We start from the raw sequence: 58,099 nt of genomic DNA, 5'->3' as shown, positions 1-58,099 counted from the left end.
TCCTTGCATCTTGTTGACATGATATCAACTTGAAGTTTACTAACCTGCCTCAGGCCGTCATTGAACGACCTTGTCCGCGTACACTGGAACACTTATCCACAATATACACTGATCCACAATGCACTTTGAAGAAACTTTCATATCTTGTTTCACAGATGATGACAATAAAGATAAAGTGATAATACATTTTTGCTATTAATATTTATGTGGAGTTGTCCAGTTTTTTTTGGTTGCTTTGATTTTGCAAGGAGAAAGGATAACGAAAAGATAATATGCTTGGTGTGATTTTTAAATTAAAATGTTTTAGTTACTATTTATAATTGCTTAAATATTTTAACATTTCTTTGATTTGCTTGAAAGAAGATGGCATGCAGCGACCCATAGTTCCCCTATTCACAGTTCAGAACTGGCATAGTTTAAAAAAACTTTCGCGTGTGTGTTTGTGTGTGTGTGCGTGGGGGGGGGGGGAGGTAGGATGCCTCACATTTACCAAGAAGTTATAAAGAGTCTCATTATAACTTCTTGCATTTACCAACATCAAGTGGTGAGAGTATTAGCGAGGCAGAAAGTGTTTCAGACAGCACATCTGATTAATTATCTATTGTTTATTATACATTTTTTATTCTCATATTTATATATTTTGTATAAAACAACTCTTGCATTGCTTTCTATACAAGGTCTTTATCACATACATTATCATATATGAAGTACTTTTTAGGTGATTTATTTTCATTGTCATACAGATTATTGGCCATTACTGTTATTATGTGTACTATATTTTTATTTAGTTTTTACTTTTACCTTATCATTATTTTGGTACAATTTATACCTTGTTTATTGTATGGTTAATGGAAACATTCCAAATAGGTGTTTAGAGTGCTTTAACACATGATTTTTTTGTGTTACTGTAACAGCCTTTTGCTTTTAGCATTTTTTACTATTCTATAGGGCTTTGTACAAAATGTGTATTGGTTAACAATATAATTATTTAGACCAACAAATGCTGGTCTGTGAGAAAAGTTATATAAAATTAATAAATACGCTGATACAAGTTTTTCTAGTTACAAGACTTTTATACAGTTAAGTGAAATCAGTGATGGTTTCTGTGAGAAAATATTGTAATACACCACCCCTCCCTCTCTTCTCTAGGATTAAAAAAAACAAACAAACAAACAAAAAAAACAATTACTTTCCCATTTACTTGTGCCACATCGCAATTATTTAACATATAACTCTTTTTTTCACCACAAGACAAGTTTCATTAGAAAAAATTATTTATGCAATATATATGCTGAAATAACTTGCTCTGATTCATATTAGACTGCATACAACAGGTAAATCTACTCATATTACTCATTAAAAATACGATGCCTCAAACGATGCCTCAAACCAAATAATATTTTTTCACACAACAAATATATGCATAAACTTTATAATAGCAAATTATTTTAAAAATTTGACGATGGGCACTTTGCCAATGGTTATCTGCACTCATCCTTGAATTTTTCACATATCGACATTTTCAAGGTGTGACTTTGAACTTCCATGGGTTTGAAGACCTTTGCTAGTCTGAATATCCATGATAATTTTATTTCATTATTAAAATTGATGGTCATTATGCATTATGTAATATCGCAACGAAAATGAAGAAACCTCTATTTTGGACACTGCTTTTATAGTGACCATTAAAGAAAAAGCATGTTACTTACTCTTCTTAAAACTTACAGGAAAGAAACACAGGTCTAAAATGCAGCCTGTGTTGGAAAAGCAATCTAATTGGTTTCTTTTTCTGTTGTACATGTTTGTGAAGTTGTTATCTTTCATATATTGGCATTTTCAATGTGGGACTTGGAACTCCCATGGTCATGAAGCCCAGTGGTAATCAAATTTTCTAAATGACCACGTTATTAATAAAAATAAATGGTGGTAATTATAGTTAATCATTATGTAATATTGCATCAAAATTGACAAAAAGCCAACTTCGTTCACTGTCATCACAAACGTTATGATAAAAAGCAAACTGTGTTACTTATTATTTTTTTTAGCTTAAAAGAATGGTTCTTAGGATTGACATACAGCTCAAATAAGAAAACCAGCTCTATTGGATTATCATTTTTTATTGAATTAACGCAACTTTTTGTGAAATTCTCATTTTTCTCATTCTGGCATTTTCTAAGTATGAACTTGAACTCTCATGGGCCTGCTTTTACTTTCATCGGTATTACCTGTTTTGCATAATTTAAATTTGATGTTGACTTTGCAGTTACGGAGCGTAATATATTATTGCATCAGAATTGACAGCATCCTATTTTGTGCATTATTACTTTGTGCTTTTCTTAAGATGTGACTTATGGGCCTGAAAGACCTTTGAGAGGGTCAGTCTGTAAATTTCCCTTGGGTATCACTAAGCTAAGTTCAGAGTTATAAAGTCATTTGCCTAATTAATAGGTTATTAAATGAGATTACATAAAGCACAGTTGATGATATTTCCCTGTAAACTCCCAAAGATTAAGCCAGTCTGCTAGATTAATAATAAGGAAGCAGTGATAATTATGCAGGTAAATTTTGCAATATCTCTGGGTCCACTCCTGTTATTGACCATGTTACCTGTTGTGCATGATTAAAATTCAGTGTTGACTGACAGTGCTATTATAAGCATTATTTATTATTGCATCAAAATTGACAAAATGACCTATTTTGCATCTTTATTTTCTGTTTTTTGTCTGTACATTTGACAGCTTTGCTGCCTTGTTTTTTTTTTGTCTTTGTGGTCAAGGATAAAAATGTGGACCCTATTCCAATTCAAGACCTGTTAATTGGTAAACATATGAAGTTATTCAGTAAATATGCTGTTGCATTATGCTCTTTTTGGACTGGGCCTAAGCGAAATTGGAATCTGCCTAAATTCGGGACTAGGCCTGCGGCAAACACAAAGTGCAATTTTCTCAACAAGGCATTATTTGCAACACAGAACCATTAAGAAACACAATAACATTTATTTGATGCACAAAATAATCCAATGCACCTATATGTTTCATTCAGTAACAACAATTACACTTTATGAGTCAAATAATAAAAAAATCGGATTTCTCGTTTACATGGAATGAGAATTACTACACTCTAGAATATTACTTAATGTTCAAGGGCAGCTACATTAAATACTAGTACACATTACAATTTTCAATAATTCATTAAAATTAATCCAAATTTTGTAGAGCTGCATGTTGGTCTCAGTTTTTATCAAGTAATTATTATTCATTAACAGTATATTTCTCACAAGACTGCAAAAGAATTTAGTATGCTGAAAATGTACTTCTTCGGACAGCTGATGAAAGGTGTGGATTAGGCTCTGGCTCCTCTGTCATGACCTTGACCTTCACCCACTCATGTGTCCTGCTAGACTGGCGAATAGCATCGATTACTGTCTGGACATATAATGCATCCTCAAAAGTTGCTGCTCTATGAACGGGCTCTTCCAACCACGCATGGCGGTCTGCTGTGCGTGCACACGCATCACGCAATACACCCACCAGCTGAGTAAGCCCTTCCAAAAACGGAGCAGAAATGTCGGTGTTTTTCAACAGCAATCGCAGCATGGGTTCACTTATGATTTCCCGTTTTTCAGGTGTGATGATTTCCCCTCTGTCACTTTTATTATTAAATAACTGCAAAGTGGATCCGTTCACCACCAACCTCCCCTCCGTCCCACACACCAACACCTCGTGGACGAAAGTCCCGGGCAGGTGGGAATTTAAGCTGATACTGACCGAGACGCCATTACTGAGCTCCATCTGAAAGGAGCAGAAATCATCGCTAGTGATCTGCCGTACCCCCTGTATCCCAGCAGTCCTATCAACATAAGTCTTCAGCATTCCATTCACATGTTCTGCCTTCTGATGTGTGAGGTAAGTCACCAAATCAATGAGAGCTCCACCATACGTATTCAACACACCTCCCCCCATGCCTTCTTCACACATCCAATCGTATTTCTCGTTTAATAAACTCCCACACTGCACCCGTGCCTCGATGACAGTCAAAGCCCCAATGGAGCCCTCGTCAATGTACTGCCTGGCTTTCTGAAGAGCAGGGAGAAATCGTAGCCCGTACCCCACTATAGCCATGAGTGAGGGATAGTAACAGGCCGCTGTGACCATCTTGTAGGTTTGTAGCTGACTGAGACCCGCAGGAGGACAGCACAGGACATGTTTACCTGGAGAGATTGAAAGATGCTTCAGAACACATTTATAACAACATCTGGAATAATACTCTACCTGTCTAACATGAGTTCTATATTACTGTATACAGCTGGAAAGAAAGCATTTTTTTCAACCAACAAACTTTTCTGTTAAATTATTATCTATTTCCTGTTCTATATGTCATGAACAGAGCAAATGTTACAATTACTGATAGAAATAACCGAATTCAATAATAGGCTGGCATAATTATGTGCATCCTTGGTAAATATTATACCCCATCTTAAAGGCTGAAAATAAAACTTACAATTCTTTTTTTTTTTTTATTTTTTTAATGAAATTTGGACTATTATTTTCCTTTCTATATTTTAATTAACCTTACCAATTCCTAAAGCCTTTACAGCAATGGGGGACTGGAGATGAGGAGAACAGCTGATAACTACCAGCTCTACATTCTTACACAACAGAGCCTCATCCACCTTGTTAGTACTAAATGGTATATCCAGTACTTTGGCTGCCTCGTCAGCCTCTGTCCTTGTACGCCCCCAGATTGCTTCTACCTGAAATGAGATTTTTCACAAAATGTGTCAGACTACAGTGAACATCTAAAAACACTCACTAATTAAAGCCAATGCTAGAGCCCTTCTAATAACTGCAAGGCACCTGAACAGTGGCCCGCTCTCCAAATATGCTCAATTATTTGTTTTAACATAAATTTTTCTAAAGCCATTATCCACCAAAAACTTGTCTAATAGATAAACATTCTGTGCAGCACCCTGACTAGGTGTCACCACAGGTGAAATAATGGTATAATGAAAATAACGTTTATCTCCCTGTTTGCTCATAGGACTGAAGGAAAGTTAATTATGCAAAATATTGGATGGCATGAGGGGCTAGCTACTGCACTATGCTATAAAAGATATTTCAGCAATGGCAAAAGGGAATATTTCTGATAAAACAGTCAAGTCCTATACTAGGTACAACTTTGGATTGTCATAAGTCTAAAATCAATTCAGATTTAAAACTAAAAGTTTGCATTTTCCTAGTCCCTATAATATTTTAAATAAAAAATGTGAAAATCAACAAGTTTCTTGACGGAGGGTGCCCTTGCTGGAGGAGTTGGTATGGAATCCCCACCCCCACCCCGATATATTTACCTTGAAATCACAAGCCTTCAGTACAGGTACCAAGCACTGTATAGTGGAGCCAGTCCCAAACACTGCTATTCCTGGTAACATGGTTTTGCTGGTACTGGAGTTTGTGGTTCAGACAGTTCTTTTGTTCTGTCCCAGTGATCAGTGCATTCAGACTCTCTCTCAAGTATTACAATGGTGATAGCTAGCCCACCTGCAAAAAGTGGTACTTTTGTGATATACCCCTGTAAAAAAACTGCTTGAAAAGTGAAAGTTACAGGGTGGGGTGGGGGGGGGGGTATACTACAAAAGTATACCCAAAAAGTGGTCATGTTTGTCTGTTATCAACGCGCAGTATAACATACGCACACACTATTGATCAACAGGTAGAATACAGATGATGAACTTATGAGATGATGAAAATAATAGACTAAATAGTATAGAAAATACGTTTTGTTGTAAATGTTATCTTTAAAGTGCAACAACACAAGTCAACTTTGTCAAGTGCCAAATACTCCGTACAAAACCATAAAATCAGTGCAGTCCGATACTGTCTATTAGATTAGATTTGATATCATAGGTACTACTGATGCCCATTTCAATCGTAAAGAAGAAAAGTATCAAGAGGCTACTTTGTTGAACAATTTTGAGAAGAATATTTACCTGTAAGAAAACGGTGAACATCACATCTACATCTCACCTTGACCTTAAGTGTGTTTGACTGGAGCCCACGTATAAGCCATGTCAGGCCACAAATTATCGCTGTATACCATATCGAGCCAGGACCGAGATGTCATGTCAGGCCAGAGAGTTTAACAACCAAATTATGCGGTTATTAGATATTTACCATATAATAACTTATATCAGTATACTTAAAATCAATTAATAACTATATACATGTGAACGTATGATGAATATGATAATAAGTGGTGGTTAAATGTCATTTTAGTGCTCGTGCACCTTTTGGTTAACCGCGTGCATTCTGCATAACTGCAAAATAATGAATTTATCTTCTACTCCAATATTGTGACCCTACAGTTGTAAAACGATTTTCTTTACACATTTTTAACTTATCTTAAAACATGTAATGTTTTTTTCTCCAAGTTTTCCTGAACAAAATTTCTATTTTCCAAGATGCAATCATTTTTAATAATTGTCCTTGCCAAAGAAATTTGGCACTCTGAAAATTTAATACTAATATTTGTTGTTTTATTTGTGATTAATAAAGTTTTATTTTTACTCAGAAATTATTCTATGTAGCATATCGTCATAACCCTATAGAAATAATGAATGGTTGGTCTATAGTTTTTGGCATATGAGCTTAGTTGATCAAATGCAACATTTGTGTTTAAATTCATTGTGTTGTGCATGCGTGAGTAAAACAAATAAGCGGTGTGCATATAAGTATGGCTTTGTTTTGGGAATCTAACGATTTTGAAAAGGAATTATTAAAAGGTCAGGTCTAGTTTAAGGTTGAGCAGGTAAAAAATACAATAAACTGTAAAAAAAATTATGTCTGCACTGAATACACTTCACAATAAGAAATTGAGCACATCTAATAAAACTAATTAGCGTACGGTTTATATTCAATTTTTCTTGATATAATTCAAGTTTACTATCCCATCCCATTGGTTGAAAAAACGTTCCCTTCCCTCAATCTGTGAGAATATAAGCTTCCCGCAGTATTGGACTCGTCCACATTGTTTCCCCCATTTGTAACAAAGCAAGGTTGTTCATATATGTAGTGGAGTGCCATTCCATCACCGAAACCATTTGCACGGAGCGAAAATGCTGGCAACCGGTGTTATTTTTGCTGGATTGATTTTGGCTGTCCATTGCGGCGTCGAATGTAAGTATTCCATCCAGTTACTGGTAATGTGTTGCATTTATCTTGTGTGATTTAACGTTTGTCATGAAGACGATTCGTAAATGTATTTATAACGTAACTTTGTCTTGCCAAAATGTGTACGTTGCCAAAATACATCGAGTAGCATGTACGAGTGTACGTCTCTGACGTGTGTTCTACTAATAACTGCCAAATGGAATGAAACTTTGTTCAAAATTGGTTTTAAAAGGGACACCAAATTAATTATTTGAAGTCCAAAGTACAAATATAAGAGATATGATGGCTCAGTGAAATATTTTGATGGCATTTTTTTTTTCAATGTGGAATCGACTCTTTGTACGACCACGTACTTGGCGACAGTAACATTTAAATCATTCTCATGACACCCCTCGTTTTTCTCTACCCCATAACGGTTATTTTAAGATTCATTCATACTATTCAATTTTTTTTTCATAATATTTTTCTGGACAGACTTAAAATGTGCTGCTTTTCATTCTTGTAAATCACCAGACGTACATGTACCTTTTTGGTAGACGTACGCACCTCTTTCTGACACAAAGGGAGCACATGTAAAACGTTCTTAGCAAAAATTAATTTCTTTTCTGCGATTTCCGCTGTTCTGGAACCGCGACCAAAATTTAAATGTAAGTATTGTGGTGATTTTGGTAACGTCATTTCATTTTCTGAAGATGCCGCTATGGTGATAGCAATTGACTTGTGAAGTGCGTTTGAATTTCAATCAAAAAGAAACAGTATTGTTGCGGTAGAAAGATAAATTGCCATTCAACATACATGCTGAAACCAAAGAGGATTTTTAAGTGATAGTTGTTTATTTTTCATTATGCGCTTGTACTCTTTCACGTTTTAAGGATGGTCAGAATAAAAACTGTATTTCCTTAAGTAGTTCGTCCCTTACCACTAAGTACTAACAGGAAGAACAATCACTTTATCTTAATGTTAATCAATCACGTGGTACCTTTCATCGTGACTTACCAGGTGGAAAACAAGAAAAATTGCTACAGTTTAAGAACCTTCCTTAAATCAATTTAATTTTATGCGCACCACGTGTCCGTAGTACCAGTACAGTGTATATGAGGCAGTAATTTATCTCAAGCATAACTTGAAATCTTTATGATCTCAATAAGTCATTACTAAATAAAAGCCAGAGTGTGCCTTGTTTCATGGCAAACCTGGTATCCACAGGTACATAGGGTGAGATGATGAGCACGTCAAGTGGTTAGTCAGCACAAGGAAATTCGTCCTTGGTCAGAATCAAAAGAAAGTTTTCATTGTTTAGGTTTACGTGTTAACAAGTGTGGTCAGAATCTTTAATGTGTGCTCAATGATAAAATACAACATCAGGTCTGTGTTTAGCCTGTTTGGGCAGCTCAAACTTCCTTTTGTTGGTGGAACACTATGAATGCTAGTCGTTGTGACGAGGCCTTTTCCGAGCATTGGTTTCACACACGAAATGCCAATTATACAGGGGTACTTTCATCATTTATGCCATAGAAAACAATTAATTCACAAGGGATGTGTTGTATACCCCCTGTATGTAAGAAGATTTCAATGACTTGTCCTTGTTTCTATTAAGAATGTTCAACATGTTCAATATGAGATGTATATTATTTTATTATACCTTTCTAAAACCTTGAGAACGACTGACACGAAGATAAATCATAAACCTGTACCACTACACATGAATCAAAACAAGCGTATCTTGTAGACTTGGAAGATGCCAACGATGCCCAACTCTAGGCTAATTTTATGCAAGACGGATCTCACAGAAAACAGTTTTGAAATGAAAATTTAATTTTAAAATCGATTATGTAATTCGACCTATTATTAACGCGACCCAACACTCTGCTTGGTCCCGGTGTAACGTGACAGAGAGTCCCCCATGATAAAGAGTCCTTTTCCCATTCACTTGTACAGATGAGCCCCGCCCTAAATTTTAACCCACTTAGGTCAGGCTAACCCACACAATTATAACTAAATGGAGGGCCTGCATTCTGTTACACCTCAGTTTCGGTCTATCGTGTTCACAGCAATCTGTCTCAGTTTATCCACAACCATACATGATTGCTGACAACGATGGTTGTCTGTTTGAACAATCTTTCACTCGTCTTGACTAATATGTGCGCATCACGGCATTGGTGGGGTTATTGAGACAACAGAAGCACCGTATCTCCATGTCCTATGCAATATCCATACTGTAAAATACATAACGTGTATCAGTTTCATTGGTTTATTGGCTTTTATCTAAAATTATTCCTTCTATTTTATTTATCATTTGCTTAATCATGTATCAGCTATCAACATTTCCCAGAAAAGCGTAATTAATTTGATAATAAAATAATGTTTGAATTGTTCCAGCGTCTGCGTGAAAATGTGCCGTTTATTAGTTTGTTTGTTTTTGAAATAAGAATACCATAAGGAAACTGAATTTCAGTGCAGAACCTGACGGCATATTCGACTGTTTTTACAGTAAGTACACGGTACGCGTGTCCAACGATCCCGGCCTGATGCATCGACACCCTTAACGAAAAGTGTCCAATATCGTTAAAAGTGCCATGTTTTTTTAAATAATCATATCATTGCAGTGGACCCACCATGCGTGGAAGCTGATGGAATATTTGGCGACATCTACGACTGTACCAAGTACGTGGTGTGTGTTGGGGGTAAGGTCAGCCTGGTCCTGCAGTGTCCTCACTACAAGAAATGGGACAGATGGGACGCCCAGTGCGTGGTGCCAGAGAAGGCCGATTGCAGCAGACCATACTATGACAGTAAGCCCTTGACTGCTTTGAATGTTTTTTTTTCACTGTTATTATTTTATATTTTCATTATGGAATGTTTTTTGTACATGAATCAGCTCGAATACGGTAAGCTCCGTGCAATTATTTGAAGTGCAGAAGTGCCGATCAGTGTTTCTGACCTCTTGAACTGGCTGCAGATCTCACAGCGAAATGGGTTCATCACTTAAATTTAAGTACCATGTAGTAGAACTACTACTATCTTCGTCTCTCTCTCTCTCTCTCTCTCTCTCTCTCTCTCTCTCTCTGTGTGTGTGTGTGTGTGAGTGTATTAATAGACATTGCTGATAGCGTCCTTTGTATTTGTTTATTAAGCTGCAATCTTGATTAAAACAGTTTCATACAAATGTCATAAATCCCTGAAATAAAGACATCTCCTTGTGTCTCTTTTTTTTATCCTGAATAATGCTATGAAATTTAAACACCTAGATTGGAAATATCACGATATCTTCCAGCTGCGGCTTACAAGAAGGAGCACGTCTGTTACGACGGCGAGGAGGCCGACCCCGAAAACTGCGCCGGATTCCTGATCTGCCGCTGGAACGTTCTTGCCCGCATGACCTGCCCTGGTAACCTGCTGTGGGACGACTACAAGAAGAGCTGTGAGAGCCCAGATGAGGTCCAATGTGGCGCCAGACCAGTGCTTAGAAATGAAGGTACATGTAGTTATTGCTCCAAAACATCTTGTTCTTCTTCAGGCACTTGCATAATTAAAAAAAAAGGAAATAACCTTGAATGTCGGAACGAATGCATTAAGCATTGGTAAGTATAGGAAAATTACCTCGGGAAAATCCATTTTTGGACAAATTGAAAATTGTAGGCCTTAATGTTTATAAAGACAGGAGCGTAGTCAGGTTAACTTTGGTGCATTTAAAATAAGCCAGGCAAAGAATCAAAAGCATCTGTTAGCCTATAGAATGCCCTGTATTTGACACGAGTTCGGTCATCATATCATTTACATTGTGCGTGCTGATGGAAGGACATTAACGACGTCTAGAACGGGTGTCATTCATACCTTGGGAACACACACCGTGCTCTATTGACCATTAATGTTAGGAAACCATAGAAGTTTTTACTCTCCATCCCTGCGTCCAGACTGGCGAGATTTCAGGTGACTATCGGTCTGGTATTAAGCCACCACTTAGAGTTTTAGCCAGAAATTTTAGACCATGGGAGGCGTTTTTTTTTCTGAAAAAAGTTGACCTTTTTACTATCTTAGTTGACCCAACTTAAAAATGGTATAGAACCTAGAACAAACTCTGAATCAGTGAGAACCTTTTCCCGACAAAACGGCGACTATTTGGAGCCACCAGACCCCCCCTCCCCCCGACTTCGAACCTGCCACTTGCCTTCTGTGCCTCTTTCAAATGGGATAAAACTGCTGGGGCGTTGAAAAGACAAGTATAAATTAAATGACTGTGTTGAAGTCATTCCATGCGCCGGAACAAGTGATCTATATATACTAAATGGCAAATTGCACGAGCGCCGTGACGGTGTTCACCTGAGCGTTTGCCAGGAGAATACAGTAGAACCATTGTTCACAGCGTCACACACTCAAACCAAGAAGTACAGATGCATGTATTTCTTTTTTAAGTGTTCGTATGATATAAAGATCTGGATTTGAACAAAATACGATGCCACCCTCCAAAAATGCTCCTGTTATTACCGGGTAGTACGACATACCAGAAAATTTGCACCAGGGAATTTCAGCTTATCTTATCCAAGAATGAATACATATTTTCAAAAATATCTAGGCCTATATGGTGACAAAAGCTACCTGTTTACTAGCTAAATAACAAACCCTAGTTACTGCAAATTATTAGACCCATACTGAATGGGCAGATACGTGTATTTGTGATGTGCTTCAAGAGAGAGGGTGTGCGGAGCTGGGGGGGGGGGGGGGGGGGTCGGGTATCCTTGTAAATAGCTTTCCGGTGTTATATGCACTTAGGAGGGAGTCCCTTGTGCACTGACGTCATGCTAACCCTGACCTGTATGAATCAAATACAGGGTGGACTCGCTGATACACGGACCCTCGATTTCTTCACAAAGCAGTGCGCGACTCTTGCTAACATCTCATATGAGCATTCATTGCATCAGCTCCCAAAGCCATTATCTCACCATGCCCTGCCCGTGCTAGGCTCGACGAGGTGAGGAAGAGGGGCGATGGGACGGGTTGAACAAAAAATTGCATTGCCAGATAAGCCCTCGTTAAGTATTAATTTTACTCGCTGGTTGCGTATTTGAGATGGAGGACGGGCGGCATGCTAGGACGTCAGATAAGAATAATATGCATTGTTAACGCAAATTGATGTAGGCCGCATGCCTGCAACCCAGCGCCGTAAACCCAACTATTTGTACTATTTTAATTCTTGTCACGTCTTAATTGACTAATATAAATATGTTTTCTTACATGTTCTTACATACTTCTTTGTTTCTGGTATATATATATATATAAATCCCTGAAATAAAGACATCTCCTTGTGTCTCTTTTTTTATCCTGAATAATGCTATATATATATATATATATATATATATATATATATATATATATATATATATATATATATATATATATATATATATATAAAGAACGGTGGCTTGTAGGCCCATGAGGCCGGGTGATGTATTTATATCATAGATCACGTTAATAAATAAATACTTACATGTTTTGCTTAGGGCAATTACCAAAGGAGTTTATATCGAGCAAAGGGTTAACTGTATTTATAAAACTAACTTTTATTTTCCATATTCAGATACTAAACATTGTTTTTTAAAGACATTATCTATGTAATATTAAAGATTGCTTTAAACTTACTATAAAGCCCTCCGTACCAGTATAATACTACAGATCCCTCAGTTGCTGGGGACCTATTCCAATCCATTCATTGCATGTTATCCCAACACGATAGAAGACATAAAAGCTGAACAAGATCACGACTAATTTGAAAAAATTTCTTGCAGTTTGCCCCCATCCATCCGGCGATTACGAGGAGCCTGCAGGCTGCAGCCAGTATCTGACCTGTAAGAATTACCTCGTCTACAGATACCGTCCATGTCCCAAAGGTCTGGTCTACAATGACTACGCCAAGGCTTGCGACTGGCCACGCAACGTCCAGTGTGGCTACCGCCCTCTCTACTCGGACAAGATCGACCACGTCTTCCACTAAGTGTAGATTGTTCAAAGTATTGTCACCCATTGCGGTGGCGAAGATAACACTCAGTGATTGCAGTAGAGAAGACAGGTTGTGAACTCTGCTTCACTGATTGTGTTAGCTGCGCAGACAGTGCATTCAAACCAGTGTGCACACCTTGGTTGATTCCGTACCGTCATTCACCGAACGAGCAAAGTGAACGGAATCACCCGAAGTTTGTCAAGCTGGGTTTAGACTTGATTTTAAAATGGATTTGAATTTAAGAATTTATAGAATGAATAAAAAAGTACGTAGGTATCATTACATTTTATTTATTTATTTATTTATTTATTTATTTATTTATTTATTTAATTTTAAGAAATAATGCCAACATCTTTCTCGCAGCCCAGAGAACGTATCTTGTCAATGCTGATTTTTTTTTCTTCGAATAAAAAAGTAAAAACTTAAAACTTTTTTTAGCTTTCCTGGTTTCACGGTGTTGATTAAAACACGTGGATTATATCCACAACTGGTAAGCTGAAGTCAGAGTCATTTCGATAAATGGGTCATGTTGGATTTATCTTTAATACTATACATTGCCTGCTAATTGTTTTAGATTAACGATATGTCATGTAATCAGCAATGCATTGGATTACGTTAGGCGTCTCCCATCAATGATGAAGGTGAAATGTTCCTGTTTGTGAGCTATAAAATGGAATTAGCACTTAGATCGATATCTAAGGGATCACAAGAAAGTTAAGTAAGCGAGCCCATCACCCCCTTCAAATTTCCTAGAAACGGCAATGATAAATGTAACAGAGCGTGTGGCTGCTTGAAAAATTACATAGATAATTTGCATTTGTTACGCAAGAGGCCCTTTTGAGTGCCAATCTCTGAAATTAAAACTAACAAATGCCGTCAGGAGTTCTTGGAAACAGTTTAAGAATTGTTAGTCACTTATTACTTCTCATGCTACTCAACCAAATGTCTGTTCAAATGGCTCATGTGATTGTAAGGAGATTATACATGTACATTTGGTGTATTTGGTACATTTGGTGCTTTGTCTTCCTTATTCTAAGCAATCCATTCCTCACTACATGTAGACACTTCTTACTATTACAATTGCTTCATTGCCACTTCTACATCATCTTCATATTGCTTTTTATCTGTTTATTTTCTGTCGGAGGTTTTTTTTTTTTACTGATACCGATTTTAACTCTTATATATGAACTCACATTTCAATGATGCCTGTCACATACATCATTAATATTCGACCCGATCAATTCTCAATCACCTTAGACGTCATAAATCTGGGTGTGAAATTACAACAAACACTACAGAACTGTTTTGCGTCTTAAATGTTGCCAAACAAAGGTTAAATTTGGGTTAAATACGCCTTTGAACAAATGTTTGTCAGGCAATCAGATTAGTGTACGAGCGCAGCTAGATTGAATAAATATGGACAATATTAAACTTGGGATGACATGTATTATGGATAGGATAGCGACCATTTAAGCTCTCGGCTTATCTTCAGATACAAGCCGTGTAAAAACGCCCGAGAAGTAAATTCTACTATTTTGCATTTTATTTTCTTAAAAAAAGTTTGAATAAGTCGTCATGAATTTGACCTGACAGCAGCACTGTTACAAGGAGAAATCGTAGGTGTGTAAAACGTTTGTTCTTTTTTTTTTAAAGAATTATTATCTTTAAGGGTTTGAATACCTCATCATGAAGTTGACCTGACTGTTCAAGGAGAAATGGATATCGGACACCAAGTGTAAATTTCTGAAACCCAGTGTAAATGGTTATTTCGTGATTTATGGTCCATTAGGAAAGCATGGGCAATGCAGGACACACACAGGGAGATTACATCAATTCATAGGACAACTACGTGGTCAGCTGGGAGAAGTTTCTCGGGCTGCCAAATAAATCCATGGGACTGCAGTTACTTATGAAATATTGTCAGGAAATCAGCCTTAGTCCCGACTGCGAATTCTAAACCACTGACTGTTGCTGAAAATTATATGAATTGGTCGTCACATCGGTGGAAAATATATGTCCTTGTCTTGTTCCAAGGGATATGGGAATCTAGCTTTTCCTTGAAGGATTTTAAATTTTCAAATCTAAATTGGCTGGCAGTGTCACAAAAGTTGGAAAAGTTTAAATTCATAACAACATTTTATCGTTGGGGTTTAAATCAAAAGAAAGAAAAATGTCAAAAGCCAGTGGCTACACTGCATGCATTTCAAGGAAGTACGTTTGCCAGCTTGATTAATTGGTTTAATTTCTTCGCGAAGTCACGCCTGTGCTCGTAGACGGCAGCGTAAAATAGCCTATCAAGTCCCGATAATTGAACTTCCCAGCAAGTTTATTCTAATTTCAAGGCACATGTATGAGTAACATCTACCTCGTGGATGTGTGTATATAATGACACGAGAAAGGTAGTTCACGGACACACTTCTTTAAGAGGATTTCACTCAACTTCTGCTGGAAGGAATTTCGAAAAGAAATCTGTTGAAAAACTCTTGGGTTACACTGTTTGACGTAACGTGAATATCCAAAGGTAAGCTTATTTATACTGCAGTGGTCTTGAGTGTAGTCAGTACATATTTTATTAAAAGGCGGTCCTCAGTTTCTCTATGTACAATTTTTCACAGTCAGATTTACCTGAATACTAAGATCAGAGAATCTTAACATTCAAATTTAATTAAAAACTGTAATAATAATTTTGAGATGGATATGAGCAAAAATCTTTTTACAATTATAAAGTAAAAAAGAAAGTTAACAAATATTAATACCTTGTGTATTCCATTATTTGGATTTTAAGAAACATTTATTTTATTTTGTAAATTACCTTTATAATAGGTAAACAATTACTTAAAGAATTGCAACCATCTTTCAGGAGTAAAAAATTTTAAGGACTGGACCAGCTCCGATGTCTTAATTTTCTTAAGTGTTTTACCCATTATTAAAGGTGAAAAATAATGAACGTACACGCAAACAAGACATCTATTAACATTTAATCATGAAGCGAAATGAAAGCTTTGATGAAGCACTTGTTAAAAATCTTAAACATCTAGCTATTTAAGTCGAACCACCTTATTAAATTATTTGTTGGACAGCAATCTTCAAAGGGAGTAAAACACACTTACATCATACTTGAATTGCAATAAGTATTCTTAATGCATTTTCTTCGAACTTGTCACGATGTAATACACTGTGATCCATGTAACGTATTTAAACAATGACATTTAAATCTGAATTCGTCTAATTGTTACGTGACCCCATACACGTTGTTCGTTGCGCTCTTCGTGTAAATGTAGAGTTCCTACAAGTTAATACAAGCTGCAGGCTAACCGCACTCATGTTAAATTATTTTAAACATGTGTTGGCTATTGTACAGACACGTTAAATGATTTATTTTCAAATAACTGAAATAGATCTCAAAATGGTAGAGCTTACGCTACTAATGGCTACTGCGCCACATGTGAGGAGACAATAAATCTCAGGGTGCCAAAATACTGAACATGAATCGATGTCGCTTTTCAAGTTCAGTTTTTTCTATTTGTTTAAAATATTATATACCATGAAATGTTTCATTAACAAAGATACTATTTCGTTTGAAAAGGAAGTCTTTTCTTGAACTTGCATTTGGTATTTATATATTAAATCAGCAGGGTATTTTCACAAAGATTTTCACGCGATCTTAGAATGCATTCCCACAGATTTAGATCGATCCATCTGGATCGACCTAACTCCCTGGGGGTTCACGCTAAATTGCTGTCAGCCGAGCGCGCACTATAGTTAGCCCCTTACAGCTTTTAGTAGGCGGGACAGACATTTAAGCCGGCTAAGCTGACAGTAATCTAGTGAGACTCCCCACGGGGATAGATCGATCTAAAATCTGTGAGAATGCAGTCTAAAACACACATCAAATTATGCACTACGCACCCCTCAGCCAAATTCTTCAGCATACAGGGTTACCACTTAATATGGAATATTTTTTATCGTTGTTATTTTTGAGTGCTGATTAAATTTTTTTTTGGCTTGAGTCATTAAAAAAGTATGTCACTGAGTGATAATAACATCCAATCTTCTGTTGTGAGATATTTTGGTCAATAATATTAAATCTGACATAAGATGCCATTCAAAAGAAAGGAACACCCCCAGAAAACCATATCAACAGTTTGATGTCAGTATAAACTTTAAGATAAGATATTAAAGATAATGATAGCCTCCGGACAGTGATATGTTACACAGTCAAAGAACTCACTACAGTAAATCATGAAAAGTCAGTAATTGCGGGTATGACCTCCAGCAGCCGCTTGCAGCGCCCTCATCCTACATGGCATATCCTGTGACACGTTTTTTAGAGTTTGGGTGGGGATATCATTCCACGCAGTGATATTTGCCTGTCGCAGTTCATCACTATTTACCGGCCGAGGACCATAGCTATTAATTCTGTGAGTTACTTCCGCCCACAGATTTTCAATTGGGTTCATATCTGGAGAGTTTGCAGGCCAGGGCAGTTGCTGAACCCATTGGTTTTGAAGAAAAACAGTGATTCTGCGGCCTCGATGTGGGGTTGCTCAGTCGTCATGGTACACAAAGCTGTTCCTGAAGATGAATCTTACCAATCGAAGCATTGTTTGCTGTAGAATGTCTCTGTAGGAATCCTGGATGAGGTTGCCTCCTAGAAAAACCAACTGGTTCTGGGCACCGACATGAAATACTCCCCAAACAGAGACGTTACCATCCCCTGCTTGCACCCTAGGCAGTACACAATCATTGTTTTATGCCCCTCGTACACGTCAGTGGACACGGATTCGACGATCAACCCTAAAAAATCCACATCTGGCCTTATCACTGAAAACAATGTGATTCCAGTGTTTTGGCTGCAAACGCACGTGGTCCTCAGCCCTTTGCAGACGTCGCTGAACATGACCTCCTGTTAACAGTGGTTTCCCTACTGGCCTTCGTGCAAAATAACCGGCTTGCAGAAATCTCCTGTTCACGTGGGACCTTGAAACAGGCGTTTGAATGACATTCTGCCTCTCTTTTCTGAGGACACTGGTTGTCTTTGTACGACCAGCACGGCGTCCACTAAGGAGAAGGCGATCCTGTCTTCTTGGTGCGATACGCGGACACCCTGGTCGAGGTATTGGAGTAGGTGCCCCTGTAGCAGCATTTCTTTGGAGTACTTCACAAACGGTTCCTGATAAATGTTGAATTACCTGGCAATGGCTGTCCGTTTCTGGCCATTTTCTCTGAGAGCAAGAATCCCATAGTAAGCTGCGTTGCTTTGCTGTCGTACCATATCGTCACTAAGGTACCTGTCAAGTTTCAGAGCGATCCCTTTGTTGCTTCTCTAAACACGCTCCAAAGATTGACCTAACCCATGCGTTTTTATACAAGGGCAGAAATTGCCGAAAAGACCACCCCTCACATTTATGACCACAGAATATGCAACTGCATGCATCAATTGTTTCGAGATTTGTGTGGTAATTAGGTAACACATCTGGCTACACATGGAGTGACACCTCAGCTTTGGATTTTAAGTAGTTAGAGAGAAATTAAATATTTTGTAAAAATTTATTCGCCAAAAAATAATATTCCATATTAAGTGGTAACCCTGTAGTTGTTATACGTAAGTTTGGTTGTTAACATTCAGACAATTACCTTCCGTGGACACAGTTTCTTTACTTCATATTACATATGCTCTGCACAATCACACTATCTGCGTTTATTTTCTTTTGCGGGCCATTTAACACCGATGGACTTCACCGCCCTCTAAAACCCCCAAACAAAGTAAACGATCATGTTCAAGGTGCGCTATGATAATTCCATCTTTCAGTCTAATCGACACCTTGTATTTGATCTACGGTCTCAAAATAAATACAGCGTTTCTCCTCAGTTGAATGCGGCTCCTTTGGCCACGATGTGCACTTAGTGAAAGTTGTGACATTATTGTATTTTGATTTCTAGTGTGAGTATTTGGATTCCCTGCGAACAATGAGCAGGCCAAGCGTTTACGCGCAGGTCGTGGAAGTGATCTCGAAGCCCACGTCGGAGAGAAAGGACTTCGAGATCGCACCATTGTTACCGTGGTTCAAGAAAAAATCGGAGCTGTTTAAGGATCTGAAATCAGGTGAGCTTATTTCCTCTTTTTGCACTTTTTCTTTGGGGGGGGGGGTCTGCATGGCTTGAGTATTTGAAATGTTAGTTATGCCAACTTCAAGATTGGTTTTGGAAAAAAATTCTTTAGGACCCAAAAACAAGTTTGTCTACCTTAAAGGTCAGTTTAGCATAGAAAGCTTCTAATGTGCCAATAAATAGAATAGACTGAATTTGCATTTTTAAGAGTCTGTCTGATTTTGAAACCATTTTAATGAATATCAATTAATTTAAAGCAATAGCCTTGTTTATAGACCTTGAGTCCGACACATTTGCCCTTTAAAAGGTCAGGAAAGCCTTGAACTACTTTATAAGTACTTATTTCACTAAAGAAGGCGTACTTTCACACATGATCCTTCAGTTCAAAGGGTGCTAATAAGCACTGATTATACCCATTAATCAAAAATCACATTTACGACCGGACTTTTCTTTACGCTTACCCAAAACTGAACAGTGAAAAATCGCATTTGTTTTCTAATCGTCTCCTTTACCTGCCACGGTTAATAAAGTCATCATTTTCTTCCTCGACAGTAACAAGGGTTAAACGGACATGGTTGCCAATAGTAAACCTTTGCCCTGGCTTGAACTGAGCACAACAAGGGGTGACCCGGCAATATGTCAATAAAGACGGCGGACTCTTAATAACGATGGAAGTTTATTAATTCTGATAAGCGGTGCCAGTATTAATAAAAACGGTACGAGTGCGCCACTAATTGCAAACTCCTTTGGTCATGGTACAAAGGAGCTGAAATACTGAATTTTTTCACGCCATCCGTCTACGCAGATCGACTCAATCCTGCGGGGACTCTCGCTTAGTGCAATCAGCTTAACTGAATGACGTCGACACGCCTCCTCTTATTTCAACGTATAATAACCAGCTTTTCTGTATTATGGCCAGGAGCAGGCATGTTAATCTGTTAAGCTGATGACACTCAGGAAGAATCCCCGTAGATTTGGGTAGTTCTACGTAGACCTATGTGTCTATAGGAACGGGGCCTTACACACAGTTCGTTAAAGGGATAACAACTGTTCATTTTGGCCAAAAAATGAATTTTCCTGGGTAAACAGCAATTTTCCCATACTTACCAATGGTTAATGAATCCATTTCTAAATTCAAAGTTACTCCCTGTTTTTTTTTCTAAAAAGTTCGTTTTTTTTTTTTTTTTTTTTTTTTTTTTTTTTGTAATAATCTCTTATTACTGAGTATAGCCATCTATGGAGGTCACATGGTCCGATGGCAAGCACATACAAGTATTTCAGATTTATTGCTACAATTGCCATTTTTGTGGTAAAAAAGAATATATAATATTTCTCTATGAGTTGTTTACAATGTATTTATTGTAAAATATAGATTTCATACGAAGAGTTCTTATCCCTTTAAGATACTATATAGACTGATGAGTAAGTGTTAAACAAGAAACATCTGCTTTCTTATGTTCCAATATCGAAAAAACCTCTTGACACTTGAAGAAAATTTCATATATTAAGGAATTTTATTCGACTATAAAATGTAATCGACCGCGTACATAAATATATCTATAGTTAAACCATTCAAAGAACCAACTAGAGTTGTACTTAATATTAAAATATTTGACCAGTTGCCCAAACAAACGAGGTCATCGATTTTGATTATTTTCGTGCCATTCATTTGGATCTAAAACCTAAATAGCTTTTTTTTTTTTTTTTTTTTTTTTTTTTTTTTTTTTTTTTTTGGGGGGGGGGGAGACACGCCCTGCATTTTATTTAAACTCCCCAGAATGTGCTGAAAAATTATTGTGTCTTTGCTCTTGTTTTACCTTGCTGGAGGTAATTGCTGATACTGATTTCAGCCCGTGTCGTCTTTTTTACAATGGGTCAAGTCTGAAGGATTACAAGCTTGTTGACATAAGAGGAGGACAGGTGTCCAACTTGCGAATAAGGGGCAGATAAGGGGAAAAAAAGGTCAATCAGCCACTCAATATGTCAACTTTAACACTTAATAACCTTAACCTTTACCGATTATCATTATTACAAAATGAAAAATCACTTTGACAAATCCCTAAGCAGTATTTTTTTCACTGTCAACTTAACCACCTGAGCAAACATATGGCCAAGAATGTTTCAATCAAAGATATTACACGATATAGCGCCCATAATTTCCCCCCGTGACTTTAACCACTAAATATACATATATAGACGGTTAATAAATCGAAAATCCAAACGAAATAATCTGATCCCTAACGTATAGTAGTGCTCCGTAAATATAGTTGACGGAGATCAAACAATGTAACCGACTCCTCATCGCGTGGTACGGTAAGTGGATTATAGGGAAAAGTCAAGACGTTAGGCAAACGATATGTGATTCAATATCACTACGGGTTGTATTTAAGCTTATGGCAATTTGATTTTCATAGTTTTATATTACGATTGAATCTTACTGAACTGGCCTTTATAATTGAGGTTTAAGACCGTTATTAGTATCTTTGTCCGCCAAGAAAAATTACACCTTATTCTCGAGGTCACGGCTTTTCACAAATGATTTAAAACAAATTGGTGGTATATACCGCGAGTCTTGCTTTATATCTATTGGATTCACTGCATGTGATCGGTTGGTAAAAACTAACTTCAGTGTGACAGCGAGTGGTTGTCTAATTTCAACAAACAGACATAATTAATGACCCTCCTATGTTGGTTTCACATTTGCTCAACAAGGTATGATGTTCAACACGTAGACACTCAATAAAATCCGCGATCGCCACCAGTTTCTGCATCGTTTGGCGAAAGACCACGGTGGTGGATGTCTGCACCGCGTGTCGGATAGTACAATAACACATGTTTCTGAAACATGTATTACGTTTGTGGTCCTGTAGCGGACACGTCACTGGTTATTTCTGTTCTGTTTTGAAATTTCCAATTTTTTTCGGCTTTATATTTGGACTTGATGCATTTAGATCTGACTCACTGCCCCGTGGAAAATCATCTGGCAAATGAGGCACAAGGGGGGATGGTGGTGGTGGTGTGTACATGTATGTGTGTGTGGGGGGGGGGGGGAGGGGGGTCAATGACGTGACGTGACGTGGCGACTTGCCGAGAAAAAAAATATTTGTTCCTGTGCCCCCCCCCCAACCCTTCGGCTTGCAGATAAGGCTAACGACTGTAATTATAAGGACGTTTTCAAACTAGATGTAGATGGACCGCTTCATAAACGATCACGCCACTCCTGAAGACCATGACGTCATAGGAGACAAAGTATCTGCTTTCCGTATCTATTGATAAAAACGGGAGCTAATGTTATTTCTGTTTAAGTATTCAATTTTAAGTTTCAAAGAGTTCAACTTTTTAAAAAACTTTTCTTCTCAGATATTCTTCATGACGTCATAAAACACTGCAGCTTTGTGAAAAACCGACAGAACCAACTGATCATACGGCAAGGAGATAAGGGGGAATGGTGAGCATTTTTTATTAACATTATCATATTATCATTATATATCACCCCCCATGCATTTGTCATATTGAAGTAAGAATGTAAAGGGAATACTTAATGACTGCAGGCTAAAGAATAGTTAAATTTAAACTATACTTTGTTTTACGAAACATCTTTTTTTCGTTAAGCTTAATTTTCGTGAAATAGTTATAGGTTGTTTGAGGCTGTATTAGACTCCATAAGAGATACAGAAAGAAAAACGAATAAAAGGTGATTGGGAAGTACAGTGTAAGATTTTTTTTCAAATACGTGGGTCTCTATTGCGCTAAACTTTCATGTTGTACTAATCAATCAATTGCAAGTAAATTTATTTTTCAGTTTCTTTATCCTGCTTAGCGGTAGAGTGTCTATCTATATCTTCTATGCAAAGAACATGGATTCGTCCGAGAACGAGAGCACAGAGCACGAGAGTGACGTCACAGACGATGAATACATCGTACGAGACCGTCGAAAATTAGGAACCTACGTCACAACTCTAAGTTAGTAAAATTGACGTCACTTTCCAAGCAGTAATTTACTTCGTCATTGCCCCTCTTTATTAATCCTTGCGTTATTAACACCTTTTCAATGCATTAATCACAAACAGAAGGAGGTCTTAGTCGAAAACCTTAAAATAATAATCATATGTTAATTGTTCCTCCAATATATCAAACTGTCATATAATAACTATTTCAACATAAATATTTTTTCCAATAGACCCAGGTGCCACGTTCGGCGAGGTAGCTTTGGTCAGTGAGGACTGCGTTCGGACAGCGTCCATCATTTGTGACGATCCCTGTGACATGATTGTCATTGACCGAGACTTGTATACAAGGTCTGTCAAAAGTGTACTAGCCCAGGAGTTCGAGGATAAAGCCAAATTCGTGAGCACTAACCAATTTTTCGGCGGGTGGCCTCCCAAGTATAAAAAGCAGCTGGCCATGGCACTAGAAAAACACACGCTGACTTATGACAGTGTATTAGCGAAACAAGGACAGCCAGTGAATGCCCTTTACTTTATTTTAAGGTATATTTATCTTTTTTAATCATGAGGTTAACTGTTATTTGAGCACGTCTGTGATGAGAGCAATTTTTGTAAAATGGTTCCTCTGGGAATATCCTGCCCCCCCCCCCCTCTGGAAATTAGAAATTTGACAAGCTAAATCATAGTTCTAAACCGTACCAAATGGCACCTTGTGCCCTCTAAAACACCATTTTTTCGGACCCGCAGGGACGAGGGTCGGCTTCGCATCCTAAAAAATCCGCCCCCCTTCATGTTATCCTGGATCCACCCCTGATATACTGTGCGAATGAAAGGATGCTGTTCACGTAATTATTGCTATCCACATTGTATATATTCAAAACTATTAGATGAAAATAAAGGAAAAAATTATGTTGATAACTTCACTTTCTTCGCGATGGTTTGCAGGGGAGAAGTCAAATTAAGCATGGATCCACAGCTTCACTCAAGCATGTTCCCCAGCAGTCCAACCAAAGTACGGGCCGAGAGAAAGAAAGAAGATGCAAACGGCACACAAACAAAGTAAGGGTTTCTGATTTACATTAACATCTAGGCATTTACTGAACTTCTGTGATAGATTTAATATTCAATCCCCTTTGCAGGTGTTTCATGCCACCTGTTAAGAGTGGGATACATGGGTAATATTTTACTCACTTTATCAACTGACCTATTTCTCAAGTCTAATCCTTTTATGGTTAATTTTTTTCTCTGATTATTCATTTGATATGGTTCTTTATGGCATTAAAAGTGGTATATCTTCAAACTTTACAAATAAATTCAAATATGCACATTAAACATCTTTAACAGACTATTAACAAAAGGACAACTCACGTCCGCGCTCGGTTCGGGTGTCACTATCTCGTCTGCTGCGTCGGGCGGCGTCAGTGCAGTATCGTCTGGTGGCTAAAATATTGGGATAAAATGGTTTGAGTATATGATATACTTCCATGAACATTGTAAATAAACAATACCTAATTGAGTTATACTGTGCAGGGTGTAAGGGGATGCGTTTTTGAAAAAAATCAGACTTTGAAAATGGATTGAAAACTACCATTAATCTTTTCTTGGTCTTTAGAGGTGCTCCTATCTCTAGAAAACTGAGCCGCGCTGTGCTGCAGAAAAAGGCCAACCCGCACAAAAAGAAGGTGGAGCCACGGAAGTTGATTGACGTGTGTTGTTTAGGACCCAATGAGTGCATAGGTAGGTGGGGCTAAGGGACCATTCAGAATGAGAAGAGCCGACTGCTAGCTAGGCCACGACCTAAATATGGCGCACTTCCAGATATATTACGATTGATATGCTCGTCGGCTTAATAGATGGTGAACTAGCTTAGAGAAACTGATTATTTGGCAAAAAGATTTATACAATGATTTTTTTGTATTTTCAGGTGATATAGAAGTTCTGTTGGAATATGAAACCTTTCTCCAGACGGCAAAATGCACGCAAAAGACAGAAATTCTGACTCTCGACATGAGACACTGGGATCGACTGTTTGTCAAACGCCAGCCAAAGACCATTGAAAAAATGAGGCAAGGCTTGGAACTGCGTATACAGTGCAGAATTACAGACGTTGTTGAAAAACACATACCGTTCATGAAGCAACTTCTGTCGAAATCGAAACAGTATAATATCATTATTGAGAATACAGAAAATAGCAAAACTTTGTCAAAAATGAACCCCACGAAAAAGGACGATGCTGTAGACATTGTGCCACCATGGGGGCCTCTGATTGATCAGTACGCTCCAGGAACCGTTTTTCACAGAATTCGCGCTAGAGAACATCGGCGGAAGCTACGTCAGCTGAGAGACGAGCACCGAAAGTCGTTAGAACATCCAACCAGTGCAGATGAGCTAATCGACTTCAACGATGATTCTGCAGTCAGACTTCCTAAGCATCTTCAGAGACTGATCTCGAAGAGACACCCACAGCATAATGGCATCTCTAGGACTGAGGAAATTCAAAACGATGTTCATGGTCTCATTGTGACCAGTACGGACGCATCCCATGCTAATTTGGACGATCTCGAAAATAAGATACAAAACTGGTTGGGACCAGGATCGCGGTTGCGAGACAAAAATAGAGTCGCCAGGCTGCGAAGAATAGATTTGGAGGTAAAAAAGCGCATCTATGATTTTGTTGGTTGTACACATCCTGTGTGTTGTTGTTGTTGAAGATGTTGTTGTTGTTGTTGTGTCTGTGTGCGCGCGCACAGAGAGAGAGAGTGTGTGTGCCAGAGAGAGAGAGAGAGAGAGAGAGAGATATCAAACACAGGTAAACCGTAAATCGACAACCTCATACAAACCAGGCATACCCTTCAAAAGATGATTGGCAATCTTATTTTTTCCTTTTGAAAAATTGACACATTCATGTGCAGTTGACGCAGAAAATAGATGACAACAAAGTTAACGTTTTTTTAAATCTGCTTTTCTAGGCCATGGAGCGCAAACCGGTTCCAGGAGTCCGGGTCTTCGTGAAGCCAAGACGAGCCCAGTCGGCCTCTGATCAGTCACGTGACGGTTCTATAGGAACGCCACCAGACGATTACTCTGACTAGTGCGCCATAAAAAGTGTTTCATGGAGAATGTTTAAGACTTTGGTTAACATAGAAAACATGTGTGTTATTAAAAGCATTTGAATTTTCTGAATATAATTTGAAACGTTTTTTAAAAAGACATTCATTTTGCTTTATAGCAACAATTCCATGTTTGAACAACTCACACATTCCTGTGGAATTATTTTGAATATAAGCTACAGCTAGTTTCCATTTCTTTTCTGCAGCTACATTGTAAGAGTACTGTTATACCAAAACACTGTTTTCTGAGATAGGCTGTAAATGTATTTTTTGATGCCAGAATTGTTTTTTAAAATGGCACTAGTTTCTGGTTTCCGACATAGTTTTTCAAAATAATAATAATAATAATAATAATAATAATAATAATAATAATAAAACGAGTTTCTGGGTGTCAGAAGCCAGAATCTGATTTGAAAAACAATACTATTTTGTGGTCGCCAGACTCGATTCTGAAAAACGACGTTAGTTTCTGGATGCTAGAACCGTTTTTGAAAAGACAAAACTGAATATTAGACACCAACTTCAGCCATCTCAATGAGAATGGCAAAATCAGAATCAGATAGCAGTCAAATAAAGTAACAATAATTAAGCCACAGAGTTTTTAATGTCCCGTCCGTGTTCCTAATGAATAAGTAAAATAATTTTACTTGTATCCGTACTTAAAGAGATTGAACATAAAATCATGGGCTTTCGGAGTATTTGACTATTTTCAGGTACCTTTGATAAAGCATATTTGGAACTGAAAAGTATGCATAACTAAGATACTGGAACTTACATTGCACATGTACATAAGCAACTGACCTACGTTGCGGTCTCAACCTCAGGCCTTTCTCTATGTAACGGCCTGGGTGGACTGGACACCTGATTTATCTACAAACGGCTAGCAATAGTCTCCAGCTCCCAGCCCCATATGTGGGAAAGGTTAAACATGAGGCTTCCTTTTTTGTTGAGGGCTGGGTTATCTACCCCCTTCCAAATAGCTTCTCTGGTTGCGTTTGAAGACTGTTTCGAGCCGTATATCAATAAATCAGGTGACCTGTCCATCCAGGACCTTTAAATAGTGAAAGGTCTCAGGTTAAGACCACAACGTCGATCAGTTGCTAATGCAAGTTCCGGTATCAGAATACTTATTATACATATTTTTCATTTTTATTCTACTGGATGACTAAAACATAGATCTCATCTTAAACTGTTCAACAGCGGACATAAGAAATTCTCACGTGGCTTCATATGCTGCTAAAATCAACTACAACTTTCTATACCTAGCACAAAGCATTTTTCATGCAATGTTTCTTTGACCCTTAACAAATATAAATCAAAGTCCATGTTCCATGCGTTTTTGGTGTCCTGGGTTCTTCGCTTTCAAGCTTAACAAGGGTTATCAGGTTTTCCTTGAGTTTTCCGTTTACATTTGTCAGAAAGTCTATATATATATATATATAGAAAGCTTCGTCACGACCGCGCGCGTGCGCAGTACTGAAGACGTGTCACAAGTGTGCGTACGGATACGATAACTTGTTTTTTTATGGTTCTTTTTTGTTTTCTTTTTCTATCATGCTCCGTCTTTTGCTATGTTGAAGTTTATTTCTATATTTAGTTCATACAATGGAAATTTTGTGCCACAGAGAAATTTAATCAACAATTCAAAGAATTCAAAATAAACTTTTCCCGTCGGATGCAGTTACGCAGTTGGTTTACTTCTTATCAAGAACGGTTTGGTGGGACCAGCTCCCAGCTGAAAGAAAAAGAAAAACTTTATTCCTTTATATTAAAATCAATTCATAAATTCTTAAACCAGTTGTTGAGCTTCTATGTCTTTTACAAAAGCACAGTACTGGTACAATGTACGTTACACCTTTGACGTACAGTAGCTGGTCACTGGGTCGCCTAGTCTATTGTAAAAATTTACTTATGATTCTTTATCGCATTATAAGTGGCATATCTGCAAACTTTACAAATAAATTCAAATCTGCAAATTAAAAATCTTTAACAGACTATTAACAAAAGGACAACTCACGTCCGCGCTCGGTTCGGGTGTCACTATCTCGTCTGCTGCGTCGGGCGGCGTCAGTGCAGTATCGTCTGGTGGCTAAAATATTGGGATAAAATGGTTTGAGTTTTTAAAAATAGCGAAACATGGATGTGCCATCGACCAAAATCTAACTTTGACCTTATTTACATTATCAAAGACCAACAGCTATTTCTATAAATTCTATAAATGATTCGTAAAGTGAAATGTGATTTTATCACTGCATGCTTGATATGAGTATTTTCAGTAACATGCTATGATGCTTTATTGTGGTAGAGTGATATTTAATTTGGAATGAAAATAAAAATCACAGTTAAAAAAAAGGCACCGGCGTCGACACTCTGTTCCCTCGCCTACAGTAGGCCTATAGGAGGGGGGAGGCTGAGCTATTGACAGTGTGGCTCACGAACTCTCAGACCTAGCGAGGAAGCTGCTTTTCTAAAGCTCTATTTCTATATGACGAACGCCCAATTGGTATATTTTGACATGTGAATCGACAGCTAGGCAAGTTTTTTTCTAAAGGGAATGCACCGTTCAAATCATACATATGTCATAGCAGATCACTTTCAAACATTTCTTAGGGTGCGCTCACAATGAAACTATCATACTAGGTAGATCGATCCAACTCCGATTAACTGAATGATGCACCTCCTCAAACGGCTAGGGGTTAATTAACTTTTGCGTGCGTTCGATTGCACTCAAAACGAAGTGATAAAAGCTTCCAGAATCACCCCCAAGCTGCTCGAGGAGGCGTGTTTTTCAGTTAATCTGATTGCATTCAGCGATAGTCCCCGCGGAATTGGATCGACCTACCTAGTACGAAAGTTTCATTGTAAACGTAGCCATAAATCAAGATCAACTCACCACAAGATCTGTGGCGTAAGGCCCGTAAGCGTCAGTATAACACGTGGCCGCGCTCATACTGCCGTCGTTGCGGTCGATGATGATTTTGGGGCACTTCTTTCCGGGACAAGAATTGTCGTCACCATCTTCCCTGTCGTATTTTCCCTCAAAATATAGGAAGAGCAGGCTACGAAAAGAACACAGTATAAATCAATAATGTAATTAATTTTCAGTAGTTATGAACATGCGTTATCAACGGGTAAAAGCAGCCGATATGCTATAGTGTGACTTAAAGCAACATCCAAAATATAGGATATATCAGTTACAATATATTTCAAATACCTGAGTGTCTAACAAAGGACCTAATGATTTAGCAGTTTTTATAAGTAAAAGTTGGAAGAGAGTCTAATCGTGTTTTACGTACATCTGTATAAGGTATTGCGTTTTTACCTATCATTAAAGAGCCTTGACCACAGATTTTACTTTTTTACCAATTTTTACAATCTCAACACAACAGACAAAAAATTGTTCCAATAATTATTTTTGTATCTTACCCTGTCGACGAGTCCCAGTACGCCACAAGATGGCTGGTAAGAGACTTCTCTTCAAAGTCTTCAATACTGGTTGCGTACACAAAATTTGTACCAAAGAATTTTTTCTTGATGGTGAATGATGTAGTGTCTTTCGGGAAACATATGCCCACTCTCACCTTGTCTCCTCTGAAATAGTTACATAAGTGTGATAAAGAAGAGGAAAGGAAGAAAATACAATGTCAAGGCGTCCATTTCAAAAAATCACCGCACTCCGTTTAAACTTGATAATGAATGCGAAAGGGAATACAATAAATTAACGAAAAAATATTTTACAGACGGGAGAATTATTCTGTCATTATTGAATAGAAATACCTTCACTTTTTTTTAAAAAATATGTAGACCTACATTTCGAAGCCGTCCAGTAAAAAGGTAACATGGTCAGGAGAAGGGCCGACGAAGTGCAAGGTATATTTGTATTTATTGATAACCAGCATCCCAATATTGGTGTTTCCATCGAAATACTCCAAATGCCCGGAGAAGTCATCTCGAACCATGTAAATATCCTCTATGAGGTCATCGTCCGACTGCGAGCGCTCTGCGATCTTGATCTGAAGTATCAAGCTAGGTATTACCATTACAAGCATCATTTTACCTTCACGTCAACGCATACGTAAACAGCATGAAACAGCATTTGAAAATATAAGATGAAGAGGCCATTTTGTTAGAGGAAATGCTAATGAGCAGCTGTTTTTCATCGGCGTGGTATTGAATTGTACTTGAATAATTAATATTTTTATTCATGATTTACTATATTTTCCGGTGTCCAACTCGTGTACCTTATAACATTACAACATCCTGTGCACTCTCAAAGTCTCTGTTTAGAATACCACATAATGGCTTATTCTACAAAAAGAGCACACCGGACGGAGAAGGATTTTACCAAAAGAAGGGATGCGTTATGACGGCAAGGGCATAAATCTAGAACCTAGGGTACATCTTGGATCCCTTATTATGTCCAAGGGTACATAAAGGGGGACTACAGGCCAAAGGGACACGAAAGGTGTCTCTTGTGACTTTTAAACCGGCGTGACAGGAATGGTTGTCCAAGGAATGGATGTCCGGGGTGCCATATGATTAGTATGGGGAAAGGTTAGTTGTAGAATTGGGGTTGGTATATGGGACGAACGTCACCTGAAAAAAGTAATGGGAAACGGACTACGGTTTCCTGTAGACTACCATTGTCTGTCGCACCGGCACTAAATTTTCTAGGCTCTCACGTGACCTACCTTGGCCATTCGGTCTGGACAAACCGCGAGATTCCAGTTGGTTTTATTGTAACAGTTCTGGGTGTTAACAAACTGCCTTTGCTTAACTACGAAGGCTCCAGCGGTGCCCGTGATACTCCCGTCGTAGTCTGTCATCACTTTGTTCTTGTCTCCGCCTTCGTCACCAAACCCAGGGACGGACTCGTCGCCGTCGAGCATGCGGTTGCCGTCCTAAAGTCAATCACAATATACCGCAAGTCGATTTAATCTCATAGAAAAAACAGCTTTTTTCATTGTGTTAAATACTGAATTTTGATCCAGACAATGTGGTCAATTTCTATAAGCCAAAATAAATTGTCCAGTTATTTATGTTGAACATACTCTACGTACTGTATTCATTAACCTAGGCATTCACTTTATCAATCATAATTTATCAATTTCGTCTTTTGAATTTTGCATTTTTGATTCATATCTTACCACTCCGTCAGTGAATCCGAACATGGCTCCCCGCACCCCGTTGGTTGACGATGAGAACCCTCTGTCTCTTCTCTTGAAGCCGATGGCGCCGGCAGGTCTATAGGCGTCCGTAGCGTAGCCGCCGAACCAGTTATTTTCAAAATAAACAGGGCGATCATAAAACAAGGCTCCAGTGACCGGGCGATCTCTAAAACATATAAAAAATATAGGTTTTAATGTGTTTTGTCAATCTCAAAGATTATGATTTTCACTCAGAAAATTATTTTTTATTAATTCTTTTCGTCAAAACAGTTGACCCTTTCGGAGAATTTCCAAAAGATAGAAAATTTTTGGATGGAATTTTTTTTGTTATTCTGGCTAAGTAGTGAGTGGATTTTTTAATGATAAAAAAAACGCTCCGCTGGCCAAATATGTGTCTGACATCTTTACCTTCGCTTACATAATCGAAAGTCCCTTTTGATGAGAAACATGAACAATTTTGGAAAATATTTCTTTTCTAAAATACTCACATTCTTGGTGACGGTACTGATCGAGGTATATAAACGTATCGTCTTGTTTCTCTATCGAGTACAACGGCAGGTTCCCCGATATTTTCTGACTGGCCGACAAACACGCTGTCCCGGACGTACTGGGGGTGACCTCCGGCACTGTCGGCCAAGTGAGATTGAAGGGATAAAATTAGGTAGTTTTTATTCGACACAAACGCACACGCGCGCACACACAAACATACACAAACATACACACAGTGATATGTTTGTTACCCACCCAAGTCCGTTCTTGTCATTTTAAGGGAAATCTTAATTAATCGAAATTGATAAATTGTACATGGTGGCTCACAACATGAGACGCAAAATAAGTTAAGAATGGTTTACTTTTAAAAAAATGTATAGATATTAACACAAGTTTCAACAAATAGGGATGCTCGCAGTACTCACATTGAAAACGTCACTCCTAATGGACTGTCAGAGAACCTGAAGAATCGGATTAAATTAACTCTCCTAAGATTAACTGATGTTGTTTGGTTATAATGAAACTAACGGGAATAGAAACATGTTATCTCATAAGTAAAACACTAAATACGGTTGTGTCAGCTTTAATGACTGATTGCCTTCTAATTTGTCCTTTTTTAATTTTGATTAAAAAAAAAGATGTAAGGAATGCAAATTTTCGCTAGTAACATCATAATTAAAACAATTAACCAGAATAAGCGCATATGAAACAGACACAATACTAAAAATGCAAAGATTAATTTTAATAAAAAATAAAACAAAGGTATTAAAATTAAAAGTATCATATAATAGTGTAATCATGCATGCATACTAGTCAAGCTATTGGGATTCTTTATTTCAACTCTTGCGATGACTTTATTTACAAACTAAAAAAGCACTCCGAGAGCGCAGACCTCCGCCAAGGCAGCAATTTTTTATTATTATTGATTTTTGATTGATTATTGAACCGGATCACCACCAAAAACTATAATCTCTGCCTTGGCACGCTTCTGACAGTTCCTGAAAATTTCATCAAAATCGATCCATAACTTTTTGAGTTATGTTGATGACAGACAGACAAACAGACAAACAGGGGTGAAAACATAACCTCCTTGGCGGAAGTAATAAATTCAACTACATGGGGATACTTATTGTTGCAAACCTATCCTCACCAACACAATTTTGAGAATGATTATGGGCTCATTCCTAAAGAAACTGTCGTTCTACTTAGTTTGATCCATCTCCGCAGGTACAATGTACCTGAATGCAATCACATTTAGAGATTAGCAGCCTCCTCTTGTTTTTAACTCCCACAATTACCAGCTTTTCTGTCTCCTACATGTACCAGGATGGGTGTGTGTGTGTGTTAAGCTGTTAATCTGATTGCATTTAGTGAGAGTCCCCCCCCCCCAGAGTTGGATCGATCTACGGAGAACAAAAGTTTCATTGGAAATGAGCCCCATCACTCACGAGCTCTTCTCCATGGTAACGGGAGAGCCTCGCAGCCAGGCGTTCTGCACCATGTTCTTGTAGCCAGTGTACCGAGATAGGATGACCTCTTTAGGAGCTACCGTCCCGTTAGGAAACTGGACTTGTGGCTTGTAGCTGTTGCCTCGGCGAAGCACTTCACCATCTTGTCCGAGTATGTTGTCAAGCCACAGTCCGGCCTAAAGGTATTGGTCAAGAAATGGTTGTTAATAATCATATGTTTAAAGGTAAAGGGAGTGAACTGCTGACGGGATGTACACTGTATGTCCATAAATATGTAGTCGCGTTATCTATACTTCCCCCAAAGTACAATATGACAATTGCGGATACTGGGGGTGGCGCAGAGGGCAAGTACCCCCTCTCTTTTAGTTTTGAAGGAACATTTCCTCACCTTTTTCCATGTTAAAACGTTTAAAACAAAACGGGGGAAATATAATTTTTCCATCTCTGTGGCCTACATATTACAGTTAAATTGTCCTCGAAGACTATTCTATATTTGAATACCGACTAAAAAATACCCTTGTGCTCCTTCTCCCCTTTAGCAAAAACCTGGCATCCACCAATTAATTAATTACCAGTTTCTACATCATTTTTGGCTGTCATTTACACAGTGGTTCTCTTACCCTTCTATTCGAGTGAGCCACGTTGTTTTCAAACTGGTGTATAGGAGTGCGTGCGGCCTCACCCAGTTCCAACAATCCCCAGGCTTGGGACTCTGCTCTCGGCTCGACAGGGAAAACGTACATTATGCCGCGCCCCTGTGACAGAAATATAATAATTAAATCCAAATAATAATATATTAAAAGCAGTAGATATCGTGTATTGAATGTGTAAAATGAACACACACAAACACACACACAGGCACACACACACACACACACACACACAACCACACAAGCACGCACGCACGCACGCGCGCGCGCTCAAAGTACGCACACAAGCACACACAAGCACACATTTAGGTAAATTCTTAAAAACAGACACGCATTTGTCATTGTTCATTGATTGATTGTGTTATATGTTAAATTAATATGAGTCTACCCGATGGCCATATTTCCTTGTGAAATATACGAGAAGGCATGGCGGGCTACATAAGTGGCCAGTCATTAAGAACTGATTTATTTAATTAGAAATGGCATAAAACATGGAATCTATAGGTGCAGGAACGGTTGAGCAGTGATTCGTGGGTGGAAGAAAATAGCCCTTTTTTCTAGAGACAATCTATTTCGTGGTAATATATATACAAATTATATAAAATTCTACTGTAATCCACATCAGGTGCGTACATCTGATCCAGCAGCGACGTTGTTGCGCAGAAAAGAAAGAGGACTCGTTATCCAGAAGGTAGATGGTCTGAAAGCGATAAAACATAAATATGATATTAAAAAGACCGTTCCGGAAAGCACTGACTCGTTAATTAACTATACGCCTTACGTTTCGTAGATCTAGACATCGTGCATAAATTTGAAGAAATATTGTAAACAGGAAGTTCGTATTTCGTAATCACGCAAAAAACGATGTGACGAAAATAAATAAGTAAATACGTGATCGGTACCGAGTTATAAGATTTAAATACTCTTGCATGTGTATGTTGGTTAGTCAGTGAATAAACGTTTGAAAATTCCAACTCGTATACGTCAGTATAATACTTACATTCTGTCGGATGGAAGAATTGTTCCGGACAACGTCCCTAGCCCTATGTTACCGTCAAATTCAATGCCCTTCTCTCCTCCGTCCTCCAAGAAATAACAGTGTCCGATGTGCAGATAGGCAGCGTTGTCGTAAATCTTTAAAATATAAAGTGAACAATGTCCTATTAAAATAATATATGTAGCTGTAGAGATTCTGTATTTTGTCACATACACACACGAGCACACACACAAAGGAAAAACGTATTCAAAGATGTATTCAGGCTGTTTTCATTGAAAATAAGGAGCCAGTTTGTTTAAAACTTAGTACTTTGGTTAAATCTACTAATTTGATTAAAACTTAGTAAAACAAAAGTGTATTTATCACCCCAGTTTAGCATTTACATAAATAAATGCACTGCCAAAAATACATGAATGCCGTTTAAAACTTGGAACAACGTTAGGATCAGCAGTAGGGCTCTATAATGAGTATCAAAGACCCTCTCTACCAGATACCAGCTGGTGGATGACGTCATTTCTGTGCAGGAGATAAGCACAAAATTAGCCATAGAAATATCTGTGAATATTTAGATGTGAAATCCTCCTCACTGTGGTCCTGGCAGAAGTAAGGGTAGCGCTGACCACCTACCTTGAGGCCGTGTGTCATGTGCAAGGTGGTACACCTGGAGTAGGAGTGGTGGATGGAATTCTGGCGGATCACAGTGTCACTGGCATAGTCACTGACGTTCTTAACCATGTGGAAATGGATGGGGTACGAACCTTGAAGCAGGAGAAGTGCCAATACAGATAACCTTGATTAACAGAGGGATCCGTGAATTTTAAAAGGCAACTTAATCGTAAGAAATAATTGTTCATGTTCGTTGTGGAGAGGAATTCAGCCACTGTTTATGACGTAGCAGATTCACATTTTAAATGATATCATGCGCTTTGGGAAACATTTTTGCTTTCTATTTTATGCAAAAGGGGATATACATTGTAATTTTACCTTTACGTAACGAAACAGTTATGCAAAAACTAATACGAAAGAGTGACCAATCACTATATCTTATACTACGATGAAAGATAAATAAATAAATGAATGGAAATAAATAAATAATCTCCTGGATATTTCAACATTTTAGCTTAGGTTTCCTATCTGATCTGACTCTAAATTCTTTATGTTTTTGTCACAGCCAAATTAAGACCATTTCCCTTCCACGGTTGTGCATGACAAGGTCAAGGGCACCTGCTTGTGCTGGAGCACGTGTTATAGTTTAAAGGCTAACACGCAGTTTACCTTCGTAGACTTGTTGACCGAGATGGCACAGCTCCACGCCCTCTATTTTGCACGCTTTAAACCTGTCCTGCATCTGCATTGATATGGAATAATGAAAGCGACAGTATTTTTAGCAGCATAATGGTCTACACCTCCAGCAAAAACTTTTATATCAAAATTTTGGTCGAATATAATTTTTTTCTAAAACATAGTCTATCTCGTTTAGAGCTACTGGCATATACAAGTACGGTTATCAATAGCACTCAAATACGGTTGTTACTAACTGATATCAACTTTTTTATGGAAATTCATCAGTCTTTTTATAATTAAAACAGTCTCAGAGGATCACACACTCATGACACTGAGGAAGCTCACAGTAGTGATCGAAAGCTTTGTTTAGGTACATCTCAAGTAAATGTAGAAATTAAAGTGTTTAAGCGTCTATAATGACACCAACCTTAATGTGACCTCCCCACGTGTCTAATTCGAATCTATCGCAGAGGTTGTCACCATAGCAAGCGTCTTGTACTTCCCCGCGGACGACCACATTCCGGGTCAGCACCAAGACCTCCGCCCGCATGTCCACGTTTTCGATCACCTCACCCCAGTGCGTGTAAAACAGCTCCTCTGATAGGTTGTGAAAAGGCCGAATTTTATGTTGAAAATTTCATAAAGAGACGCATTAAACTAGGGTTTTAAGGTAATTAGATATAAGAAAAAAGAACATAAGAGAACATGTACAGTGTACCAGCAAGATGGTTTGTGAGAATTTGATAAGATGAAGATTTTTTGTAAAAACATGTTTTAAAAATCGTCAAATTTGGTTGGCTGAAAGGATCAAAGCGTACAAGACCTAAAATATATGGCTTAATTTGTGAGCGCTTTCCGTGTCACAATTAAAGAGATAAATAAAGACTCGTCCTTACTGTCAAGTTTCACCTGATTGGCATTACATTCGTCACACCTGAGCAGGTTCCTCTCCTCTGCTTGCGTCCATGCGTAATCTGTAGAAGTCACGACTATTCTGTCACCTAGGATAAGACATAAAAGTATATGTGGTACATCTGGTTCATTAAAACGGCTCGTTTTTCACCTTACTGTTACGTTGTGTAGTTGTATTCTATTTAAAAATCCCATTGATGTCCTGTTTATTTGTGGTGATTGAAGGCCCATTAGCGATAAAGTTTGCTTATTTCGTTATTGTACCCTGATTTCTGCTTTCTAGGGATAACGAGAGAAATCAACAATGCTTCTTTTCATATTGATTATGAAGTTTTCTGGTGAGTGGTACCAGACCAAGCAGATGTCGTAGGCTAAATGTAAATACATTTATTGGGAATCTACAGACAGGAAATGACGTTTTGATAACAAACACGTGCACGTACCTGCCTCCCAACTAGTGACGTCATCAATTACAGTGATGATGGGCGTCACAACCCGATCCAAGACGCGGAAACGAACATAGTTCTCAGCACCAGGGGATGCGTGGGACAGTGCGACTCCGCTTTGAACTTGGTAGTAAAATCCCTCGTGTTCTAGCGTGACGAGCCAGGTTTCCGTGTAGAGAAAACCTTTTACGCTTGATCGTGCTTCTTGTGAAATGTTTGGAATTCCTGTTCATAATATGGTATTTGATTTACTCTGTACATTGTTGTCCTAAATATTGCTGACTGTGAACAATAACGATTATCTGTGGCGTTTTTATGAAATGTAAAACGTATAAGGGAGGTTTGAAGACATTAAATGAAACCTCCTTCCAAATGACACATATCTAAACAAAGTCTGAATATCAAATTGTCTCTCATATTACAACTCTTTCTGTAAAGTCTACTGAACATTTTTAATGGATTTTAGATTATAAATAAAAAAAAAATAAACATTATTATTATTATTATTGTTATCAGGCATCTATTTTACAATTTTTTTACAAAAGGGAAAGTATTTCGCTTGATACCAATTTTGTCACGCTAAAGTAGAATTTTGACAGACTTAACTAGAAAAGCACTCCGAAAGCGCAGACATCCGCCAAGGCAGCAATTTATTATTATTATTGATTATTGATTATTGATTGATTATTGATCCAGATCACCACCAAAAACTAATCATATCTTCCTTGGCCCACTTCTGACAGTTTCTGAAAATTTCATCAAAATCGGTCCATAACTTTTTGAGTTATGTTGATGACAGACAAACAAACAAACAAACAAACAGGCAGACAAACAGGGGTGAAAACATAACCTCCTTGGCGGAGGTAACAAGTAATGTTCTTTGGGTCTGTACACTTGCCTTTTACGGCAGTCAAGTGCGCCTACCTTTAACAGCAATCACGCACACCTACCTTTTACGGCAATCATGCACCATGCGTCTCCCAAGTTGTATTCCTCCACGTGTTCGGCTCCAAGATCGTTCAACCCCTCCAGTGCAGAGGTCAGATTGAAATCGAGGCTCACGTCGAACAGAATGCGTCTTGAAGCCATCATAACGACCATGCCATCTCTGATATCTACAATGGCGTTTTGAATACAGATTAAAATTTTAAAACATCACTATTTTGAACCTTATCAAAACTCAATAAATCTATTTTCTATTAAAATATTCTATGCTGACTTTCTTCTTTCTTTCTTTCTTTCTTTCTTTCTCTTTAGACATTACCATATCTGATTGTGGTGACGCACAAGGTTTTTCATTTCATTTCATTTTAAGAGAAAAAAGGCGCCGTTTGGACGCTTAAGATCAATTTTACATTATCATGGCAAAAAAGATCAAATTTTCCCTTCATGATAGTTATGCCTCTCGAGAATAGTGCAAAATCACAGGCTCTGCTGTAGGTACATGTATATATTTATATGTAATTAAAACCCTTAAGTTTCTTTTTGACTATGACATTGCTGGGGTTATTGTCAGGCGAGTCATCTTCTTGACTATACCAGTTATTGTGCAATATTCTTCTCAGTAGACCTGTATGTAATACAAAATGTATTGCCTCTAACCAATATTTAGGGCGTTCTTCGATAATGGCCTTCTTGACACGGTATGTTAGCTAATGCAACCAGCTTAACCGCATATATAAGATGTTTACGAAAGCCGCCCCGAAATCACTGTCGTAAGTATACTTGCTAGAAAATCAACAAGATCACTAATCTGTCAACGCCTTACATTCAGATCAACTAAGTATATACGTATGAATTATCCTGTTATTCATTACGGAAACCCACACAAAAATGCAGCGACTCATGCAGTTGAAGGCTAAAATAAAACCCTGAAATACGCAATAAGAAATACGAACACGAAGACTTAATTCTGATTTGTGAGATACGTGTACTTGTGTAGGCAGAGTTTTTGGGAAAAGGAGAAATGGGTTGGATTATCTGAAATTAGTGAGGTGTATTCTCATCTTACAAATGCATCTCTGGACTCTTACCATAGTGATTCTTACCATAGTGACAAGGGCATTCATACATGTATGTAACTAAAGCACGCACGGTACCTTCTAATATCCGGGGATATTTGAATAGCGTACAAAAAGCATAGGCTGGATACAATAATTTCGTAAAATACTTCTAGCGGATCCTGTGGTCAGAGTATTGGAGAATAGAGTGATCTTACTTCGTAAGAAAGTTGGAAGTTCCTGTTCCATTTTCCTCCTGTTTGTGTACCGGAACTGTTTGCTGCGCACTGGCAGTCCTGTTCTGGGGTTCATCACATACACATACAGCCCGGGCATTCTCTTGTCCCAGTTATCGCTCTCCTGTTAAATAAATTGACATGGCGAAACTTAAACATCGAAGCAAAGATGACGAGCCAATGCGAACAAGTTTGGTTTGATCTGATTAAAAATACATTATTCTGAAACTGATATATGAAATGGACAAAAAAAGAAAACCCCGCACTTCAAATTGCCATTTTTTAAAACCTGTCCGCTGTAATTCAATAAAATACCACATAATACTTCACGAAGCGGCAGTTCTATATACATGTACTTTTCGCAGATACCATATCCAATTAACACAAGGCCAACGAACTACGCCTACATTAGTTTCGTACGAAACTTACATCATGGTTGAAAATAAGGCCGCTGGAATCGTCCAACTTTTCTACCGTCTGTGCCAGTTTTGTCCAAGCAATCTTATCTGCACCATGGAGTTCCAAGGTCCCTCCTTCCTGCACGCCGAGAAACTTCTGTCCGAAATCATCTTCATTTGGGAACTCGTCCCTCTGGCCTATGGAACAAAAATATATAACGTTACACTTAAGACGGTTGTACAGTGTATGTATTCAAAGCTAATAGTAAATGTAGTGAAAAATCGGGAAAATTAAGTACGTTGTAAATTATTTATCCAAATTGAATTTCTGTGCCACTGACCTGTGGGCATGGTCACTGAACTAAATAAACAATTAAGACTTTTATCTTGAAACTGACCCTGCAAGTTGACCACACCTTCAGACATACCTCTAAAACTGGGAAATTGCAAACATATCACACGAAGAGAGAGACAACAACTGATTGCTCACAGAAGGAAAACGACCTACCAGTCAGCGTGATGATGGCTTTGCTGAAAGCTGGATACCGGCACTCGGGTTCACTGCCACCGATTTCAAGAGCGCCGCCATAACTAATATGGATACGCCCAGCCTCTAACTCAATGCGACTTCCTTCTTGTGCGTCCCAGATAAGACGCGCACCGTTTACAATGTGTACCTCTGACATTTTTGGTGGGGAGTAGTCTAAAAGGATATCATCCACTATTTCTACGACATCCCCTGTTCGAGGAACCTGGAAAATAAAGACATATTTCCATTTGATGGCATAATGACATTCCTGATTTGAAGCAGAAAAGATATTCTTCATATGTAACATGAATTTAATTGAACCCTGATTCTATGTTTTAGAATGAAGAAGTAGACTTTTAATGTTATTTCTATTTGAAAAGGTTGTGTTTTAATAGTATTTTAGTTTGTAAAAATGATATTTTTATAAATCGTTTTAGTAGGGCCAATGGAATTTTGAAAAATTCCAAAGTCCCATACATATTCATATGTTGTTGGTACATTTTACCGGAGGATTAGAAAACACTTTGGTAAAAGACGATATTTTTCAGCATAAACCTATCGATCAACATATGTATTTTTAACTAAATTTGGGGAAATATATATTTACCAGGCAAATAGAAAAGTTCCATTTGTTCAAAAAATAATTTCTGGTAATTGTTATCGTAAGGAACGAAAGACATACATGAACACACAGTTTGTTGACGGTCGAAACTGCAATATTTTTATGAGCATCTTTGTACCAATTAATAGCCATGGATATATCTACATAAGGGCGCCGTTTCAGGGAAGAATTTAAAGTGAAAGTTGGTTTCAACGATAAGACCAATTATGACGGGATATTAGTATAAGGTCTGGCCCATGTTTCACAAAAATATAAAGAAAAGTTTTTGGCTGATTATAAAATCTTTGTTACCAACGTTACAAAGATTGCAACCTTTTGTTTCACGAAGAATATCTTATTACCGCTTACCTCGTTTTATCTAAGATTTTAACAGTTAGTCAGCTAATCTAAGCCTCCTGAAGTTATTCAGCAAAACTCAAATAAAACTTGGTCAATTGAGGGCAAAGTTAACATAAAGTTACGAAAGTACAAACCTTCTTCAACAAATTGTGTCATAATCTCATTGGATGTTACTGAAATTTACTGATTATTCAAATAAACAATAAAATGCGACACTGCCGCGATTGCCCAATAGCGGTTTTCCAAGATTAGCTGATGTGTTGTCATTACTTTGATCTTGAATTGAATTGTATCAAAGTTGAACTCATTTGTTTGTTTTGCCTGATATAATTGTTGATAAACGATCATTCACGACCGAGAGACACCATCAATCGTCACATCTTGGACTTTTCCACCTGTTTTTCAAAGGTTTTTGGAGCGCGCGAGCTTGTTAGCTATCGATTGTCATCCAAATAAAATTATAGATTCTTTGTGAACCTCTCTTAGTTAGCCACTTTGTAGTAGACTTTTATAAGGCTTTGATAAAGATTTAAGATTTTTGGTGAAACGGTGGCCTGAGATAATTCAGTCTACAAGACTAAAGTGACTGCAGGGCTAAGATTTTGGCCATCCGTTGCTTTTTATGAAAAATGTCCAATATTCTTAGTTAATTGGACTTTGATCCTGGATATAAAAATAATACAGTCTTTGGCATAAAAGTAAAGACAAGTTCAGTTAAAAAAAAAAAACAACAGAGTTCCTATTCTCAAGAAAAAAACGCACCTGGTTGGTTTCCCATGACGCTGCCTCACTCCATGGTTTCAAACCCTCTCTCTCCCAGGGACAAGTCACAGCATTCACGCCGAAACAATACAGCAATAGTAGCAAGAAAACGGCGAAAACTCTCCTTGCCATCGACATGAGCAGCCGTCCGTGCACCATGCCGGTTTACCAAATAGTTTTGAGATTCTGAGAACCGTAACAGTCAAGACCAAGTGTTACCTGGTTAATGAATTATTCGTGAGTTAACCGATTGTCACCAGTATCTTCGTCAGTTTGCTTGATTTGGCGATGACACTTATGTAAGACATAACCATGCGGGAGGTGGAGCCGTCACGTTGACGTTTGCAACGATTTTAATAAGTATTCAAGGTTCACTAAATTTATGAGAGAGAGAGAGAGAGAGAGAGAGAGAGAGAGAAGATATCATATTAAAGGGTTGCCACACCGCTCTGTCTTGTTGATAAGCAAGTTAACTATATTCTGCATAGAGCACTAGGCAAAAACACCTCTAAGATTTATTTCTTGTAGCATGCTTGCTTCAGAGTAATAACACTTTCATTTTACCCGTAGAACCATTGTTGAATCGTAGATTTTATAATAAGGGGAATTCTATATGACTGAAACTAGTATTAAGAGTTACTTTCAACGACTGATTTGCATACGTAGTTGTGCAACCAGTGATGATGTTAATTTGCAATAAGGACGATATGCCGTTAAACAGCGATGACATGGGAAGACAGCGAGAGCCCCTTTAGCTGGTTTATAAGATTATGGGTTGTGTTTTTGATTAAGTGAATTTTGGGGTTTAAATTTCTTCAAACTTTTTGTGATTGTCGATGCGCAGGGACACTAAGATTTGCAGATACTCTCGATCAGAGGCCCTTCTAGCCGTTACAAAATCGGCCAACCAATTTTGTTTCTGCTAGAAAGTTAGAAGTGTAAGCCGAGTAGGTTGCAGAGTGAACGTGTTAATGCTGTTCCATCTCAGTAAACGCTTATTTCCCCTCGAATCCTTAAAGCTAACTCTAACTGCTGATATAGACGCAGAACCTAGGGCAAGCAGTGCACACGTTTCAAAGATGATTTGGAATGAACTCTGCTGGATCAATGTCCAACTTACAGGTGAATAACATAGTGACATCCATAATTAAGACAAATGTCACCACGTATGACATACTGGCATGTGTGCAGTTCTTCCTTGTGGCAAACGCATGAGTTGACGTATTAAATACGATCAGGGGGTCAAGCTCTGTTCGTGCAGGCTATGTTACAAATAAAATAAAATATAATAAAAACAAGGATAACCAATTGCAGAAAAATTTTACCGAGCATGCTAAACTCATAAAACGAGCAGGATGAGGTTGAGCATAGCCACGTTGGAACAGATTGTTACGACCAGAGTTGGGACTAGTATATGGCGCCATCTACTTGTATTACCTTCCAGATGTCGGCACGTGCGCTTTCTCTGAGAAACACCGGGTTGGTTCGACTTCCGTTTTGAATGGCAGCCCATTCTGATAGGACCATCCCCAGTCTTCAGCAAACCTCTCTCGAAATGGCCATGAAACATTGAGTCTGCAAACAACACCCCTGCGGAATCTCTCTTTATCAGAAAGCTAGACATGCCTCAAATAACGCATTTCCTTGCAATTAGGTTGAAGGGGCCATTTTTCCTCGGTTCGGTCATAATGGATTTTTTTTTTTGGGGGGGGGGGGGAAGGTTCTCTTTGGCCAAGGCCACTAATGAGGATTCCACTACAAACTCGGTTTCTGTCCCCCAGAAAAGATCCTGACAATTTTCTCTTTTGACGACATATCTGATGAGGATACGATCTTACCTGGCTGTATTTTTTACGGGGACGACCAGTGATAATGCCTGGTCGCATATTTTGTTTTGTACGGTGTTGCTGGATGATCTTACAGACATTTCCCTGGTTGATACTAACGCGCGTTTTTTCGTTTGTGCTGAAAATACCACATCTTCAAAAGTCACCAAGCTCTTCCTTGAGCCTAAGGATGAAGCATTGTCACCCTTTATAAAATTGCTGGGCCATTAGTGTAGGCCTATATGTGGCCTGCATTGCTGCTCAGTTCTGTTACACTGCTAGGGCACACAACTTTAACTACCTATTCAATAATACTCAAGTAATTTTTGCCCACTTTCATAATTTGACAATTGTAAATTGGTAAATTGCTACAGTCAGATTCATCAAAAGTTTTGTGACAACTATCACAATGTGAATGTTGAATATATCTATTTTTCAAATATTCCATCATTTTTAGCACGAGGATATTTTAAAATAGTGTCTTATAGAGTGTCGAACAGTGTGCCGGTTATCATACAGATGTGTCGATGGGCCAGATCAGCCGGTTTTAATAAATAAATAAATAAATAAATAAATAAATAACTGTATGTTGAAATGACATACAAAATATGGGTGTCTTCCTTTTCAAAATCGGCTTCTTTAATTAAGAAGAAATCGACGTAAAAAGGAGAAGTTTTGAGGTAGGCTTTCATTTACATGCGCTTCAGACTTGTCGCCAGTGCATCTTGATTCCCCGGGAAGCATACAAACCGGACGATTAGCCCCGGGCTGTTAGAATATCGATTTTGATTACATATTGCCAGGTTATTTATAAACGGATTATAGCAAATTCCTGCCGGAAGCCCCATTTGGAAACTGAAAAGATCGGAAATCTAACTTGGATTCTAATGATGAAAACATCAATAATTGTAAAAAGGGCCATCAACTAGATATTGCGCAAAGGCGAAAAATGCAAAGAATTTTAATGTTTGATAATGTTTGATTAAAATAGGAACGACCACCATAACACTAATATCTCAACAAAGTATGTGCACATGCCGTATTTTCTGCCATTTCTGGATAACGTACATCGAAAAGAAAGCAAAAGATGATGTCACATTCGAAAAACAATTCCTCTGTAACCATTAAACCATCTTGCATGGATACTGTACGTCAGGCACCTTAGCTCTAAACTTAACTTGCTTAACCCTCTACCAGGGACGTGGAATCGTGTCATGAATTAGCCAGAAACACATCTGTGAATATCTAGTGAAAATATCTAGTGAAAAATCCATCTGTGATCCTGGTAGAGGGCTGGGGTAAGTTGTCGTCAATTAACTCAGACAGCAAGGAACCTTTACTCAATGCTTCAAGTGCTTGGTAAAAATCGATACACCCCCATACAGTTTTATCACTTTGATAAATAAGAGTCTTCTTTTTGTAAATGGAGTTGGTAAAAAAATACGGTTGTCATTTGCCCTGTAACGAGTGCTCTATTACAACGTCAATAGTTTAGGGTTTTGGAATATAGCATTAAATCCTTATATTTGCTATTACTTTGTGACTATTCTTTCGTGAATTAATACATATGGACAGCAATTAAAGTCACAACATATTGATCATTCCTTCGCTTTTTGAATTGATTTTGTTGAAGTGGCATGATACTAAAATGTTACTGTGCTTGAAATTGTTTAGGCTTGGTCATATCCGGTAGAGCACAGTTGCTGGCGCGGATTCAAAGTACTGCAAATTACTCTCGTGCATCCTGGCTACGCGCTTTTGCCGGCAATGTATTGCTAATGTCACGTTTATGACATTGGATGACCGCTAAAGGTAAATTAACAAATTGTATCACAGAAACCAACCATAAGCATTCTGTCCATCGCTAGCTGTCATTCACCTTGCAAAATAGCGAACGATCGCATAAAACGGAAAGCATTGAGGTATCGGCAAGAGGTAAGACAGATTTGAACAGAGATAGATTGCATTTTATTATTTTTTCTTTTATCTAAAAATATTTTTGAAAAATATTTCTGCCACACATTTCTGCGTACACGCGATACAGCAGTGTGATGTGAGCCGACTTCAATCACCGTTATCTAGTAATGGTACTAATGGCGATTTCATAATTGTTTCCTTTTTTTTGTTAACTAGTGTCAAACTAACTGAAAGATGGCATTATCAAGCAGCCGTATCCATGTCCAACCTATCGAGGAGTTAGACACCGTTTTTCTGGGGCCGGAAAAGAAAGAACCTTCTCATGGTGTAGCACTCAGTTTGAACCCCTGGCTACACGTTATTCGCGAGGATAATGACGCCGTCTTAAAAGAGGCGCTTTCGGGAACTAAAAAGGAAACCACCATTTGCATGATGAACCAAATGTTTGTGGACACGACACCGACACCGACTGTTCGTTCACAATTATGTCCCGTGTTTCATTACCCTATTCTACTATCAGTTATGTTTGGTTCTCTGAAATGTTTCCGACGTTTACTTGAAGACGGTGTAGATTTGAAAGTAAACGAAAAAGGCAACAATGTATTTCACTGTATGGTTTGGGCTGCGAGTATTTGGGAAGAAAAGTGTGATATCTATCGTGAAATGTATAAGCATGTTTTAAAGTGCTTGGCTCATGAAACTGTTAAAGATTTACTAATGAAGGAAAATGACGCTGGTCTCCGTCCCATTGAATTATCGTCTCTCTTGGGCACAATGTCCATGACTCAAACAATATGGAACACTCCATACGTGTACATGTTCCCGCAGAAATCTGAAATTGTAAACCAGCACGTGCTGTATGACATCACGGATTATCACGTGTCATCTGGGCCTCGTTTCATCAAGAGTCCATTTTGCCATCTAGTTCACCTTGAAGAAAAAGAGGTACACAAATATCAGACACGCAAGTTTTTTGCGTCGCCATTTTATGAAACTTGGGTTGACATCACGTTCCGCAATTTAAAACCTTTGATTGTGTTAGATTTTTTGTTCAATCGACTTGTTTTCACAACCTTATTCTATTATGCTCTTTTAAGTATCAGACCAGGTACCCAAGACAAAATTCAGAATAGCAATAAAGAAGATGACCTAGAGTTTGAAAACGCCACATCCAACGCAACCGCCATAACCGGAAACGAAACAGTAAGCCCCCGAAACTATTTGTTCTTCTACATTCTGGGCGTCTGTAGTATCGCATTGCTGGCAGATACAGCTTCAGTTATTGGAACTCTGTATCAGAGAAGGTGCAGACATTACCAGTTTCTAAAACGATTCCTTACAAATGACAGAAAGCCGATAATATCTCTGTATTTCTATCGGTATGTCGGTATAATAAAAAATTCTTCGATAATAATTACAAGTCTCTTGGAATTTGGTGAAGTTACATACCCATTGGTGTACTTCATCATGTACATTTTTGCCGCGATCGCCTCGTTCCTGAATGTATTTCACTGTTTATACCTCCTGCAACTGACCAATGCCATGGGCTACTATATAGTGGTGTTTCAGCGAATGCTAACCGAAATGATGAAATTTCTTTTTCTCCTAGTGCTTCTGCTATTGTCATTCACTGTGCTTTTCTACTCCTTGACCTCTGATTTAACCGACCGCCCTTTTACTCGGGACTTTGCATGGGCCTGCTATACCACCTTCCTCATCATGATCAATATGGCGGACGTCACAGCGTATTTTGATGCGGGATCCCCTCGGCTTTACGTCATGATGTTCCTTCACATCTCATACGTCCTTCTCATATCAATCCTGCTTCTAAACTTCCTTATCAGCACAATGACAAACGCTGTAGCTCAAATTCAAGAGAATCAGTCAGTCATCAAGGCTTTGCAGAGGGTCTTCGTATTCTTCGATGTGGAGATAAGCACCGTTAATAAGATTCCTTGGCTGCGTCGCAAAATGACAAAGGGACTTATAAAAGAGGGCGGCAAGTTGTATCTCCCGGTTTGTTACAGGTATGACCAATATGAAGCACTTTAAGTGTTCCCAATACAAAAATGTGACAGACGTTGATGTTCCAGTTGACAGATTTGAAGCGTTTCTGGATCGGGAAATGAAATTGTACAATGCCATTAACGAATGTCTTAAATTTGCATTGTACCAGTATTTGCCGTTTATATTGGTGGTTTTCAAATAATCTCTATTGAAAAGCCCTTGTTCCGCCAGTGTATACGAATACTGTTCTATAAACGCTCAGTAAACTTCAGTGCGATATATAGTGACTGCATAAAATGATTGTACATAGAAATGTAGCTCTGCAAACGGTACTAATGCTGCCGTGACATAGGGATGTCCGGTTTTGTATATACTGACAACACATTTTTCATTTATTTTTCTTTGTGCACGCTTGTAATTAATAATACCTGCGTATGTTATAACTGTAGCAAACATTTTAAAGGGGGTTTCTTTTTTATTACCCCCTTAGTCAACCCAACTTAAGAAATGGCATAAAAACTACCGATAGATCAAATTTCGTTTCAAAGCAGACATTTTCCGTCCAAAAGGGAGGTTCTTGTGAACTCCGACCCCCACCCCCCCACCCCTGCCTCTTGTCCTGCACTGAGTATAGGCATCATATTATCCGAACCAGTATATTTACATGTATATGTTGCGTGTCAGCGTTGTAATTGTGTTCATCGTATAGTCGGAATTCACAAAGTTCATCATAAACGGAATCTAAACTTACTCGGATTGATGATTCTTTATTGCACATAGTTGTGGTATAAAGATGTCAAAATTCTGTAATTATATATCGTCATGAAAGGCAATTGGTCGATATTTTGTTACATTGGCTTTTTATTGACTTTTATTAGCAAAGGATATACTTGACTTTTAATTTCATGTGAAGTATATAAATTGTTGTTGTTATCAGTCTTCTTTAATTTGCATTTTACATTTAAGTCTATCTTTAATTTGCATTTTTAACTCTAATGCATGTTAGGCCTATTATGAATACAGTATTGTTATTATTATTAAATGCAAATATTTAATAATATTTAAATGCAAGTTAATGTGCGTGCATGACGACGAGTTGGCAGTCTTACCACAAAGTTGTGGCTATACGTATTCTTTATTTATGTCATCAAATTAAAACAGAAGTGTCTTTGAAATATGTTTATGTATAAAATAAAATCAATTAAAGCTTATAGTTTCTGTTAGAGCCTTTTTCAATTCTGTGGTGCGTCTCTGTTCTCTCTGTCATGTAAACCATTTGACAAAACCGCGGGACACTTTTACTGCAATATTAAAGGGATAACAACTCTTCGTGTGATATCTATATTTCACAATAAACTCATTGTAAACAACTCAAATAACTATAATATATTCTTTTTTACCACAAAAATGGCAGTTATGGCAGTACATCTGAAATCTGTGCTGGCCATCCAATCACGTGACCTCCATAGATGGCTATAATCTGTAATCTATTTAATGCCATTTGAGTTTATTTTTTTAAATAGAAAAAATCAGCTTTGATTTCATAGATATCAGGTCTAATGTTAATAAATGTTTTAACGTATACTCAGCTTACACAGAACGTTTTGATAACAGGGTTATATATATTGGTAAGACCATCAACAAGTGTTAAAAGAACGTTATTCTAACGTTCTGCACTGCCACTGTCATCATCATTGATCCGAGAAACGTTGCCAGCAAGTTCTATTAACGTATATACATTTTGATGAAATTTACAAATTACATGTATACATTTTTGTTAATTTTGGCAAAAACACATGAACAAAGGATTTCATATTTTGCACCACTACAATTTGCACAACTTTAATCAACCATCACATCTAGTATTAAAACGTTCTAACAATGTTATAAAAATAAAAAGATATGTGTCGGCTATATTTACCAGTATAACAACCAGTCGCGCCATACGCTCTCGGTATAACGTTGGGCATCAGGCCTGCCTCATACGCTGTCTTAACTACACCTAGTGGCTAATTACAGATTGGGGTTGGGGTTAGTCGGTGACTAGAGCGATGAGGACTTAAGAGCCCTCGGGCAGTCGGTACCTACCTAAAGTTAACGATCGACATGATGAAAAGCTTAAAAATAAACTATAAAAAAAGACTTCAATTATGTAATAAGATTTATCAAAATTATTAAAAAGGTGTTTTCAAGTAATCCTGATAGTTGATTGGCGTTTCTGATGAATTAATGGATTGTTTTAACTTCATTTTAGAAAATTCATTCTAATAAATTGCTTACAAGCTCAGCTAACACAGGAGTAGTGAAAAGGTTTGGCAGTGAAAACTTGACTGGAGCAGATAAGATTGATGAGTACGCCACGGTCATCTGATAGACAAGTTGGGCGACTCCATTCCAAATAAAGGGATGTTATCTTATCTGGGGCGATTCCACTAGGTGGGACGAGCCCATTGCATTAAAGGGGTGACAGGTGGGGCGAACCCATTGCATTTGAAGGGGTGACAGGTGGGGTGAGTCCATTGCATTTGAAGAGGTGACAGGTGGGGGGAGCCCATTGCATTAGAAGGGGTGACAGGTGGGGCGTGTCCATTGCATTAGAAGGGGTGACAGGTGGGGCGAGCCCATTGCATACGAAGGGGTGACAGGTGGGGCGAGTCCATTGCATTAGAGGGGTGACAGGTGGGGCGAGTCCATTGCAAAAGAAGGGGTGACAGGTGGGGCGAGTCCATTCCATAAGAGGGGTGACAGGTGGGGCGAGTCCATTCCATTAGAAGGGGTGACAGGTGGGGCGAGTCCATTGTATTAGAAGGGGTGACAGGTGGGTTGAGCCCATTCCATAAGAGGGGTGACAGGTGGGGCGAGTCCATTGCAATAGAAGGGGTGACAGGTGGGGCGAGTCCATTCCATAAGAGGGGTGACAGGTGGGGCGAGTCCATTCCATTAGAAGGGGTGACAGGTGGGGCGAGTCCATTGCATTAGAAGGGGTGACAGGTGGGTTGAGTCCATTCCATAAGAGGGGTGACAGGTGGGGCGAGTCCATTCCATTAGAGGGGTGACAGGTGGGGCGAGTCCATTGCAATAGAAGGGGTGAACAACTTGCCCAGCAGGCATAGTTGCGTTGGATCAACGTTGAAAACAGGTTGATATGTTGAATTGCCGTTGATCTACCTAAATTCAACGTCAAATAAACGTTGAGCCAGCCACGTCGAAAAAACGTCATAATGTGACGTTGACTCAACGTTGTATTTTGGTCAATGACCTGGCTATCTATAACAGGTTACCAAGAACTGTTAACTCCATCACATTTACAGCAACTTATTCATCCTAGTATTAGCTGACCTTGCAAGCAATTCAGTTTATTGGAATGTATTTCTGAATAACAAGTTAAGAAAATTCATTAGTTAACTAAAGACACAAAACAACTGTCACTTTTACTTTAAAACCATTTTGTAATTATTTTGATAAATTTAGTTACAGTATTGATAAACAAAGTATCATGTTTTCAATAATTAATATTCTTAATTACAATCCATAACTGCAAGGTTGTGTCATTGACCAAAATACAACGTTGAGTCAACGTCACATTATGACGGTGTTTCGACGTGGCTGGATCAACGTTGATTTGACGTTGAATTTAGGTAGATCAACGGCAATTCAACGTATCAACCTGTTTTCAACGTTGATCCAACGCAACTATGCCTGCTGGGTGGCCTGCTGACTAAAATTAAATTTTCCGCATCAAGCCAACGTTCGCCATTCATGGAATCAGAAGTTAGATTTTTAACGCGAACAAAGACGCGAGACGTCAATGATGTATGAATCATATCATTTTGAATTTCTCATAGTCCTATATATAACAACTTGTACCAGATTTTCAACGAGTCTTTCATGTGTTCAGGCCCTTGATAAAACGTCAAGGTTCAAACGAATGAGTACATGTAACAAGGACCGAATACAGTTTAGTGGGTTCTAGTATGACTCCTGAAAAACACGCTTTGTCTCTTTATTTATTTTGTCACCTGAGTTATTTACCAATCAGACTCTTAACAGGGGCGGATCCAAGATTATTTGAAGAGGGGGGAGGGGAGGGGGAGTCCGGAACGACAGACCTCGGATGCGAAGCCGACCATCGACCCCTTGCAGGGTGTGGGGTTTGGGGCCTGCTCAAGGACCCCGAAAATTTTTTGGTTTGCTGGAGAGCAAACAGTGCCCAGGTTTAGAACTATGATTTAGCTATCAAAATTCTAATTTCAGGAGGGGAATATTGGTGTGATATATTTTTCAGAAAACGAAGGGGGGGGGGGGTCAGGAGCCCCCTGACACCCCCTCTAAATCCGCCACTGTAGGGGGTAATTAATTATCGTTTAGCAGCTTCAGTATGTGTGCCAGTCATTTAAGCCGCTTAAGCTGAAAGCAATTTAGCGAGAAACCTCTCGGAGATCGGTATGGAAACCCAGTCTCAGTCTTATTGCCGCGATTCTGTCCTTCTCTTTTACCGACCCGTTGTAGCATACGTGGGATATACATAAACATTAAACAAACCTTTACAGCCAATATGTCTGCCTTTTAAAAATAAATGAAGTGTATTAAATGTCATCTGCCCGGTCTGACGCGTCCTTGGTCTGAGCAGGGAATTATATCGGATATAATTCCCTGGTCTGAGCAAAGTTTCCACACTATCATAAAAGGGTCACCCGATTAGTCTTTTCCCTCGGATATTAGTTTTGAAAGAAAAGGATTTTTGCGCCTTTTTCACTAAGGCGAATAGCGAAGAGACATCAAGCTCTACCGATGTTCCCGAGGGCCGTTGGGAGTGGACATCCTCACTCCAAAAGTCGGCCAAAAGTGTTCATCCTAAATTCAAAAGAATTCTGAAAGAAGACTGGTATAAGACATTAAGTGGCAATAGACCCACCGTAAAACCATGCCTCACTGTGAATCCAAAAAGACACCTTTTTTAGGCTTCCAAAACCTATTTGCAGCATGAAGATCTATTTAGTTAACGTAACTTGAACAAATCGTTTTTCTGCAAATGGGGCTCATCTTGGTTCTAGAGTTAGCATCGGCGTGTATTAAATATCCTCCTCACCGAAGGACAATATTGATTATTTGCTGTTTTCATGCTGCGTAAAATTTTCTTACGAGATCGAAATGGATGGCTTTGCATATTCATTAGTAATATATTTATTTGTCATGATAATATTCTGTCAAGATGTTGTGAGCGGAGCACGGTCTAGTTTGTGTAAGTTAAATTCTCTCTCTCTCTCTCTGCGTCTAGACTCAAGGTGCGACAAAATTTTTACAGTCAGTAATTTTAAAGGGTGTTTTTTTCCTAAAAAAGTGTATCTTTTTACTCTTTTGACAAACGACAGAGAACCAAGAACAAATTTTAGTTCAAATTCTTTTCTTTCCATTTGGTCGGCGTTACTAGTACAGTAGGTATATCAGAAAAAAAAAATATGTGCCATATTAACACAAATTATATCTTCTCAAAGATTCTGTCCAGAACGTTATACTTTTGAAATTATATCTAAAATTAAAAGAGCCTTAAAAACATACTTCGCCTTCATCAATTTTCATGGGTGCCTCTATATTCCTAAGGTTCACTGGCCCAAAGGTCCATTGGTGCGAAAAATCGAATGCACACACCTGTGATGGACTTAACTTTATTACCAATACACTATACACTTTGTTAGGATTATTGAACCTTTGGACCATTTAACTTTCAGACTACTGTTACGGCCCCAATGGCACCTCTATAATGATCTACCAACCCTACATAATAATCTGAGAACAATGGTCTTATCATGGAACATTCCACTGATGCCACTCTCGGGTATCAAATGCTAACTGGGTGTATCTTTTTTTTTAATAAAAAGGAGGAGTGCAAATCATATAACTATAGTCTGCTGTCTTCTGTACTTCAGATCAGATGCCTAGGAGCCAGTACTGCAGCAGTAGGAGCTACAACATGTACAGAGAGATAGATGGTGCTCAGATAACCAGCGCCAGAAACCCTCTGTACCAAACATCCTCTTGTGATATGACTTTCAAGGCAGATGACAGTGGATTTGCAGTGGACTTCAAATATTTCAATAGTTCAGACTGCAAAAGTACTCTCACTCTTTTTACAGCGGATAGTAGATATAGCAACAGGTTGCAGAAGGTAAAAACCTTACAGGCCTATACTTCTTCTGTGTGCATGGCCATGTTTACTCTATGAGCTCATTCTCAATGAAACTATCATTCTATGTAGATTGATCCAATTCCGAGGGGATTCTTGCTTAATGCAATCAGATAAATACCCCTCCTCCTGGCATTGAATAGAATACAGAAAAGTTAGTGATTATATGAGTATGTTGGAAACAAGAGCAGGATTGGTCTATCTCAGTGGGGTTTCTTGCTTAGGCATAGTCAGTGTAGTCAGCTTAATTGTCTGGCTATGCCCCTTTACAAGGCAAAGTGGACAACATGATGGACCACAAAGTTTTCATGACCTAGGTACTTTAAGTTACGGGCAGGCGTGCCAGACATTTAAGCTGCTTAAACTGAATGCAATTTCTCGAGCATCCCCGAGGAGTTAGATCAATCCAGCTTGTATCATAGGTTTATGGGAACTCTGATTTCACTTTATGCTGTTAAAGACCTTGATATGACACTAACCCCAACATCTCGATATATTTCTACTTGTTGCACAATCATATGAATAATCACACTATTACTTTTTTATATTTTGGACTGAGCTACATGTATGTTTCTAAAATATATATTTTTTGTTCATTTGCTTAGAGAATAATTCACTGAATTGCCATGATATTTATTTATTTTTCAGTTAGAATTAACTTGTAACTCTCGAAAGCCTGAGTACTTAAAATTCCAAATGCGGTATCTCACTCTGAGATATGTCAGCAGGGGTGGCACACAAGACATGCAGTTTAAAGTTGTACTGACCAGCTACAGAACTAGTGAGTAGCTCTGCATGATCTTTTCTCCCTCATTGTAATTGGTTCTCAAATTTCGTCTTTGTTTAATCACCAATTTATCTTTTTTTTTTTTGCATTTTGGTGAAAATGTGGATTTTATTGACAAATGGAGATTTGAACATTGTTTCTTTCTTTCTTCATGTTTATTTTTGCATTTATTTTAAGTTTACTCAGTCTAGTTAATTTATGTTATATATATGCACAATTTGCTTACAATTCCAGGCTTTACATGTTCAGGTTTTCGGTGCTCAAATGGTCTGTGTATTGACCGTGACCTCAAATGCGATGGGGTGGAAAATTGCCCTGATGGCGGGGACGAAGTGGGAAACTGCGGGAGATATTATAGTGGTATGTTTCATGTGAACATAGAAGATTTATTGGTGGTACATTTAACAGAGGAGATGTGGTGGTATGTTTAATGTGAACATAGAAGAATTACTTCTCAGTAATGCTGTGAATTCAGATTTTTAGAAATGTCTTTTAATGTTACAGTATTATTTTGTTACACTATAAATGTTTGTTTTTGTACCTTTGAAATTTTATGGAATTGTCCTGTTTTGAAACGGGGATGAATAAAATGTTATAGTCTGTATGCATGTACACAGATTGCCTCACTCAAATCTTCATAAAAATCAACCAAACATGGTTCCAACATGTCTGAGTTAACACAGTCTACTATATTTTCCCAAATTAGTTCTATTTAGTCCTGGTCACAATATTTTATTGTAAGAATGAGATCACTTCCTTTCATGTGTTCACTCTAGCAACCAGGACCGTGTCGTGGGGTGCATACCTTGGAGGGTTCATTTGTTTGGCTGTGATAATTGCCATCATAGTGGCTGTCATAGTGGTCAGAAGGCGTCGCATGGCGAGAAGAGGACACACACATGTCACTGTTAACACACCCTTAGGTATGTGATATGGTATCGCTCAGAATGCCAAAATATTATTTGGACTAAAATCTCCCCATCACTGTCAATACACCCTTGGGTAAGTTACTGGCTTGTCTTACAGTGCAAAAAGAAAAATAAATAAATAATAAGAAAAGTAATAATTATTATGATTTGAACTGCACCCCCCCCCCCCCCCCCACCAATAGAACTTAAACTAGGGCTGTTCACATTAGTCTGAAATAATTGAACTTGAATGACATACAGTGTAGATACTGATGATTATAACCAAGCCAGTACAATATCTTAGAAAGGAGGCTCATACATGTATCAAGAGTGTAAGCAAACAGCAGGTTTCAGTTTTCTCAGTGGATGAAAGATTTCAACTTTGGACCCACAATCAACAATACAATTGAACCACTCTGTTGATTCACTGTGTTCAACTGTTGGATGCATTCAGCAATGTATCCACCCTTAAGATTAATTATTTAACCCGAGGTTAGCTAGTATGCCTCTTTTCACACATGCTCTGCCTGTTCTACGTATATCTTGTCCAACCAACACACTTTTATGAATAAAGAAACATTGAAGGAAGGGGAAATTGACTAGAGGCAGGTTGGCAGATTTAAACCAACCTGAAGAACTTTAAAAAATTTAATATTTTAAACATTTTAAATGTTTAAAAAAAAATGAACTTTCATGTCATGACTGTTTCTTTTAGTTCATACTTCAATTTGTCAATGTGTTTGTGGGTGTGTGGGACAGCTGGGCATGGGGCTCATTGTATACTTGACTATGTGTCTTGCAAATTCCTTTAATTGTATTTTGTTACTCATTTTTATCACTGAAGGACTTTTGTGGTTTGTTGTTTTACTATTGCTGGTCAATACTTGTGTATCAGCATGTACATGTACATCATTTAAGTGTGTTTATAGATATTGCTGTTTTTAAATTGTCTTTTGATGTTTTTGATAGGCCTATGTAATAAATACTAATCAGAATTAGAAATGTGTACTTAGATTAGTATTTGAATGTTTTTCAACTTCCACTGTTTGCTTTATTTGTCATTTCAGCAGCATGCATGTGAGGCATGTTTTTTTAGATTGACTTATGTCTTGTGAATAATATTCTACCCTGTCAATATAAAATATTTAGAATTGACATTTGGCTGATTTGCCCATATTATTTAAAATCTATTGCTTGACTTGTATATAGGCAGCAATGCTCCAGAGACCATGGACCCTCTAATGGGTCCTCCTCACCTGTATGGGGGGCAACAACCACCAGGTAAACTCAGCAGAAAACGCTAAGCTCTGTGTTCTTGTTTTAAACAGAAAATGACAATGAATGAATGATTTATGTCTTATACCTGAGCTTTATATAGTGTACACAGGCACTTTTGCTTTACTTAATAGTATGTGGTGTGTTTTGTGTGTGTTGTTATCTCCTTTATATGCCCAATTCAGCTGATGGTACATAACCAGGAGGTGGTACTGCCTCTCTGATCCTCTAGTATTATTAAGTTGGTCTCCTCTCATTCATTTATCCATTGTCATTGATTTGTTAAAAACATTTGGCTGTTATCCATTTTACTCTCTGTTAATTGCCTGCACTTCAAGAAATCTGATAGATGAGAAAAGCATGTATTGGATTGCCCTGATAACTGCACATAATATTCTGATATGCTGTTTGTTCAATGCAAATGTTCAATGCAATTTGCGAGTGTGCAAACATCAGACATGATTTTTTTTTTTTTTTTTTTTTTGCTTTAAATCAGAAATCCACCTTTTCTTTCACATTAGCAGATTTCTGACTAAAGCAGTCCCCGGCCCCTTGGTTTTAA

General features: G+C 38.1%; 5 protein-coding genes across 7 annotated transcripts in view; 3 read left to right on the top strand and 2 right to left on the bottom strand.

Moving 5' to 3' along the window:
- Positions 1–2,976: 2,976 nt before the first annotated feature.
- On the bottom strand, positions 2,977–6,106 carry LOC106174701 (glucose-fructose oxidoreductase domain-containing protein 1). Of its 2 annotated transcripts, none has more exons than XM_013556361.2 (4): positions 5,990–6,106; positions 5,351–5,540; positions 4,576–4,753; positions 2,977–4,210 (listed from the first exon to the last, which is right to left on the bottom strand). In XM_013556361.2, exons 2-4 carry the CDS (start codon positions 5,429–5,431, stop codon positions 3,294–3,296), a joined length of 1,176 nt encoding a protein of 391 aa, XP_013411815.2. In that variant the 5' UTR covers positions 5,432–5,540; positions 5,990–6,106; the 3' UTR covers positions 2,977–3,293. The 2 variants fall into 2 exon arrangements, with proteins under 2 accessions (XP_013411815.2, XP_013411816.2); XM_013556362.2 differs by having other exon boundaries at positions 5,351–5,571; positions 5,990–6,038.
- A 908-nt stretch (positions 6,107–7,014) lies between these two features.
- Positions 7,015–13,446, top strand: LOC106174694 (uncharacterized). The gene is made up of 4 exons (XM_013556355.2): positions 7,015–7,175; positions 9,776–9,961; positions 10,444–10,644; positions 12,953–13,446. The coding sequence occupies exons 1-4, from the start codon at positions 7,115–7,117 to the stop codon at positions 13,156–13,158; spliced, it is 654 nt and encodes a 217-aa protein (XP_013411809.1). The 5' UTR covers positions 7,015–7,114; the 3' UTR covers positions 13,159–13,446.
- A 147-nt stretch (positions 13,447–13,593) lies between these two features.
- LOC106174696 (uncharacterized) lies at positions 13,594–26,911 on the top strand. Its single transcript, XM_013556357.2, has 9 exons — positions 13,594–15,685; positions 19,108–19,270; positions 22,636–22,723; positions 23,078–23,238; positions 23,456–23,765; positions 24,168–24,281; positions 24,835–24,959; positions 25,147–25,871; positions 26,192–26,911. Exons 2-9 carry the CDS (start codon positions 19,135–19,137, stop codon positions 26,312–26,314), a joined length of 1,782 nt encoding a protein of 593 aa, XP_013411811.2. The 5' UTR covers positions 13,594–15,685; positions 19,108–19,134; the 3' UTR covers positions 26,315–26,911.
- A 20-nt stretch (positions 26,912–26,931) lies between these two features.
- On the bottom strand, positions 26,932–42,922 carry LOC106174697 (cell surface hyaluronidase). Its single transcript, XM_087011658.1, has 23 exons — positions 42,634–42,922; positions 40,890–41,133; positions 40,413–40,579; positions 39,966–40,107; positions 38,698–38,862; positions 37,745–37,972; positions 37,286–37,390; positions 36,817–36,986; positions 36,381–36,453; positions 35,733–35,863; positions 35,109–35,242; positions 34,742–34,808; positions 34,079–34,213; positions 33,438–33,634; positions 32,415–32,450; positions 31,989–32,126; positions 31,480–31,666; positions 31,024–31,233; positions 30,143–30,345; positions 29,759–29,923; positions 29,226–29,391; positions 28,350–28,421; positions 26,932–28,067 (listed from the first exon to the last, which is right to left on the bottom strand). Exons 1-23 carry the CDS (start codon positions 42,790–42,792, stop codon positions 28,014–28,016), a joined length of 3,348 nt encoding a protein of 1,115 aa, XP_086867784.1. The 5' UTR covers positions 42,793–42,922; the 3' UTR covers positions 26,932–28,013.
- Positions 42,923–53,453: 10,531 nt separating this feature from the next.
- Positions 53,454–58,099, top strand: part of LOC106174717 (uncharacterized) — a 7,737-nt gene continuing 3,091 nt past the window's right edge. Inside the window, exons 1-6 of one of the 2 annotated variants that reach the window (XM_013556383.2) lie at positions 53,454–53,625; positions 54,311–54,549; positions 55,216–55,348; positions 55,589–55,714; positions 56,131–56,277; positions 57,472–57,543. In XM_013556383.2, the coding sequence (XP_013411837.2) occupies positions 53,535–53,625; positions 54,311–54,549; positions 55,216–55,348; positions 55,589–55,714; positions 56,131–56,277; positions 57,472–57,543 (808 nt within the window). In that variant the 5' untranslated portion in view covers positions 53,454–53,534. The remainder of the gene's footprint in view (positions 53,626–54,310; positions 54,550–55,215; positions 55,349–55,588; positions 55,715–56,130; positions 56,278–57,471; positions 57,544–58,099) is intronic. The other variant, XM_013556386.2, reaches the window with a different exon arrangement.

This window comes from Lingula anatina, chromosome 4 (genome assembly GCF_051362555.1).
Source record: "Lingula anatina isolate TDL-2025a chromosome 4, LinAna3.0, whole genome shotgun sequence".
NCBI lineage: Eukaryota > Metazoa > Brachiopoda > Lingulata > Lingulida > Lingulidae > Lingula > Lingula anatina.
This window is presented reverse-complemented; position numbering and strand designations above follow the sequence as displayed.

Excerpts from the sequence above, each read along its gene's own strand:
- LOC106174701 (XM_013556361.2), bottom strand. The coding sequence starts at position 5,431 with ATGTTACCAGGAATAGCAGTGTTTGGGACTGGCTCCACTATACAGTGC. Across the intron at positions 4,754-5,350 it reads TGAAGGCTTGTGATTTCAAG|GTAGAAGCAATCTGGGGGCG; the intron begins GTAAATATATCG and ends ATCTCATTTCAG. Across the intron at positions 4,211-4,575 it reads TGTAAAGGCTTTAGGAATTG|GTAAACATGTCCTGTGCTGT; the intron begins GTAAGGTTAATT and ends CAATCTCTCCAG.
- LOC106174696 (XM_013556357.2), top strand. The coding sequence starts at position 19,135 with ATGAGCAGGCCAAGCGTTTACGCGCAGGTCGTGGAAGTGATCTCGAAG. Across the intron at positions 24,282-24,834 it reads GCAAACGGCACACAAACAAA|AGGTGCTCCTATCTCTAGAA; the intron begins GTAAGGGTTTCT and ends CTTGGTCTTTAG. Across the intron at positions 25,872-26,191 it reads TGCGAAGAATAGATTTGGAG|GCCATGGAGCGCAAACCGGT; the intron begins GTAAAAAAGCGC and ends CTGCTTTTCTAG.
- LOC106174694 (XM_013556355.2), top strand. The coding sequence starts at position 7,115 with ATGCTGGCAACCGGTGTTATTTTTGCTGGATTGATTTTGGCTGTCCAT. Across the intron at positions 7,176-9,775 it reads TGTCCATTGCGGCGTCGAAT|TGGACCCACCATGCGTGGAA; the intron begins GTAAGTATTCCA and ends ATATCATTGCAG. Across the intron at positions 10,645-12,952 it reads ACCAGTGCTTAGAAATGAAG|TTTGCCCCCATCCATCCGGC; the intron begins GTACATGTAGTT and ends AATTTCTTGCAG.
- LOC106174697 (XM_087011658.1), bottom strand. The coding sequence starts at position 42,792 with ATGGTGCACGGACGGCTGCTCATGTCGATGGCAAGGAGAGTTTTCGCC. Across the intron at positions 40,108-40,412 it reads GCCTTATTTTCAACCATGAT|GAGAGCGATAACTGGGACAA; the intron begins GTAAGTTTCGTA and ends TTTATTTAACAG. Across the intron at positions 32,451-33,437 it reads GTTACCATGGAGAAGAGCTC|GTTCTCTGACAGTCCATTAG; the intron begins GTGAGTGATGGG and ends CCGATTCTTCAG.